Source organism: Protomyctophum bolini (genome assembly GCF_963924005.1).
Source record: "Protomyctophum bolini genome assembly, chromosome: 9".
Lineage (NCBI taxonomy): Eukaryota > Metazoa > Chordata > Actinopteri > Myctophiformes > Myctophidae > Protomyctophum > Protomyctophum bolini.
This window is the reverse complement of record NC_137870.1, coordinates 9105318-9177128: the sequence shown is the minus strand read 5'-3', so window position 1 is coordinate 9177128 and position 71811 is coordinate 9105318. Positions and strand designations below refer to the sequence as shown.

The window sequence follows — 71811 nt, the reverse complement described above, 5'->3', positions numbered from 1 at the left end:
GTAATTTAGTTTCCCCCGGGCAGCGCTGGTTGGCAGGCACATTTTTAGACAGTTTGTGCCAGCATGGATGATTACATTTATTACTTGATCACCTCTTGTCTTGATTGTTTAACCGTGACGCCATGGGCCGCTATGCTCCATAAGAGGCTTGATAAGCCTTTGCTTATTGATAACGTGTACTCAATAACCTTGTTATCTGAATTTTTCGGGCATCGGTTATCGCACCATCCCTAGTTATAATTTAACCCTGTGTGTTCCAGGTATGGCCAGCTCCGTGCTGCTCTTTGATCAAGTCCTTCCTCTGCTGTCTGGGAAAACGTCGCCGCCTCCCTACCGCCCCCTGCTGGAGAGCAAGAAACAGAACTGACGATTGGGGCCTTTCATGAGGGGGATACTGAGAAGTGCCCTTTTGTTCACCATTCATTTCATTCAAAGGACACAGTTCATCATAGTAAAAAAACAAAACAAAAAAAACAACGATATTTCGGTCAGAAAGGATACAAATACAAGTTCCAGAATACTGATGAACACTTATTGTTTTTCCACAAGTACATAAAGTGGTTTTATTCTGCCTAGCTAGAGGAGGAGATGGGGTGGTTTCATGCCAAGGACAATCATCTGTAGCAGGGGCGTCATTTGGGGTCTGAACCTTTTTTTTAAATCTATATCAGAATATTTGGTCTGCAATCAAATATTCATTAGCCACTTTAAAGCTGGTGGTGTGTGTGTGTGTGTCTATTTTGGGGGAATCATTATAGGCAGGCATTTTCAGAAATGTTCAAAAACAGAAGCTCTACGTAACGCACCGCCGCTCCTGAGCTTGTTTCGTGTTTCTTTTGCCACCCTCTTTTTTATGTAACTACTGGGGAAGAGGAAGTGCTATATATGTCTAGACTTGAGTCTATGAAGGACAACCTGTCACCTACCATTGGAACGGTTTGTGCAATGCATGTACAATATATGCACATACAAACGGCTACATTCAGGTTTCATATATATAGGCCCTACAGTATACCCTACTGTATATAGCAGTGAGAAATTATGGATAATAATCATGTCCTTACATGCCCTACAATGTGAAGCCATTATACTATGATTCATAACCAAAGCGGGAAATGTCCTCGCCCCAGTTTGACTTCCCAGAGCAAGAAGTGCTGTATAGCAGAATGTTGTACTGTAGCAGCAAGAATATAGCACAATAAGCACATGTCGCATACTATAACAGGGCAAATATTTTAATACTACTCTGCTGATTCATAAGGGTAAAATAGCACATACTGTACAGTACATTGACAAGGCACCAAACCATATTTTGGCAGCCAATTATACAAGAGGCGCCCCAAAATAATCACATTTGAACTGGGGAACCACAGGTTGAGAACCACTGGCTAGAGAAACTAGAATAAATCCAGTTTGTATAATGTCCAAACTGTCCTATTTGTATAATATAATGTCCTATACGTTTATATAATATACAATATAACGTATAATATCCTCTTTGGCAGAACCTCTACTGGAACAATATACTTGAACTGAATTACTAGACCAAATACATGCTATTAGCAACTGGAAATGTGCATTTAGCTGCATAATTTCCCTTATTGTTATGACGGTCAACATAAGTAATTATACTGTAATGTAGTGTATATGATTTTTCTTTTCTAGTCCAAGCGAAGCTGTACGATGTACGAGTAGCACAGAGAATCATCAATGCAACGATATTTGGTGAAGCACAGAATACTAGAATGTAATCACATTTAGGTGTGTATGGTTGCACAACATGTAATTGTGCCTTTTGAATACACAAGAATAACCCAACTGCAGCCTCCTGTATTGTCTTTCATATCATACATTCAGTACATCCGTGTAACCCAACTACAGCCTCCTGTATTGTCTTTCATATCATACATTCAGTACATCCGTGTAACCCAGGCCTGTCGAACCCATTTTGGGGTGAAGGCCGCATTGGGCAAAAGGTCACTTGATGTGGGCCAGAACCAGTTGCGGACCTGCGCTCACACATTCACTCATACAGCATTGTTTTTCAGTCTGTTTCCTTAGTCACTGCTATAACTACAGTATCTACATACACACACACAACAATTAAATTTGAAGTGAGGACATTACCTGTCTAAGCAAACATTTCCATCTGCAAATTTGCTGCAGCTGTAATTACTACACATGTTTTATGCAGGTCTACTTTCAGCAATCAAACTCAGACAATTACCTCAGTTTAGTCTTTTTTGTTTCAGCCGTGGGCGTTCATGAACAAGTGCGTCATCTTCTCATCTTGCTGCAACCCAACAGAAAAGGCTCAGCTCAAAACAACTAAAAAAGACTTTACTTCATGCTGTTTCCAGACACATCTCAGACTTTGCTTTAACCAGCGTGTCAACATCAGCGACCAGTTTCTGAGCAGTTTCATAATGTAATTTAGATCAACTGAGCAGTTTAGATTAATTGATATTCATTACAGAGAAAGCTTGCTTACAAAGATGTTGTGCCAAACATACTTAATTCTATATCATATGAAAACTTCACTTGCCATGTGAGTTTAATTGTCCATGTATCTGCATTTTGTCATTTCCAGGACCAATAGAGGCATTTGTACAGACAGTAAATGCCGCTCAGTCTCCATGTCTCTCCACCTTTTTATTAAACAGAAAATATATTTTCAGGTCAGGATACCAATTCTATAGAATTAGAGAACGCAGTCAGGATACAGATTAAGTGGAATTGTAAGTGATGACCAGAGTTGGGTGTAACGAGTAACGGAAAATCTCGTTACTGTAACGACACTACTTTGGTCGGTAGCGAGTAATATAACGACACTACTCCTCCAAAATTGATAATCACACTACAGTTACTGGTCGCTTTAGCGCTGCCGTTACTCGTTACTTAATTGCGTCATGTGGCTGCTTTCAGCAGTGTTGCTTAATTTGGACTTGGAGAATAATGCACACAACGGAGATGAGTTGAACATGAAAAGTAATGGTGCGCTGGAGTCGCGGACTAGAACATGTCAAACTGGTGTCAGATCAGCAGCAGCACAGCACTTTTCGCTACTGTCGTGGACTCGTAGGGTGGCCAGACCATAGAGTTATTATACAATAGAGAAGACACCCAGAGGAAATCCTGAAGCGCAATGGACATAGTGGCCGAAGAAGGTATTGCAGTTTGGTAAGGTTTGGTCCTCAAACACATGAACGCGCACTAGGCTCCGTCCACTCTGCCGGTCGCTCGCGCGTTCATGTGTTTGAGGACAATCCATCCAGAATGCACACTGCTCCTAAACCGGAAAGAGGAGTGGATTCGCCTCATGCGCTTCTGAGCAACTCAATGCAAGTGGACGGGAGGAGAACTTGGGTGTCTTCTCTATTGTATATATACTCTAAGGGCCAGACGTCCGGTTTTAGACCCACCTGTCCTCCTCCCACCTCTGGCCGGACACATCAATGTCCGTTGTTCGATATAGCCTACAGCGCTTGTGTCATAACTGTCATTTACGTCGTCTCGGTATTAAAATCTCCGCAGCAGCACTGCTCTGCTCCACACAGCGAGCCAGTCTCCCACTGTCACAGAGACGGAGCAGACGTTGGGCTGTTGCCATGTCCGCTTATTATAAGCGACTTTGGGCTTGTTTTATAATATCCTATAGTCAGGCTTCTTTTGGGCTTGTTTTCATTGACATGGCTGCTTGTTTCTCTTCCAAAACTGCCAGTCGGTTTGTTTGTTGTAGAATGTGTGCTTAATGCAGAGATGAATAAACCAAATATGCCGACATGAAAAACTACATTTAATGAGAATGGAGCAGGGAACTCCACATCATAAAGAAAGGGATCCTAAAGCACTGTGAACATATAGGCTACTGATTTCTCTCAGTCTCATTATTTTTATTTGAATATATTTGATTTGATTGATTGAAGAATTGATTAGAAGTTTGCATAGAAAAAGTTTTACAAGGTCAAGAGAACCACTGCACTAGACCGTTTTGGAAAGGCCCATTTTGTTTTATTCCTCCACAACCTGGTAAAGAGCATAAAGAAAGATCTTGTGTCCTTATTAGGATTATAAAGATTTGTTAAGTGGTAAATTATGTGACAATGCGACAGGCAATTTTATGGAGTAACGCAAAAGTAATGTAACGAGTAATGTAACTATTTACTTTCTCCAGGGAGTAATAAAGTAATGTAAGGCATTACTTTTTTCAAAAGTAATATGTAATATGTAGTGCCTTACTTTTAAGAGTAACGGACCCCAACTCTGGTGATGACACAAAGAAATGAGCAGACGCAATTGGAACTGGAACACTATAAACAATAAGCTGATGAATAGCTACTCGTCACCTACCTTAAAATGTATTTTCTGTTTATTAAAGAGCTGGAGCGACAGGGAGTGCCAAACATGGGTCACTGTTAATGCTTGTGGAGGAAAACCACCCAGATGATTTCCTGTCACCCCCACCTCCCCCCAAACACCCACAATGCTTGCAAAAAAGGCAAGATCAATTGTACCAGCGCTGACCCAGTGGAAAATAAGTGTTGTGTGAAGTGTGGCAGCGTTCTCTTCTTTGCAGGCTGATTCTCTTCCTCTTGTTTATTTCTCCAGGCAATGGGGACGAGGAGCCAGACTGAAAAAGCGACCATATTGATTTTCAGGTGGTGAACTAGTTGGACCCCCAGGGAATAATCAAATGATTCTAAAATTAAGTGTATCTGGATTCCTGCAGGTGGATGTGCAGAAGAAGAAGAAAACGTCTTATCGCCACCGGCAGAAGTGAGTAACTTTGTATCAAAGTTCAAAGCGAAATAAAAGGGACTTTATTTAAAGGCGTAATTACAGGGACAAAATATGGTCTAGCTGTATTATCTCTGCCATGGGGCTGAAATTAAACTATACAGTAGACTTAAATGCACATTGCACACTGATGAATATTACAATTCTAGTGCAGCCTTTATATAAAGTAAACAGAAGTTGCCTGCAGTAATATGTATGCAATATATGACATTGCCCTAGTCGCATACACAGCAGAGAAAGTAGTGGCAGTAGAAATATGCAGGAAGATTGGACACAAACTCAATGCCAAGAAAACTAAAGTTATGGGATCCAACATGGAGGAAACCATTGCCAATGCCAGCAGGACACTGCTCGAGATATAGTGAATGACCTCAATTGTCTCCGTGCCTATATGCCTTGAGGGAACAGGATTTGAAGGTCCAGAGGGCACCTTGCATGGAATGAGTACAGTGTGGAGATCTGAGTAGTGAGATAACCTCCAGAGGCGGTTGTTTATAGCAACAGTAAAGGCATTCATTGCTGTACAGGGCCAGCAGGACTAGAACTAAATGACATTTCATTCAAAAGACTATGACTAAACTAAATCTTCTGTCAAAATCAACATTAGCATCTACACAAGAATGATGTCACATGTTTCCAAATCTGCTGGTGCACTAAATCTGCTCTAAATCTACCTAATGAGACACAGGGGAGATGAAAATAAATACATGAACTGAACACATGAACTAACAACATATGTGCTTAACTGCTTGGTAATTTAACTTGAGCCCATATGAATCACTATAATTCACTTTGATCACCGCACAGTCACACACACACACACACACACACACACACACACACACACACACACACACACACACACACACACACACACACACACACACACACACACACACACACACACACACACACACACACACACACACACACACACACACACACACACACACACACACACACACACACACACACACACACACACTCGCAAGTCCGTCATCTAAGGTGGTCCAATCCCCTGTGGGCAAGGTGGTGGGGGACAAATTTGGACCAACTTGAGGGCTGCGGGACAAACTAATTTTTTTTAAATTTGCAAAATCAACATTAGTATCTACACAAGAATGATGTCACATGAGAGGACCATGTCAGAAATGTGGGCATCTGCGGAGGCCTCCCATGGGTCATAGACCAGGTCAGGGAGAGAAGGATAAGGATGGCTGTGTCAGGGCTGCAACTGATGGCGAGCCCACTGACACGCAAACCCAAGGTACAGTACTGTACAGCTACAGTAGGAGGGGGAAGGGGAGGGGAACCTGTGTGTACACGCTGCAGTATTGAAGCAGAGCTAGAAACACCGCAGAGCAACACATGTCGGACCAAAGCAGTAGTTTGCGGTGGACACAAAAGTGATACAAGCAGGATTCAACTCAACTCAGAAGGTATGGATTGAAAGTCTATTGCCTAACAAGGCATGCTACAAGCTGGAATTCTTGTCTAGAGTCTACTTCATTATAACACGCCCAAGTCATGTAAAAGAAAAGAAAAACCCTGCCTAGTAAGGAAAAACCCCGCCCAGTAGGGGAGGGGAAGCCTCACCCCACAGGGGCGAGGCTTCCCTCCCCATCCACTCCCATATTTCTCAGAGGTATAGCAGTCGCGCACAGTTGGCCAGGATGGAGTAAGTGAAATAGGAAGTGATGAAATGAAATAAATAAATATAATTGTCTGCTCATATTATGAGCAGACAAAATTGGAATACAATACAATGGAAGCGGATAAATGGGTTCTTCTCTCAATGAAATTGGTGACCCACCTGAAAATGCATTTTCTGTTTATTTATAACTGGTGAGACAGGGAGACCCCCGTTACTGAACAAACACTATATAGCACTAACCATCAGATTACAAAGCTTTTGAATAAAAAATAAATAAATAAACTTAAATTATTAAGTATTTCTACAGCAACATGTTGGCCAACTGCCATTGAGGTGTATTAGAGTGTCGTTGGGATATATGATAATACACGCTTGAGTAAAAGCACTGAGTATTTCAAATTTTGACACATGGTTTTCAGAGAGAAGTCGTAAAGTTGTGTCTCTCTTACTTCGAGTGTTGCAGCCGTGGGCGTCCATGAACTAGTGTGTCATCTTCTCATCTTGCTGCAGGGTACTCTGGTCCGTCATGCTGCAATCCAGAGAGCTCGGCTTGCAACCTTTCTCCTGACGATATATGGCCGCCTTATTGATGCTCCCCTTCTTCCTACTGAACAGGTAGAGATAGATCCATGGCGGGCTGAAGATAAAGAGAATAATAGAAGAGAGAGAGAGAGAGAGAGAGAGAGGTTGGTGGAAGGAAGCAGTATACTGTATATAGAGATAAAGACAGAAGGAAAGTGGAGGGGGTTGGGTGAGGGAGCAAGTGAACGAGTGATTGAGGAGATGTGAAATTGGATGGAATGGAGAAAATAACAGGAAAGAGATTGAAAACGGGTGAGGGATGGAAAGTGAGATTTGGTGATACCAAGACGTGTTAAGAGAGCGAGGGGGTAGGTAGAGAGAAAGAAAAGAAAGAAAGAAGGAAGGAAGGAAAGAAAGAAAGAAGTGAGGTAAAGTAGAGATGAGGCGGGTTTGGGTTAGAGCTGTGGTTACGGTGCCGGACCGTGGGACATTTACCACCCGTTAGTGAGAAGGCAAATGGGAATTCTAATAAGTTTAACTAAATGTTATATATCCAAAGTAATTTCTGATACAGACATTACTAGGGTTGTCCCGATCGGAATCGGATCGGGAGCAAAAGAACGTGATCGGGACATCCCTATTAGACTACATATTGTCTGTGATTTTGGATATTGTACAATTGTGACATGGCATAAGTGTTCTATAAAAATATAAATATCGGATCAGAATTATTTTCAAACCACCCGAGTAACCACATTATACCACTAATCAACTCATAAATTATATATACATATATATACATAGACATCTGAGCATATGACGTGATGAAGATATGTACCAATGCCAGCCTGCCAGGGTATAAAAGAATGCCTCCCGCATCTGAAAACACTGTTTCGGGGATATTCGTTTGCCTCCCGCATCTGAAAACACTGTTTCGGGGATATTCGTTTGCCTCACGCATCTGAAAACAGTGTTTCAAGGACACCCGTTTGCCTCACGCATCTGAAAACAGTGTTTCAAGGACACCCGTTTGCCTCACGCATCTGAAAACAGTGTTTCAAGGACACCCATTTGCCTCACGCATCTGAAAACAGTGTTTCAAGGACACCCGTTTGCCTCACGCATCTGAAAACAGTGTTTCAAGGACACCCATTTGCCTCACGCATCTGAAAACAGTGTTTCAAGGACACCCATTTGCCTCACGCATCTGAAAACAGTGTTTCAAGGACACCCATTTGCCTCACGCATCTGAAAACAGTGTTTCAAGGACACCCGTTTGCCTCACGCATCTGAAAACAGTATTTCAAGGACACCCATTTGCCTCACGCATCTGAAAACAGTGTTTCAAGGACACCCGTTTGCCTCACGCATCTGAAAACAGTGTTTCAAGGACACCCGTTTGCCTCACGCATCTGAAAACAGTGTTTCAAGGACACCCGTTTGCCTCACGCATCTGAAAACAGTATTTCAAGGACACCCATTTGCCTCACGCATCTGAAAACAGTGTTTCAAGGACACCCGTTTGCCTCACGCATCTGAAAACAGTGTTTCAAGGACACCCATTTGCCTCACGCATCTGAAAACAGTGTTTCAAGGACACCCGTTTGCCTCACGCATCTGAAAACAGTGTTTCAAGGACACCCGTTTTCCTCACGCATCTGAAAACAGTGTTTCAAGGACACCCATTTGCCTCACGCATCTGAAAACAGTGTTTCAAGGACACCCGTTTGCCTCACGCATCTGAAAACAGTATTTCAAGGACACCCATTTGCCTCACGCATCTGAAAACAGTGTTTCAAGGACACCCGTTTGCCTCACGCATCTGAAAACAGTGTTTCAAGGACACCCTTTTCCTCACGCATCTGAAAACAGTGTTTCAAGGACACCCGTTTGCCTCACGCATCTGAAAACAGTGTTTCAAGGACACCCATTTGCCTCACGCATCTGAAAACAGTGTTTCAAGGACACCCGTTTGCCTCACGCATCTGAAAACAGTATTTCAAGGACACCCGTTTGCCTCACGCATCTGAAAATAGTGTTTCAAGGACACCCGTTTGCCTCACGCATCTGAAAACAGTGTTTCAAGGACACCCGTTTGCCTCACGCATCTGAAAACAGTGTTTCAAGGACACCCATTTGCCTCACGCATCTGAAAACAGTGTTTCAAGGACACCCGTTTGCCTCACGCATCTGAAAACAGTATTTCAAGGACACCCATTTGCCTCACGCATCTGAAAACAGTGTTTCAAGGACACCCGTTTGCCTCACGCATCTGAAAACAGTGTTTCAAGGACACCCATTTGCCTCACGCATCTGAAAACAGTGTTTCAAGGACACCCGTTTGCCTCACGCATCTGAAAACAGTGTTTCAAGGACACCCGTTTGCCTCACGCATCTGAAAACAGTGTTTCAAGGACACCCGTTTGCCTCACGCATCTGAAAACAGTGTTTCAAGGACACCCATTTGCCTCACGCATCTGAAAACAGTGTTTCAAGGACACCCGTTTGCCTCACGCATCTGAAAACAGTGTTTCAAGGACACCCATTTGCCTCACGCATCTGAAAACAGTGTTTCAAGGACACCCGTTTGCCTCACGCATCTGAAAACAGTGTTTCAAGGACACCCATTTGCCTCACGCATCTGAAAACAGTGTTTCAAGGACACCCGTTTGCCTCACGCATCTGAAAACAGTGTTTCAAGGACACCCGTTTGCCTCACGCATCTGAAAACAGTGTTTCAAGGACACCCGTTTTCCTCACGCATCTGAAAACAGTGTTTCAAGGACACCCGTTTGCCTCACGCATCTGAAAACAGTGTTTCAAGGACACCCGTTTGCCTCACGCATCTGAAAACAGTGTTTCAAGGACACCCGTTTGCCTCACGCATCTGAAAACAGTGTTTCAAAGACACCCGTTTGCCTCACGCATCTGAAAACAGTGTTTCAAGGACACCCATTTGATATTCGTTTGCCTCCCGCATCTGAAAACACTGTTTCGGGGATATTCGTTTGCCTCCCGCATCTGAAAACAGTGTTTCAAGGACACCGGTTTGCCTCACGCATCTGAAAACAGTGTTTCAAGGACACCCGTTTGCCTCACGCATCTGAAAACAGTATTTCAAGGACACCCATTTGCCTCACGCATCTGAAAACAGTGTTTCAAGGACACCCGTTTGCCTCACGCATCTGAAAACAGTGTTTCAAGGACACCCATTTGCCTCACGCATCTGAAAACAGTGTTTCAAGGACACCCGTTTGCCTCACGCATCTGAAAACAGTGTTTCAAGGACACCCATTTGCCTCACGCATCTGAAAATAGTGTTTCAAGGACACCCGTTTGCCTCACGCATCTGAAAACAGTGTTTCAAGGACACCCGTTTGCCTCACGCATCTGAAAACAGTGTTTCAAGGACACCCGTTTGCCTCACGCATCTGAAAACAGTATTTCAAGGACACCCGTTTGCCTCACGCATCTGAAAATAGTGTTTCAAGGACACCCGTTTGCCTCACGCATCTGAAAACAGTGTTTCAAGGACACCCATTTGCCTCACGCATCTGAAAACAGTGTTTCAAGGACACCCGTTTGCCTCACGCATCTGAAAACAGTATTTCAAGGACACCCATTTGCCTCACGCATCTGAAAACAGTGTTTCAAGGACACCCGTTTGCCTCACGCATCTGAAAACAGTGTTTCAAGGACACCCATTTGCCTCACGCATCTGAAAACAGTGTTTCAAGGACACCCGTTTGCCTCACGCATCTGAAAACAGTATTTCAAGGACACCCATTTGCCTCACGCATCTGAAAACAGTGTTTCAAGGACACCCGTTTGCCTCACGCATCTGAAAACAGTGTTTCAAGGACACCCATTTGCCTCACGCATCTGAAAACAGTGTTTCAAGGACACCCGTTTTCCTCACGCATCTGAAAACAGTGTTTCAAGGACACCCATTTGCCTCACGCATCTGAAAACAGTGTTTCAAGTACACCCGTTTGCCTCACGCATCTGAAAACAGTATTTCAAGGACACCCGTTTGCCTCACGCATCTGAAAACAGTGTTTCAAGGACACCCGTTTGCCTCACGCATCTGAAAACAGTGTTTCAAGGACACCCATTTGCCTCACGCATCTGAAAACACTGTTTCGGGGATATTAGTTTGCCTCCCGCATCTGAAAACACTGTTTCGGGGATATTCGCTTGCCACACACACATTCTCTCTCTCGGCACAGCGGCTCGAGCGCTCAACACACTAAAAAAGCAACTTGCCAAATATTGATCTGTTTGGGCTCTTTATAGGTGTCAATGAACTGTCAACTGTTATATTTGTCTCCTTGTAAAATTAACTGTCATTTGTGGATTCAAATGAAAAACTAAAATTGTGTGTGTGTGTGTGTGTGTGTGTGTGTGTGTGTGTGTGTGTGTGTGTGTGTGTGTGTGTGTGTGTGTCATTAGTATACACACGCAGCATACAGAGAATCAAAACATGGTTCCTACTTTGAGCAGTCTTCTAACCGATGTAGTCATCAGTGTAAGATGCTGCAGGATCTCATCATCTCATCCTCAAACTCTGCAATGTTGTCGTTTGGACTCTGGGGTCATCAGCAGGATATCTGAAAGAAAGAAAGAAAGAAGCTTGTGACTAAATAACTACAAAATAGGTCCTCTATAGCGCCACCTATACTGTATTATCTGTATACCAACGGAATCAAGTTCGACACACGTTTTGAACAAGGTCAACTTCTCCCTCTTCCGCATTTAAAGCCCACGCACGCATGCTGCCGTGTTCCCCTCTGGGGGTCTGCGGTTCCCCGGGGGCGTCCCCTGGGGGGTCCCAGCTCACTGCTAAACTGCCTATCACACAGAACCAGAGAGGCTCCCCATTGTTCCTGCCCCCCCCCCCCCCCCGTACTGTTTGACCCATCCTGACCCATTAAAATTAGTGATGGACCGAATATTCGGCCGCAGAAAATATTCGGCAGAAAACGGCTATAAATGCATTTTCGGCCTATTCGGTTTCGGCCTGAATAGGCAGAAAATATATCACCGAATACAAACCGCATTCAAAAGAGCTGAATAAAAGTTTTATGGACCCATAATAGTGATTATTATTTAAGTTAAGTTTCGCCGTAACCATTTTTTTTGCCATAAATCAGGTAGTTTTAAGGTACGGCCATGACAGCAATGGTAGGAAAAAACATATATAATATTAATCATATTCAGATATTCGGTTTTTGGCCAACTGTTTCCTATATTCGGTATTCGGCCAACTGTTTCCTATTTTCGGTTTTCGGCCAACTGTTTCCTATATTCGGTATTCGGTTTAGTCCAAGAATTTCCCTTTCGGTGCATCCCTAATTAAAATGTAGCCTGAAACTCTGCCGGAGGGGTCTGGACAGACAGTGGGCGATCATTGGCATGCGCGGCCCGCCGCGCCACTGAATATTAAACCATTTAGGCCTGACAACTGTCTTCTAAATCATGATGTTTTTAGATCAGTGGTGCTCAATATTTCATGTCAAGGATCCCCAAAAAGTAGTTGGCCGCCGATCGACCCCCATCTGAAAATATGTTGTTTCTTCAGGGACCCAACCAAAAGCAAAGATTTGACTTAAACTTTGACTCTGTTAACAATATTCAAAAACAGCAGATCTACAAGCTCATGGCGCGGCACACAGGTCCATTGTCCACCAGTCGACCTTGAGGCTTAATCAGGAGTTGTAGTAGCCACAGGATAATCTAAGCGGTGGATATTGCTCTTGTCTTCATGTCTTTATGTATGTAAATTGTCTTGTTCTTTGTGTTATGTCAAATGTGTGACGTATACGCAGGGCTCGACAGTGCGACTAGGTACTCGCATTTGCGACTAAAAATATCACCGTGCGAGTTGTAAAATTCAATTTGTAGCACAGGTGCGACTACAGGATTTGACCGTTCAATCGTGATAAAGACAAGTCTCTGTCTACAGCAAGTGCACATTCTATAGTCGTAGTTCTATACCTACATTTATATTTCTGAACGGCGGTGTCGTTCGCCAAAAAGAGCAGAGCTACAAGCTAACAACGTGTCGAGGCTCAATGCGGTGTTCATTTGAAGATCTGTCCCCTTTGCTCCCACCGCCTCGCCCCTCCCTGTGTTGCTGCTCCGTGCTCTTCCGTCACTGCTTGCTGACTGTCAGCAGCAGCAGACAGAAAAGAAGACGGGATAGCATTAGCATGATAGCACAGATTCAGAAGGAATTGCTTGGACCCCGACACGTTATTTGCAAAGTTTGTTTGTAATGTTCAAAGTTCAAACGTTACTTACTTTTAACCAAACGCGGGTGAAACAGCGTGCAGCCGTGCACGCACGCGCGCACACACACACACATGGAGTGGACGGATTGATGTTTATCAAAAACAACCCTTGCTTAGCGTTTGCTTACAAAAGTGTGTGCCCAGCATAAATGATAATGCGAATGACTGATATTAATACGGTAATCCAGCCAGTTCAGTCAGTCAAAGCCAAGGAGAATGTTACAATACTAATTCACCATCGAGCAGCCTCTGCACTGTCTGAATGTCACACTAACATGATAGAACAGCAGGATAAAAACGGATAGCCTGTCTATCCATCCATGAGCAACATATTATCTATCTAGCTCTGGTCCATAGCTCTAATGTGTTGCACGTATTAGAGGTATGGAACAGAGCTACTATCGATCTATCTACAAAGTATTAGCATAAAACAAATTGATTATATAGATTATATGAAAACAAACATAACAATGATATCATGATGAATATCACTATTTTGTGATAATTGCTGAAAAGATAGTGATATAATATTTTGACATTATTTTCCACCCCTACCTCATATCACTTAATTAAAAGAAAACCACACCCATGTGAAGTGAGGGGCGCTCTTGTCATCATACATCAGATATCATCTCATACTGGCCAATCAGAATGCCTGTTGCCTGTGATTGGTTAGCTGATTTGCTCGTTTACATATGACATACATTTTCCCTTCAATGTCAATGGCGTTTAATTTATGTCATATTTAGCAGAATTTTGACGTAATTTCTCTGTTGATTGTCAATGGCTCATTTTGAGATGTGTGGGGACAAAGGCTGTATATAGGAGGGGCTAGCGCCCCTTAAAATGAAAAATCATTTTTCGTGCTCCTAAAATAATTTGTGTGCTACTAGATTTTTCAACTTAGGCGCACACGTGCTACTTGGAAAAATGCTAAGCGTCGAGCCCTGCGTATACGTGTTCTGCATACTTGGCTGCTGTGTCGCAAGACAAATTACAGTGTGAACTGACAATAAAGTACTATATCATATCATATCACTCGGTATAGATCTGCTATTTTTCAATAGCTAAAATATATAGCATGATGCTTAAAAACACCAAAAGGGGTTCCCGTGCTGAATGGGTTAAACCAGAAGGGTTCCGTGGCGCACATTTGTAAGAGGCACACACTGGAAGGGGGGAGGGGGGGTGCCTGTCACACCCAGAATAATTAGCATTTATTTAACCACACACACACACACACACACACACACTATCTATGCCAGGGGTGGGCAACTGGTGGCCCGGGGGCCACATGCGGACCCCACCTTCACTCAATGCGGCCCTCATGTTAATATCAGAATACATATTGATTTCAGCTGTTACAATTCCAAACCCACTTTAATTACTTCATTATTGTCTTTGAGAGAAAGTTAACATAACTATAACTAAATGCATTTGAAATTCAATAAAAAAAAGGTTACTTTTCAGGATTCCAATTCAAAAATAGCAAAGAAATATTCAGGTTTTCAATTCAAATATTGCAAAAAAATAGCCGATCTACAAGCTCAAAACGTGTCGCATTGAGGCGCGTTTTGAGCTTGTAGATCGGCTAATTTTTGCTACGACAGTAATATGCACTGTGGCCCCTCTGGAATGAGTGTGGAAATATATTGGCCCTATATGCATCATCAAAGTTGCCCAGCCCTGATCTATGCTATATACAAGGCTAAAGGTTTTGTTTAATTTTAACGTAAGCCTATATATACATATATATGTATATATATCATATTTAATGTTCTCAACCTGGGATGGGAGTCCCTGTACAGTACAACTTGTACACAGAGCTCAAGACTTAAATCAACACTTTTCTGATTTTACAGTGAACTTTGGGGTCCCAGTCAGAGAATAAGAAGAGTTGTATTACAGTAGATGGGGGTAAACCGGTATAGAAATCACTGAATTCAATTGTATGAATCCATTTTGGGTGGGAACCCCTTTTGGTGTTATAAACATTATGTTATAATTTAGCTATTGAAAAATAGCAGATCTACAAGCTCATCGCGCGCCACCGAGTGGTGCGCTACGAGCTTGTAGGTCTGCTATTTTTGAAAAAAATTGAACACATAAGAAACATAGCTTTTTCAGAAAACTGTCAGGATGTATAGAAGACATTTTTAGAATCTGATCTCAGGTCAAAATGGGTTCAAATGGGGGTAAATCACAGAGTTACAGCACACAGGACCATTAATGCACACAACTATACCGTATAGGAGTTCCTGCTAGTGATGGGAGATTAAATCGGCAAACACATCGGTATCGCCGATTTTAGTTGTTAACTTGTTTTTAGATTAATCTGCATCGGTTTGATTAATCAATCAGACCGATTCATTAATCGGTCCGATTAATCGGTCTGTCTTTACTGATAAACAAGCACAAAGTAACAGCTTGAACAGATCTACAAGCTCACAATATTAAATATAAAAAAAAGGTATTAAAGTTAAATCTGACTTGCCTAAGCCTGCAGTGCAGATACGCTGTTATATGGAATTTTCAGAATAGACAAAATTATTATATATTTTTTCAATACAGAATGAGATCATATCGACATGATCGGTAATATCGGTTATCGGCCATAACAGCAATTAATTATATCGGATATCCATATCGGGCCAAAATGTCTCATCGACATATCCCTAGTTCCTGACCTGCAGTATAGCTGATAGCTAATATTACTCAGATCTAGTACTCCTTACAAAACACAATAATATTATATTACTTGGATTCAAAAGAAATATACTACATACGTAATTTTGCTACCCCCACCCGCAAAAAAAACTGAATCCAATTCATTAGAATAATCAGTCACCATTATCAGCCAAGCTGAATAATCAGTCACCAATATCAGCCAAACAATTTTTCTGCTGCAAAATGTACTGTAGATATCTATATAAAATAAAACAGCAATCTCTAACCTACTACAATTTTTTCTTTTACATATATGTAATAATATTACAGTTTTTGGTCAGTAATACCTCTCGTCCCTGGGTAGAATAAAGATAACAATAGAGATTGATTCTGAATAATATTATAATCAAAGTAACTTGTTTGAATGCCCAACACTGTAGCTAGCTGTGGGAGTGGGCTGCTCTACTCTGCCCCCTGTGGGTCGAACAGCAGTGATGCATCCTGCTTCCTTAAAGGTCCGCTGACATGCCCCGAAATTAATATGGGTGGTACAGCACATCACGTGGTCTGACTGAAAACAGTTTGAAACAGTTTGAAACGGGGCTACGGCGCTAGCAACAAGTGGCTATAGGTCAGGCTAGCGTTTTTGACGGTACATTTAGCGTCATATTGGCTATAAATGTAATTGAAAAAAATTATTTTTTCGCCAGAAATGCTTAGTTTGAATGCAATTGAGGTTGGCGTGGGGTTTTTTAGGGGAACTGCAGCACAAGCGCAAATTTTGGACTGGAGTCCCATGTTCCCCCGGTCGCCAACACCCCTGTCTGCCCGCTCTGAGACCTCTCAGCCCCGCAGCGCGACAGTCGCGACTACGGACGGTCTGCTGTTGTCTGGCCGCTGTGAGAGCAGCGCGACTACTGTTCTTTTCCCCTCTCAGCCGCAGGCTGACATGTACACCCTCGCTCTCACTCTGTAATACCGTAGTTAGTTACCACAACATTGTTCAAGTGAACTATAGTGTGTTTATGTTTGTATTCATTGTAATAATAAATATCGCTATGCCGAGGCATAGTCTTGCGGACGAGATCATGAGCCTCTACGGGGGACTGGGCATGTGTGTACACACACACACACACACACATGCAATGGCACGGAATCTCTTCCCCGCTGTCATGCACTATAGCCACGGCTAAAAGTTGTGTGTCTGTGTGTGTGTGTGTGCGTACACACATGCCCAGTTCAATGCGGGGACCTGACCAGAGACTATACGTCCGTCCGTCCGTCCGTCCGTCCGTCCGTGTGTGTGCAGCCTGCATCTGAGACGGGCTAGACTATGTTGTCATGCGGAGCGACGCGGCGATAAATAAAATAATCATAGCGATATTGATTATTACAATGAACAAGCATAAACACACAGTTCACCTGAACAATGTTGCGAAAAAATTATTTTTTTAATGAGACTTTCACCCAGTATTCAAGCTAAATGTGACACCAAAATAGTAGCATAAGTTGCTATGCTACCACGGCCACCAAGCCCGGCGAGCCCGCATAGAAGTCGTTGGGGAAAGCTTTCGCCACTCTGACGTCAGAATCATGATAGCATTGTTTGATAGCAGTTATTAGCTCCCGAGGGGCGTGTCAGTCTTCCTTTAACCACACCAAAGGGTCACCATGATGACCCTTGGGGTCCAAACGGTTGCAAGGAGCAGTGTTGTTTGGGCAGCAGATTTTAGTTTTACTGCAAAGTGCTCCTTTAACCCATTTTGGACTGAGGTCGATTAAAAAAAAGGGTTCTAAATCCTATTTCTTTCTGAAAAACGTATGTTTCTATGTCAGTGGTGCTCAACCTTTTTCATGTCAAGGACCCCCAGAATTCTCTATTGGGCCACGGACCCCCATCTCAAAATATGTAGTTCCAGACCAGGGACCCCCCCAGAAGCAAATATTTTAGTTAAAAATGTTCGCTCTGAAATATATATTCAATGATTTGTGCCACATTTTAACGATTTTTCAAAAATAGCAGACCTACAAGCTCGTAGCGGCCTTTCTGTGTGGAGTTTGCATGTTCTCCCCGTGTCCGCCTAGGGTAGGTACCCTCACAAAAAACATGCAGTAATCCTGGTCACTAAAACTGCCTCCCCCTGGCCAGCCGGGGGGCCTGATGGAGGGGAAAGGAACTGGTTGGAATAACGTGTTCCTTCCACGAGCCAACCAGGGAAACTCCCCCCTGTCAGGTGTAAAGGAGCAACTTGGACACTCGTGCATGAAGGAAGCATGAGTTCAAGTCCGTTGCTCTCCCCTTGTCCCCCATATATGGGGACTAGGTTGGAGGAGGGTGTGTAGAGCCCAGGATCACATTAGATGATTGACACAGGGGTGAAAAATGAGTTACAAAATCGTGGTATAAAAAATAAATACCTTACTACTGAGCTAAGGTTGGGATCTCTCTGCAGTAATTCTCAGGCCCTTGATTTAGGGCCTCTGTTACATTAGTTTTTCTTTCAATCTTAGACTATTTTTAAATCCGATAGTGTCACACACTACACAGGATAATCTTATCAAATTGATTTAGCAGATAATCTTAACCCGCTCAGCACAGGAACCCCTTTTGGTGTTTGAAGCATTATGTTATACTTTAGGTATTGAAAAATAGCAGATGTACAAGCTTGTGGCGCGGCACTGAGTGCCACGCTGCATCCTTGTAGATCTGCTATTTTTTTTAAACCGTGAAAATGTTGATCTGCTATTTTTTTTTTATCGTGAAAATTTGGTGCAAATCTTTGAATATATAATTATTTCAGAGCGAACGTTTTTAACTCAAATCTTGACTTTGGGGGGCGTCCCTGGAACAACATATTTTCAGATGGGAGTCGGAGGCCAATTACAGATGATTTTTGAGAGTCCTTGACATGAAATAGTTCTAGAACCACTGATATAGAAACATATTTTCAGAAAACTGTCAGGATTTAGAAGATATATTTTTTAGAAGCCGCGTCTAAATGGGTTAAAGGCATCACACACACACTACAGAATTCTATGCAGATTATCAGGTTTACCCAAAGACAGCATTATTCCCTTGCAATAGTTTGCTAAATCAACAGATGTATAAGAACTATGGAGGAGTGCATCAACATGAAAGGTGGATCATATAGGCCTATAATAATGATCAGCATATCAAAGTCATACGATTTGTCACACACGTTACCGCAGTGAAATTTGTTGACCCATCTCTTGGAGCGGTGAGCCGCAGCCTAGGAGCGGTGAGCTGCAGCCGTGCCGCGCTCGGGAATCATTTGATTAGTAGATTTGACCCCCCAACCAACCCTTTGATCCTGAGTGCCAAGCAGGGAGGCATTGGGTCCCATTTTTACAGTCTTTGGTATATGAATCAAAACATGGTTCCTACTTTGAGCAGTCTTCTAATCGATGTCGTCATCAGTGTAAGATGCTGCAGGATCTCATCATCACATCCTCAAACTCTGCAATGTTGTCGTTTGGACTCTGGGGTCATCAGCAGGATATCTGAAAGAAAGAAAGAAAGAAAGAAAGAAAGAAAGAAAGAAGCTTGTGACTAAATAACTACAATATAGGTCCTCTATTTAACACAGCTTATCTTTTCTATTTCCTGAAAAGTTCAATTTGGACACACACACCTTACACTCACACTCACTGTGTGTGTGTGTGTGTGTGTGTGTGTGTGTGTGTGTGTGTGTGTGTGTGTGTGTGTGTGTGTGTGTGTGTGTGTGTGTGTGTGTGTGTGTGTGTGCACGCCGGCTGCATGCAGAGAGCAGTGAGACGAGCCAGCTTACTGTTTTAAACATATAACCACGCACACACCCGTTGTAACTGCCATCGCTAATGCAGTAGGGTTCTGACATGTTTTGGCCTCCCTCCTTCCTAATTATGGGACAACCCATCAGGGTGTACGCCCGTAATGAGACGTACCCATACCTGGGCCATAAGTTCAACATCGCTGGCGAGTGGGGGGAGCAAGGCAAGGAGCTCACTAGAGAGTTTCACCGTCGACTCGACCTGATCGATCTGTCCCCCCTCCCTATAGTCATGAAGCTCGAGGCTGTGAGAGAAGTGGCCCTGGCGAAGATACACCTATTTGCCAATGTACACATCGCACAACATGCACTGAGAGACATGACAAATAGAACTGTTAAACAGCTAAAATGGGCAAAAAACAACGGAAATGTGCCCATCTCTGATGGATTAATTACAGACTCCAGCGTGGTAGTGAAGGCTACCCTCACCCACCAGGGAGCGGACACTAGACTACAGGAAGAAACGGCAAGAAGGGTTCTGCTTAGCACGAAACAGACTGAAGCCAAAGAACATTGGCGTGGCCTTCGACTGCAGGGAAAGTTGGCCTGTGTTGATTCAGCTGATCACTCTCTGAAACTCTGTTTCACATTCGATGTACAAAAATGCTGCTATTGGGGAGGATGTTTTAAAATTCACCATCAAAGCAAGACTGTAAGTATTACCAACCAAGTACAATCTGTCAATCTGGTATCCCGACACCCACACTGTTGACCTCCTAGTGTCTGATGCAGTTCGAAAGTATGTGCCATCTAGTGCAGCAATGTATAAACATTCAAGAGTGTTACCAGATTGGTTTAGCTGCATGCGATGTCTTTGCTAACATCCCGAATACACCTGATGTTGTCTTTGTTGACACCAGTCACAAGGAGGTCCTGATTCTGGAGGTGGGCTGTGTCTTTGATTTGTACATGGACCAGGCATTCCAAGATAAACATTCCAAGTATCAACCATTACTTGGAAGTATAACAAACCTGGGGTATCGCTGTAGATTTGCCATACTGATATTCGGAAGCCTGGGCCATGTGCATAAACTGACCATGAGTGGCCTAAGAATAGCTGGCATGACAAAAAGCAAAGCCAAACAACAGAGAATAAAAACACGGTTCCTACTTTGAGCAGTCTTTGTCGTCATCAGTGTAAGATGCTGCAGGATCTCATCATTACATCCTCAAACTCTGCAATGTTGTCCTCTGGAATCTGGGGTCATCAGCAGGATATCTGAAAAAAGAAAGAAAGAAAGAAAGAAATAAGCTTGTGACTAAATAACTACATTATAGGTCTTCTATTTAACACACAGCTTATCTTTTCCATTTCCTGAAAGACACACACACACACACCTTAGACTAGAGACACACGCCAAAATCTGCCATTGAGCCCCATTATAAAAGTCTCAAATTTGAAAGCACTATATTTCTAAATTGACACCTTTCAAAGATTCCTTTTCAGGCAAACATGTCCACCGTAAGATGAACTTAAGTTGGCTAGAATGGGGTTGGTAGGTTTAAGTATGTAGGACTAGTAGCATGCCAAAGTTTGCCATAGAGAATGCATTGGGCGTTTAATAACTCATACATATCTCAGAAACTACAAAACATTTCAAAGTAAAAAGTTCCAGACACACACACACACACACACACACACACACACACACACGCACACACACACACACACACCTTAGCTGGTATAAAGTAAACAGTGAATGGACAAATCTGTGACACAGCATGAATTCACAAATAATGACCCTCCGTCATGGACTATAAATACACACGGTAAATAAATGTGTAGGCTATATTGCATTTATATATATATATTATCATTGTGGTAATTATTATTAAAGTTTTATAGGTTTTGCTTTTAATTATATGGACTGGAGTCTGGACTGTCTTTCATTATGTATTATTATCTGGTGACCAGAGTTTTGCTTGTTGTCGGCTTGTCGCCGTCGGTGGAGGAATTCAGAGAAGAGTCTGTCTCGTAAACAAAAAACAAACCATGACATTTAATTTCACTGAAGTTCTGAACTATTATATATATTAATATAGACTCCTCAAGTGTCCGCTGTAAAAATACGACTATAAATTGCCGTTTAATGAGGCACAAAAGCATATAATTCCTTACCGTAGAGCCACAGGATAGGCTGTCGGTCCGTCCATCATCTTCAAAGAAACTTATTGCCGCTCTTTGCCGCTCTGGCAGGTTACATCTTTCTGAATGTGAATGAATACACGTTGGTCACCTAAACGAATAACGAGCCTAATAACTAATAACTTAATAATGAATTCTGAAGGAATATTAAATATAATAATATATTGTCCATGTTTGTAAAAAAGCAGCGACTGAACTATAAGCTACACGCCAAATTAACAACAGCTGCTGTTACTTTGCTCCAATTACGCCGCCAGACAAACCTCACCCACCCACCCACCCACACACACATTTCACTGAACTACCGGTATTATATATATATTAATATAGACTGTGTCCACAGTAAAAATACGAAAAAGCATATAAAGCACAAAAGCATAATAAATTCCTTACCGTAGAGCCATAGGATAAGCAGTCCTTTCTTCAAACGTATCGGCGCTCTTTTTAGTTACCGTAGGCTATAGTTATTATTAATACCTCTGGCAGGTTAAATACAATTCACTTTCTGAATGTGAATGAATACACGTTGGTCACCTAAACGACCCAGCAATGACGAGCCTAATAACTAATAACTTAAGAATTAATTTTTAAGGAATATTAAATATAATGTCCCAGCGACTGAAAGGCAGCTACACGCCAAAGACGCCAAACAGCTGCTGCTAATTTCCTCTGACAAACCTCAACCACGTGACGTCAGTTACTCTTCCGGTTTAGACTTTGTAGGGGATAATATTTAATTCTCCATTTAGTTTCTATGGACCTCTTCTGATCTACGGCTACAATATTTAATTTTGACCGGTACATTATAAGGTAATGGTATTTATGGCTTTGCGATTATCCTGTCTTGCTAATGTTATCGGTCTTTTGCATTTTACTGTTATGAAAATGTCTACGTTAGTTTGAAATGGAAGCTAACGAATGCTAATAATGCTAGCGATTTTCCTCTTGTATATTTAGCCTGGTTTATGTTAAGCTTTACCTTTTTATATTAATGTATAATGATCACTATACCTCCACCATACATTTGACTCTTGTCCAAAGCTTTTAATATAATCTGTTTCCATATATATCAATCATTTTAGTCATTTGTTTAAGTGATTTTGTCCTGACACCTTTCTTGTGATGCATAGCCTAAGGGGCTGAACAATGTTAGTTTTAGTTACGCTGACACAGCCCCTCGTTCATGCTCATTTTTGTTAAACATTTGGCCTTTGATTTGATTTGATTTATTTAGAAAAGCAATCATAATACAACATTATAATCAGCGATTCAAGGATTACACAGTAAAGTCCAAAGACTTATTTCCACTGGGGTCCTCTCACACTGAACAATACTTTTAAATACATCACAAATACATAACAGTACATATACATTACATACACAACACAACAAGTACATCCCTATCCATCCCTCTAAGATGACCCCTTATAGGGGAACCTTTTCCAGTAGCCATTTTTTTGTCTTAGTTTTATGTCCTCAAATTGGAGGTCAGTTTAACACTGGATTCCAGGCTATTCCACTGTGTGGCTCCTATATAAATGAATGAGCCTTTGCCCACTTTACTTTTAAAAGCAGGGAGCACCACATCTGCAATACTGGCTCTGGTGAAATGGTTGTGTACCTCGTTTACCTGCCTGAAACATGTTCTTAAAACTTCCAGAGCCCATGAGGAAACCACATTTTGCCATCCTGATTGAAGCGCCCATGGACGCCCCCAGAGCACTCCAGAGGAACAACGCCCCCAGAGCGTTCCAGAGCAGGGCAAGTAATAGTACTTAAGTTACATTGTGTCATTCTGTTAGAGCAGCCATCGTCTTCCTGTGTTCCTGGCATTAAAGGACATGTACCATGTCTCATTCTTCCATTGTATGGCTTTTGCCTACTTTCTGTATCATTGCCTAGAAGACCCCTGGCTTAGAGCCTGTGCGCGCACGCACGCACTCACTCACACAGATTGGTAAATTAATAGAAAGATTACAGTAGGTCGATAAGTATTGCACTTCAAGTACAATTGTGGAGTCCTTTGTTTTTAGCTGACATGTTTTCCCTTCCTTCCAGAACTAGGAGGTGAGAGCTGTGCAGTCAGCAGACCTGGGTTGGAGCTGGACATGGAGCATCTGGAAGTGCTGTTTTCCCAAAATTCCCACTCGATCAATTATCATTGTAAATAGTGTCTTTATAATAGCCTATATTCATTTTATTATTATTGTATAGTGTAAATAAAGTGTGTATTATTATTTATTTTTCTTACTTTGAGTCAATCACATGTTTCTAGTACAATTCTGTTTCTAGTCAAATAAATAGTGTGTATTAATCTAAAAAAAATTGACATTTGTGTTTGGTAGATTATTTCACAATGTTTCTTGGCAGTATAACCAGCGTTGGAAAGTAGCAGATCAAAACAAAACTAGCCATAAAATACAAACATCAATTGCTTTCTAGTGCATACATCTATTAAGAGAACTTCAACAGGTACAGAGGGGAAAGAATGTAGGCCTACAGTATACACCATGCCAGTGGAATTAAATTGTTACCACAATTTGTTAATTCATCAATAAGTATACAGTATAGTCTACAGCATACATGGGCAACTGGCGGCCACACACGAGGCCCCCACCTACACTTCATGTGGCCCACAGGTTAATATCAGAATACTGATATATTATTGATTTCAGCTGTAATTGTTTTGTCCTATTTGATAGCTTTGATGTCTGTTACCAATAGGGGTTCCCGCCCAGAATGGGTTAATATACTCATACGTATCATCTAGCTGTAACCCAACTACAGCTTCCTGTATTGTCTTTCATATCATACATTCAGTACATCCGTGTAGCTAGAACCATTGAAAGGAGCGTTATGCCAATGAGGGGCAGAAAACAGCCCGGTCACATGGTTCATGTATTCGTTTGTCACTCACGCGAGCCCATAGACTCCAATGCATTCTGTAAACTTCCGGTTCAGTCTTTGTCACTCTTCGCCAATAGAAGTCTATGTAGAAGAGCCACCATTGGACTGGCCCCATGAAGTGAACAGAGATGTCATAGCTCTCCTTCAATGGCTCTGTGTGTAGCTATATAGAATATACTCAATGTCAGGCCCTACTACATTAATTCAGACTTAGATCAGACTCTCTGAACAACTCATGACCAATAAGTGCTTATGGTAAATAAGAACCACACTGCATAGACATCGGTACAACCAGAATGGAATAGTAATAGTATAGTAAATTAGTAATAGTGGCGACACGCTTTAATCTCACCACAAAGCGGGTGCCTATGGGCTATAGTTCCAAACATTGGAACTATCCCATTGAGATAGAATGAGCACTTCCGCATTCCATTGTTACAATGGGAGTCAACGCTAGTGTCACCACTCTCATATTATTCCACTCGGGGGTGCAACCTGCCAATCACTGTGTTGTTAAAGCACTTCCTTGGCAGTTGTCTCTCAACAGCAGTCTCTCTCTAAACAGTCTCTATAGGGAGTCGGGTATTGATTATGGGGCTGATTGACTGCCGTTGAAACGCGATTAGAGGTGGCCGTTAATTGCTTAAGTGATGCAGCTGCACTGCTGCGCGCCTTACAGCCGACACCAGACCATGCCTAGTACTGCCTAGCCTCGGCCTAGCCTAGGGGCGTCCGTCAAGTCAAGTTAGTAGTTGTAATGGAGTTTGATAATCAGTGTCATTACTAACACCTTTCTGTGGTTGAAGGTGTGCTGCAGTAATAGGGGAAACCAGGGTTCCATTTGTAACAAAACAAACAGGGGGGGGGGGGCATTTTTCTCCACCACCAAAACCCTATATAGGAAAATAGGCATGCCTTGGTTGGGATGTGCCGATAGTTGACCCGGTCGTGTCAACAAGACATGCATAATCCCTGCCGGTGTTTAGTCATATACTGGTGCTCATGACCACATACATACATACATACATACATAGGTGTACACGGACATTGCTGGTTGTAGGAGTGGTTGCACCACTCAAAAAGCTGCTGGAAAAGTCACCATAATAGAACTTATTATTTCTCCTCGTCTCTACTTCCCCCTACTGGTGTAATCATGTCATTACCATTCCCCATGTATGGTAAAAGGTTGTGTAGCAAACAATAGCTTTAACACGTTTTGTACAACAAAACAATCTCCACAAATCAAATCAAACCCTATGATCCAAAATCCATTGGAGATCTGTCAATGAGCTCCACTCCAACTCACCTTTTCATGTTAAAGGATTGCAAACTGTTGCTCTAAAAATGCACAATACATGTACACGTTCTTCTCCCTCCGTCCTCAGTGTCTTGTCTCTACTAAGCTATACTTTCTCAAATCGGCAAAATAAATCTGTAAAGAACCCAATAATGATTGGCAGAATACATAATTAATTTATAGGTTTAGTGGTTTTCAAACAGGTGGTCTGGGGACCACCAGTGGTCCTTGAGGGGGTTCCAGGTGGTCCCCATGCTAAATGACAGAGAGTTGGTAACCAACAGGACCCTTATTATTCCACTCATTTTCAACATCATTAATACCTTTGAGCTGTTGTGTGGAAATAATTAAAGTGGAGTGGAGGAACCAAAAAGAGAAATAGTGTGTATTCTGGCTTTAGAAAATATAAAAGTAATATAAACCCTTATTCCGTCTGAAACAATACAGTTTCTTGATATTGAGAGCATAACTTAATTAAATAAAAGTACCGGTAACTGAAAACGTTACAAAAACTATGCATTTATTCAAGAGACTTAATACAAACAGAACATGTCTCCCTCTCGAGGACCATCAGAGAACAAGCTGGTGGTCAGGTACAAAAACACAAACAAGAGACCTTTATTTATACGGTCCACAGCACTAGACCCCCCCCCCTCCCAGTAGAATAGAGAAGCCCGCCTGGGTGTGTCAATAGTCTGGAGTGGTTCACATTCTTAATCAGGGGGTGTGATCAGGAAAATAATCTAAACAGACAATCAGGAAATTAGTAGGAATTGTAACAAGATCATCGTGATAAACCCTGAAGGCAGTTGAGGGCAGTTTTAACCAATTACAGTACGTTTTACTTTAGTAGACCCTTATCATTTCTCCTGAATGAAAGTAACATCCACAGTTCTTCCGAACCGCGACTCTAGGCTCGAGGCAGTACACCAGCCCTAGTGCGTCAACAAAATGTTTATGACAGACCGAGTGGAACAAGGCTATTCATCATTAATCTTAATTCCAGTAGGGATGACGATGATGCATCAGTGCAACGCAGATGACCTTATTGTTCTCCGTAACATAACATGGAATGATTATTCTCAAATGGCAACATTAGGCCTGAGAAATACTCTGTAGTGCACCGGCGTAGCGATGCTTTGTGAGTTTATAGATGGCTGTTTTTGATGCGAGACTCTGGGCCGGCACGCAACTCAATATAAAAATCAGGCTTAGGGTGATAAGGGGGAACAAATGCGTTACGCCAGAGTACTACTGGGGACAGATGCGGGCAAGTTTGTCTCTAGATAATAGATATCCAAAAGATGTATTAATTACTGACTTTCTTATTCCATGGACTGTTAGGTGATTTAGTTTAGTGATTTAGTGATTAGTTTACAGCAGAGACATATTATTGGTCAATGATGTTCGGGATGACCATAAGGAAACAACGTTGTACTATTTTCTAGACTACTGGGATGACAGTAAGTACATAATTATCGGGGCATCGGGGCAGTTTGTGGGACAGAACGGAACATTGTGTGTTTGGAACAGGAAGAGAAGAACCGATACGAGCCGAGAGTCACAATGGAAGGAACACCAAGTGACGTCGTCTTCTGTCCCATGATGCAACACCAGCCCTTTGATTTTTTTGGCAGCTGTGAGGAAAAGGCTCCATCTGAGGAGAAGGAGATAGACGTAGCAGTTAACACAATTTTGGCCGTGGACGTGTATACACGTCTTTTATATCAAAACCATGGGGTGGCTTGGACACGTATAGGCGTCTTTAGGTCTTTTATATTGATATAAAAATACCAAGGATCATATATTTCAAGAGAGGGAGATCACAAAAAAAATCCTGAGCATTCTTCCTCCACACTGGGAGAAAAACAGCATCTGAAAGTTCCGGTGGTTATCACAGTGCGACGTTGTCTGTTAAAACTCATTCTTGGCCAAGTACTTATTAGACTTCTTTTTCACAAATAGCCTCCAGGCCAAAGATGTTTTTGACTTATTTTTAAAGGGGCTTAAATTGCTAACATTATAATCATGATTTAAGACAAATCTTACAACTCTCGTTCTAAAAAAATCGAACAAATCTATGTTGGCCTGTGCTAACTATTGCTACTGCCATTTAGCGGGGGATGAGTTAAGACCGCATTTGGTCTGTTTTTCAAGCAGTGGGCATTGGATTAAGAAACACAATTTAAGCTGGGGTACAGGCTTTAGTTCCGACATACTATAACTATAGGTCCGACTGTCATTGGTCCGACAACCTACTTCAAACCCTAACCTAACCCTAACTGCAAGCACGGGAGCAGCGCATGTCCGACCGCATGTCCGACCGTTGTTTCCACATGTCGGACCTTTGGTGTGTCGGATCTGCGTGTGCATCCCTTTAAAAGTCGCACTACTTTGACGCAGGGCGGTGTTTTGCTCTGTGAAAACAGCCGATGATCTACGACCTCCGACAACGACTCACCAGTGATCTACATCTGCATCTGCATCCTCAAACTGCCCGACAACCGCTGCCCCGCCATCCACCTCCATGCCATCTGTGTAGAGTACAGTCATTACATTAGAAAAACAGCATCCACCTCCATGCCGTCTGTGTAGAGTACAGTCAATACATTAGAAACACAGCATCCACCTCCGTAATAATAACCTTTGTTGTCCCGAAAGATATTCTTCTTCACAGTCTGTTTCAACACCCACAACAAAAACACCACATAACACCAAGACGATACAAAAAGAGGTCCCCGACTCCCTACTGTATACAGAACCATCCTATCGACAGGGCAGTTTGTTTAATGCCGCGATGGCTGTGGAGACAAAACTCCTATTAAAATTGACCTTTTTCCATGGCAAGGTTCTGTATCTTTGTCCAGATGGCATGATGTTAAAGAAGCGATACAGGGCATGATCAGTGTCATTTGATAAGTGTGGGTATAGGAAGTCCGATGAATGAAGTTGCATGCCATCTGTGTTGAGTACAGTCAATACATTATCAGAAACCTGGCATCCACCCCCATGCCGTCTGTGTTGAGTACAGTCAATACATTATTAGAAACCTGGCATCCACCCCCATGCCATCTGTGTTGAGTACAGTCAATACATTATCAGAAACCTGGCATCCACCCCCATGCCGTCTGTGTTGAGTACAGTCAATACATTATTAGAAACCTGGCATCCACCCCCATGCCATCTGTGTTGAGTACAGTCAATACATTATCAGAAACCTGGCATCCACCCCCATGCCGTCTGTGTTGAGTACAGTCAATACATTATTAGAACCCTGGCATCCACCCCCATGCTGTCTGTGTTGAGTACAGTCAATACATTATTAGAAACCTGGCATCCACCTCCACCTCCTGGCTTCTATGGAATCCAAATGACTGAAATCAGTTGCGGCGACTGAGAACTTTAATCCATGTGGGTTATAAATCCTCTTAGCAGACCTTGTATTGAACTGTACTTTTCTGTGATTTTTTCCCCCTGCAAACTGTTAATAAAGTCGATCGATCAATCAAAAACAAAGATTTTACACACGTCTGACACCTTTTTTTATTTACTTTGGTGCCCAGTCAAACTGTGTGAAATACAGGAGTACACTTCATAAAGAAGATACTTTTGATTGATTGATGATTTCATATTTTATTCATGATATTTAACAAGTTAAAAACACGTTGTGGTCTATTCAACTCTCAACTGGAGTTACTGGACAAAACAACAACAATGTTTAGTTTTTTACTTTTTGAACGAAATGCACATGACAAGTGTTTGACAACCATTTGTGGAAGCCAACCGTACCTTCGAACTCAGGGGGTCCTTCGGTTCGAACCCCGGCCATGTGGTACTGCTGGGCCACCGACTGGGCCAGCATGCCCTCCAGACGCTCCAGCGTGGCGTGGCCCTCCTGGGTCAGCGCAGAGAGACCCTCTTCGTAGGTGTAGAAGGTTGGGATGTCCCCATGGCCGTGTTCTGGTACCAACGCAGGGGTCCAGGGAGGGAGGACAGGAGAGGAGGAGGGAGGACAGTGAGAAAGGACAGGAGAGGAGGAGGGCGTTAGCACTTTTATCCAAAGCGACACTAAATCTGGGAGAGCCCACAGGGATGGAACTGTACCCCTGAGCCACTGCAGCAGAATAGATCAGTGGTTCTCAAATATGTTCATGTCAAGGACGCTCAAGTTTATTCATAATGTATTTGGCCGCAGACTTTTTGTGCCAGGGTCCAAAATAAGAGAAGATTTGACATGATCTTCAGATGGGGGTGCACGGCCAAGTACAAACATTAAATTGGAGGTCCTTGACAGAACCACTGCTTCAAATCATCAGGAAATAGTGTAGGCTATAGCGGTGCTGCGTTGCTATCGGGCCGATTGGTAATGTACGCTACGGTAACGTACAGATACATACAGTATGTCCCGGGTTCGTTCACCCGCCCAGCAGAGGATACAATAGCAATTTAGTTATAATGAAAGACGACTGATTGACTTACCTGCCTCTGTATCCGGAAGGAAGGAAGGAAACAGGAGACAGAAGAGAGGGGAAAAAAATATGTTAGAAGAACTATGTAAAGAAAAACAGTGAGCATGTCAAGAGTTGCGTGCCAGATGAAACTGACTGCCCAAACATCTTTATTCTAGCTGTGCGGCCACAGCAAAAAACTTAACATTTAATGGCATTAAACTGTGCAAATCCTATCCTTGTAAAGATTGCAACGGTACTTATTTCATGACATGTATTTGATGACAGAGCACATTTGATGACATCTACTCTATCAATAGTCTATGCTCTATTGATGAATTGAATACATGCACTCTACTTGCCGTTAGAGGTGCTCCGATCAGGTTGTTGGGGACCGATCCCGGTCACTGATAGTTTTTTCGGCCGATAACGATCTTGTGCGTAAGGCGTAAATGTGAATATTTCCAAAACTATTATATGTCAAAACTGTTCCTGTGTGTGGGGAGGAAGGGGAGATTGTTTAGGCCTGTCACAAAGATGCAAAATTATATACCATCTATCTGATTTACTTTTATGTCACTTAAATGGTATAAAAGATCAGTTTAAATCAGAGGGTAAATTGCCGATTACTGATCGATTCATTTTGGGAGTGAAAATCGGCCGATCGATCGGAGCACCTCTATTTGTGTCTACTTTTTAGTTTAGTACTTTAGTTTTAGTGTATTATTTTTATTTTTCCATACAAAACATTCTTAATTCATCACAACATTTCATTTCTGGAGTTGAATTGTTTGGTGTTGGAGCAGAATATATGAATATATGCAGACAAAACAGATCCTATATTTCAGTGTGTGTGACATGTGTGTAAATGGTGCATTTATATAGCGCCTTTATCCAAGGCGCTTTACATAGATTACAGCATTACATTCACACACACATTCATACACCGATGACAGAGGAAACCATGCAAGGCACCAACCTGCACATCGGGAGCAATTAGTGGTTCAGTGTCTTGCTCAAGGACACTTTGACACTAACTCTGGGGGAGCCCGGGTTTGAACTGGGAACCTTGCGGTTCCCATCCGGTCACTCTACCCCTGAGACACTGCCGCCCCTGTGTGTGTGACTGTGTGTGTGTGTGTGTCTGTGTGTGTGTGTGTGTGTGACTGTGTGTGACTGTGTCTGTGTGTGTGTGTGTGTGTGTGTGTGTGTGTGTGTGTGTGTGTGTGTGTGTGTGTGTGTGTGTGTGTGTGACTCTGTGTGTGTGCATGAGTGTTCTCACCAGCCTCCTCCACATCGTATTCCTCTCCTTCAAAGTCGTTGTCTGAGTCTGCGTCTTCTGGGTCAGGATGGAGAGCCTGGCACTCACACATGGCTGAGAACATGGACTCCACTGCAACACACACACACACACACACACACACACACACACACACACACACACACACACACACACACACACACACAGTGTTAAAACAAGTCAATTCAATGGGCTTTATTGGCATGAGAAAACATACGTTTACATTGCCAAAGCAGAAAGAACAATACAGCAATACAATCAAAACTAAAATGATGTACATTTGATGTACAAGTCACCAGAACTTCACGTTGTTTTGCTCAATGTGGTTCATAATTCCACCAAGCTTCAGAAACTTTTCCAGAACAACTTCATGAAGCATAACATGGTGAGAGATTTCAAAATCTCTATGAAATATAATAACTTTATGGTAATAATAATAATCTTTATGGTGATAAGAGTTCAGAATGTCAACACAGCAAAGCACATGCAGTCAGAATCAAAACAAAAAAAAAATTCTCCACAAGATGGCACTAGAACTCTCCAAACTCCATCAGGCTGTGATCCAGGGATAGGTTTTCGGTTGAACCAGATTGGAGATGCATATCCTACCCTGAAACATCCAGCTAGTTTGTTCCTTCTCCGTAAAGTTATGCACATGATGCTGTGTAGTACAATACAGCACTCGTCCGTCCCAACTACTTATGTTCCTTTTGGGTGGTGCACACTCACATAAACACTAAAATCAAATTAAAATTAAACTACGGTCAATAAATGTAACACTTGGCCAGAATAATAAAATGTTGTCAGTCACGTTGGCCGGCCAGGAAAATGCCTAGCGGAAATGGTATGTACTCACATGCAGCCTTGTCACTGTTAACTTCACAGTGCGTCATGGTAGGTACCAGGTACTCACATGCAGCCTTGTCACTGTTAACTTCACAGTGCGTCATGGTAGGTACCAGGTACTCACATGCAGCCTTGTCACTGTTAACTTCACAGTGCGTCATGGTAGGTACCAGGTACTCACATGCAGCCTTGTCACTGTTAACTTCACAGTGCGTCATGGTAGGTACCAGGTACTCACATGCAGCCTTGTCACTGTTAACTTCACAGTGCGTCATGGTAGGTACCAGGTACTCACATGCAGCCTTGTCACTGTTAACTTCACAGTGCGTCATGGTAGGTACAGTAACAGGTACTCACATGCAGCCTTGTCACTGGGCACAAATCTGATCTCTGAGATGACTCCATCCTCGTCGTCATCATCACCACCACTGCTGGCGTCTTCATCCTCCTCGTCACGTGCGTTCTCTGGCATCTCTGCTTCGTTGTCGTCTGAAGAGGTAGAGAAACACATGCGCGTACAGGGTCACACAAACCATGCATAGAGAGGTGAACATGTCGTGAAAAAATGCTACATTAAGTTATCGCCAAAGGACAGCAGGCAATTCTGCCAATGCTCGTTAAGCCGTTTTCAGTGTCATTCTAAACCCGCGCTGCAATAACAAACGTGTTGAGAACCCACAGTAGATCTGTCTGTTTTTGCAGAGCTGGTGTCAGGGTTCGTTCACGTTGTCAATTACAAAATAACCTAGATTACGGCGGAGATGAAGTGAAGTTCAATCAGTGCGTTGAATCAGCAGCAACAAGCTAACACCAGCATCAGCCTGATAGCTTAGCTTGTTGCATTGGGTTGTGATGAGACACGAGACAGCAGTGTGCATCCTGGTGTGACTGTATATTATTAAACTGCATGGGACGGCGTAAACAACGTGTACAGTACAGTACAGTAGCCTCCCTCGGTCCCAGCCTTACTCAGACAGCCCAGAGTGAGAGTGAGCACTGACTGCATGACCTGGTGTTGACCATCACATGTTCCTGGAGGTCATGTCTACTCACCACTCAGCTTGGCGTTGACCATCACATACAGGTGCTCCTGGGGATAAGCACTGAGGTCTCTGGAGATGGCGTGCAGGCTGATGGTGGGGTAGTCCAGACTGAAGCCCATTCCTGCACCGTCGAACCAGGACAAGCTACTGAAACACACAAAACCATACGTCGTTAACGTTAAGCGGTTAGACAAGATTCGCCTGGTGGTCACACACACACACAGGACAATCACCACAGCGGTCATCTTCCTTGTAGTGGACATACAAAATGCGTATTATTACCAGACATGCATAACGAGTTAGCCCTGAATGACCAAAACAGTTCTGTAACTCTGACTGAGTGTTCAGATGGACCCTTACGGGTTTATTTGTCGGGTCTCGTTTTTAAACTGCCCTTGATTATGATTTGCTACACGTTGTTTGTGTTTTTTAACCTTGTACTGTACAGCACTTTGGAACCTTGCTCTGAAAGGTGCTATATAAATAAAGTTCATTATCATTTGGTTCTATTTGTACACTCCCAGAGTTAAGCGGGTCCTTGCAAAAAAAACATTTGAGAACCACTAGTACCAGTTGGACTACTAATGTGGCAAAGTGTTCTGTGTCATACATATTCTGATGAAAACCTGGAGGCTGACATTCAGTAATTGTGTCTTCTGATCAAAATAAGAACATTATATTATAATGTATTGATAACAGGCAAAACGTGGATCAAAATAACAATTATTTTTACATTCTCTATTTGTGTAGACCTGGAACCCCCTCAAGGACCACTGGTTGAGAACCATGATGAATTGAACATGATGGGGCCCTATTGTAAACAAGTGTAATACTTTATGGTGTTGTCCACAGTTAACAGTTTTGTATTGAGTTGTGCTTGAAATGTACTGTAGCCTACTAGTCTATTCTCCAATCTGTTAATAAACTCATCAATCAATCAATCCACACTGACCAACATGATGAATTAAGTCTCCATGCATCTAGGTCTAGGCTCTAGTGCTGCTGCTACTCTGCTGTGACTTCCATCGTTCATCACTTACGTTTCGGCAACGAACAGGGTGCCGCTGCCCAGTCCCTTCCCGTCCAGCACGGCAGTGGTCTCGGCTTGCTCGTGTCTCACTCCCTCGGTGGGCGGCGGGACGCTCTTCAGCAACACCATGGTGGTGGTGGTGGAGGGCAACAAATTATAACGTTTTCTTTCAGACGACAAAACAAACAAACAAACAAAAAACTGTTAGTTTTAGAGATGGCGCGTATCTGCTAGCTGCTGCTGCTTGGGGGGGAGAGACACGCGCTGTGCGTCTTTTAGGAGAGTCTAAATAAACAACGCTGGCCACAGAGAGCTGCTAAGGTGACTTTTCACAGCAGGGACACGTTTTGCAGAAAAGAAGATGTCATTTAGTGTTGTTTTTGGTTCATCGCGCGTGGCGTGTTGTTGCTCAGGTCTGGTTTGGTTCAGCCGGGGTGCGCGTGCGCGAGTGAGCGGCGCGCGCGTCTAGTAGGAAAGAGCAGACGACGAGTCTAGAAGAGTTCAAGAGTTGACAGCAAGCATCCTGGCGAACAACACCGGCCCCACCTACCGGCTGGAGGTGGAAGTGCAAGGTGCTAGATGAGACATCTCAAACCATAGTAGTGTTTTGTTTTTCAACCCTTTTCATTTCAAGGGCAATATATTAAAGTCTAACTCATGTTGCTATAATTAGGTGATGTAATGGTCATATAAAACAAACGGTGACAAGACAAACATTAAATTATCTTTATTAATAATGGCATTTAATGTTTGTGTTAGGGACAAGATGACGAAACTTTTCCTTCATTGTCAATAGCGTTTTTAAAACAAACATTGAACTAAAACAAACATTAAACCTGTGCCCATCAAAAACAACATAATAGGCCTACTTCCTAAGGTTAATATGAGCATCAAAGCAATATTTTAAATACTTTTTATTAGCATAATGCAAATACATTCCATAGGGCTGGACCACACATGGACATTATGACATCATCAACTTGCGACAGGAGCAGCCCCTATTCAGTGGATCCTTTGAATTAAATTGATTTCAATCTCCTCTAGACTGGACTACTGCAACGCCCTCTTCATTGGGATTCCTGGCAAACATGTACAGAAGCTGCAGTACATACAGAACAGCGCTGTACTTTTCTGTTTGGATGTATGGGCCTGTCAATCAGATAGGACTTTTCTGTTTGGATGTATGGGGCTGTCACTCAGATAGGACCTTTCTGTTTGGATGTATGGGGCTGTCAATCAAATAGGACTTTTATGTTTGGATGTATGGGGCTGTCAATCAGATAGGACTTTTGTGTGTGGATGTATGGGGCTGTCAATCAGATAGGACTTTTGTGTGTGGATGTATGGGCTGTCAATCAGATAGGACCTTTCTGTGTGGATGTATGGAGCTGTCATGGCCAGAAAGCAGTTTTTGCCACTCAGTAGGTGTTCCCGCATAACTTCTAGGTATGATGTCACGCATACTACCGAGTGCCGAACACAAAGGACCATTTTGTTTGCAGGTTAGTTTGGTTAGCAGTATCAACAGTAACAGTAATGTTGGTACACATTACTAACATCCTGTTAGTAAAGTGGACATGGTATACACGCATAGACATGTACAATATAGTTCACAGATTCACACCAAGTTACTGAAGTATGAAAACAAATCAGGGGACGAGTGAGAGAGAAGCAGCAATTCATCCAGTTCCTTTCATAAAAGCTCTCAATCTTGACGTTCTCTCTTGGTAGGTCATCTTGCCATGCGTGAAGGGCAGGTATCTGTACCTGATCATATGCATGATCTGCCTCTTCATGGTGATGTAGACGAGCACGATGAAGTACCCTACGAGGACGGGCCAGTACGCCATCACGTTGAAGGCTTCGAAGCACGTGCAGACCATGGCGACGAGGATGGCGTTCGTCGCCGAATGCCAGAATGTGAACTCGGGCAGCCTCCTGATGAACGGGCGGAACTCCTCGTTCTGCCGCGTAGGGAGGGAGGGGTATTCGTCCTCGTCGAGCAGCGCAGGGTCCACCTTGGGCGACAGGAAGGCGAGGAACTGGCCGAGGAGGTAGACTCCCAGAGCGTAGGTGCCCACGTACCAGCCCTGTAACGTGTACACTCTGATCATGTAGACGAGGAGCAGCTGTAGGGTCGCCGCCCATCGCGCCGCGCAGAACGGGGTCAACGTGTCCAACCACGACTGGTGGATCTGTCCGAACCGCGCGGCGAGGGTCGCGGGTGGATTCCCGTTGTGGAGCGGTTCTGAATCGCAGCGGCCTTCCTTAGACATTCTGTGTAATGCTTGCACTTCCGTCACTTCCCAGCTCTTCTATAGCCTAGCGGGCTAAACTGACATCAGTCGTTTATGATGCATCTATGACGTATGACTCCATATTTGCAGACAGACAGACAGACGAAAACATAATCTCCCCCTTGCCTTCGCAAACCATAAAGGTTTTTATTGATTGCGAACGCAGTGAGCACTTACTATGAGACCTAGCAGATCATGTCTGTCTGTCTGTGTGTGTGTCTGTCTGTCTGTGTGTCTGTCCCGCTATCCAAATATGGAGTGTGTTGCATCAGCAATCACTCAGCTCCATATATGGGCACAAAAGGGGCCAGGTCCACTCAGCTCCATATATGGGCACAAAAGGGGCCAGTGATTTGTTTGTTGTGGACCTGGCCCCTTTTGTGCCCATATATGGACACAATTTATTCTAATTGTTATTGCAATTTACGATCTGCGTTCGCTTCCCGCGTTCGCACGTCTTACTCATACTGTTATAATAGGCTCTCCATCTCTCAAGCGGCACACAGTCATAGATAGGTCATTGATGAATGATGATTGACATCATACTACTCTAGATGATTGATTCACAGACTGATCCATATTGTTTCATGTTAAAGGACCACTTCACGGCCTGGTCTGTGGCTCAGCGGTCCAGGCACCTTGGCCGGTAGCCCGAGTCTGGCAGTGTGCTGCAGGTTCGACTCCCGATCCCGACGGCCTTTACTGCATGTCACTCCCCCATCTCTCTCCCCCATTTCCTGTCAGCCTACTGTCTGTCTCTCTATAAAAAAACATAAAATAAAGGTGAAAGCCGCAAAAAATAAATAAAGGGACCACTTCACCACTTTTCAACCTATCTTCATATAATTGGTCCTCACTAATAATCATGATAAATTGGCAATTTTTCTCTACTCAGTCTGTCTCATATACATGGGAGGGCTGTGGGCAGTTCAGAAACCCGTCCACCAGTAGAATCCAAGCTAATAGAAACCGCAGGCTTTCTAGTCCTGAAAAGTTGCAATGCGAAAATGGAAGCCAACGTTCTCACGATAATACAAATCTAAACCTTTTTGTAAAAAAAAAAACCTTGTTTAAAAAAAAAATCACACCTGTGTGAACCGAGTGGTGCAACTCCCCTCTCTCCCCCCTACTCTCTCTCTCTGCTCCGTTAGATTAGCTTTATTATGGATATCAATCTGCGTCGCTGAGAACTATTTTTTCATTATTATTTTGGCTCGGCCTTTCCTTCTTTAGCGAACCTAGACCAGGTTGCACAACAGCGGTCCCGTCCACCTCCCATTATACAGGCAAACTAAAAGCTGAATAACTCCTAATCTACGGAGCTCTCCGTGGTTTGGTCAATTAGCGCGATGTTCGGAGGTCTTTGCTGATTATCCGGTGGTCTAGATGGAAACATTGGTGCTTTCTAGAGCAAGGATGGCTATATTTTAGCTCGCTAGCATTGACGCTATTTATGTAGCACAAGATGGACGCCCACAACATCTGTTTCTGTGCTGCGTGTGCGCAGCCTCACAGACCGTGGCAGTCAGAAGTTGGATTTGCGTCCAGCAGGTGGCAGCCATGTCACATACTTCTCTCGTTCCAATTTTACGCATGCGCACACCACTCGTGCTCACACACATACATACAGGTACACGGACATTACTGGATGTAGGAGTGGTTGCACCACTCAAAAATCTGCCTAACAATGATGTCACTGGTGGACGGGTTTCTGAACTGCCCACAGTCCTCCTATGAGACACAAACTGAGTAGGAAAGAATTGTGCCATTTTACCATGATTATTAGTGAGGACCAATTATATGAAGATAGGTTGAAAAGTTGTGAAGTGGTCCTTTAAAGAATATATTAAATAATTCTGCTCTCTGAAGAAATTATGATCTCAGGTCAGAATGGGTTAGGCCTAATTGCTGCTTGGGGGATGGGAGGGCGGGACAGAGCGACGCAGAGTGCGCGGCGAGAGCTTGTCATTGGACCAGGCTGCGTAGGCCAGCTCCACCTCCTTGTTGCTGGGGCAGGTGTTGGCGAACTCCTCGCGCGCGTAGGCGTTGCTCAGGTACCTCCACACGGCCGCCATCTCCTTGGGGATGTCGAAACCTCTGAACTTCTTGGCCACGACCTTGAGCACGTGCAGCTTGGGCAGCAGGCTGCAGTCGGCCAGGGTCATGAGGTCTCCGTCCAGGAACTTGCGGCGGGACACCGTGACGTCCGTCTCGTCGGGGAGCGGCGAGTGCAGGTACCCGTCCAGCTTCTGCAGCGTGTTCAGGAGCCCGAGTTGCAAAGCCTCGTTGTTCTCCGGCTTCGGGTTCTTGATGAAGGCCGAGAACTTGGCGAAGACGTCCACGCCGGCCACGTTCGACTCGGGGTGTCTGGCGGCGAGCCTGGTGAACCTGGGCGGGCGCAGGACGTCCTCGAGGAACTGCTCGATCTGGACCACGTCAGTCTTGAGGTCGCCGTCGAAGGTGATGAAGGGCGGGGGTGTGCCGGGGGCCAGGTCGCGGAGGACGGCCGGTTTCTTGGTGAGGTCCACCCTGGTCACCTTGAAGTCGGCATCCTTCAGCCACAGGATCATGAACAGCCTCTGGGAGAAAGGACAGTTCCCGATGCTCTCTCCATCGCTCCCCGCCTTCACGAAGAGCTCAATGACGTGTCCATCTGTTCCGTTCTGTGACCCCGAGAGAGACATTGTACTGTTTGGCAATAAAGTGAACGTTTTACTTTGTTTGCTACCACACCCAAAACCCTGCGTACTTTACTCCTTTACGTTCTCTAAGGCGTTGTGCTGTTACCTGCTAGACATCCACTTTGTATACTGATGAGCGCTGATGTCACTCATCTCCATATATGGGCATGTGACATCAGACTCCGCTGCCCTTCCTGTCACAGACAGCCTTAGGACCTTAGGGGTCCTAAGGATGAATACAAAATAAATATCAACATCTTAAAACCAAACATCATTTGGTGTTCATGCATTGGAACGGGTAAGGACTAGTTGTAACACATGACTTAATTAAGACCACGGACATGTATGAACAACATAATGTATGTAGACATTTATTATAATATTTCATATAAAAATACAGTATCAAATGTATAACACTTTATACAACTATATATGTTTAAATGGAGTTGGACTGAAAGGAGACACTGTGGCTATTGCCAGTAATGGTAGACCTGGATGTGGTTCTGATCGTAGAGGCCCAGTGGGCTCAGTGCAGGGACGGATTAACCACCACGAGGGCCCCTGGGCCGGTAATATTTGCAGGGCCCCCATAGCTCGTGTGCGTGCGACATATTCGTGTTTTTTCTGTGTTTTTATCATCTTTTTAACCTTAAATTTAACAAAATCAACAGCCAATGAAGGGCCAATGAAGGGCCCCTTTTCAGGGTGTCAGACCTAGTACCTCGCGGTCCAATTTCCCCGAAGAGAGAGCCAAGGGCCCCTGGGCCACGGCCCCAATGGATAATTTGTCCCTGGCCCAGTGGGGTCAGTAATGGTAGACCTTGATGTGGTTGTTGTCGTCTATAGGCCCAGTGGGGTCAGTAATGGTAGACATTGATGTGGTTGTGTTCGTCTATAGGCCCAGTGGGTCAGTAATGGTAGACCTTGATGTGGTTGTTGTCGTCTATAGGCCCAGTGGGTCAGTAATGGTAGACCTTGATGTGGTCGTGTTCGTCTATAGGCCCAGTGGGTCAGTAATGGTAGACCTTGATGTGGTTGTGTTCGTCTATAGGCCCAGTGGGTCAGTAATGGTAGACCTTGATGTGGTTGTGTGCGTCTATAGGCCCAGTGGGGTCAGTAATGGTAGACCTTGATGTGGTTGTTGTCGTCTATAGGCCCAGTGGGGTCAGTAATGGTAGACCTTGATGTGGTTGTTGTCGTCTATAGGCCCAGTGGGGTCAGTAATGGTAGACCTTGATGTGGTTGTTGTCATCTATAGGCCCAGTGGGTCAGTAATGGTAGACCTTGATGTGGTTGTGTGCGTCTATAGGCCCAGTGGGGTCAGTAATGGTAGACCTTGATGTGGTTGTTGTCGTCTATAGGCCCAGTGGGTCAGTAATGGTAGACATTGATGTGGTTGTGTTCGTCTATAGGCCCAGTGGGTCAGTAATGGTAGACCTTGATGTGGTTGTTGTCGTCTATAGGCCCAGTGGGTCAGTAATGGTAGACCTTGATGTGGTTGTGTTCGTCTATAGGCCCAGTGGGTCAGTAATGGTAGACCTTGATGTGGTTGTTGTCGTCTATAGGCCCAGTGGGTCAGTAATGGTAGACCTTGATGTGGTTGTTGTCGTCTATAGGCCCAGTGGGTCAGTAATGGTAGACCTTGATGTGGTTGTTGTCGTCTATAGGCCCAGTGGGTCAGTAATGGTAGACCTTGATGTGGTTGTTGTCGTCTATAGGCCCAGTGGGTCAGTAATGGTAGACCTTGATGTGGTTGTGTTCGTCTATAGGCCCAGTGGGTCAGTAATGGTAGACCTTGATGTGGTTGTGTTCGTCTATAGGCCCAGTGGGTCAGTAATGGTAGACCTTGATGTGGTTATTGTCGTCCAGGCCCAGTTGGACCAGACCAGGGCTCCGGTAGCGAGTTAGCAGAGGTCTGAGAGGGAGGGAGGTTGAGGAGAATGTTACACACATACAACACTTTGCACTTCCCCGTAGAAACTGCCCTATAGCTTTGACAACATTAATAAAACTTAAGGTTGAAAGGTGAAACTGTAACTTCCATTGCATCACATCGCCCCTGTCAAATGGACCCTTTGACGGGTCATATTCACCCTCTCTCTCTGTGTCTCTGTCTCTCTCTCTCTCTCTGTGTCTCTGTCTCTCTCTCTCTCTGTGTCCGTGTCTCTCTCTGTGTCTCTGTCTCTCCCTCCCTCTCTCTCTGTGTCTCTCCCTCTGTGTCTGTGTCTGTCTCTTTCCCTCTCCCTCTGCCCCCCCCCCCTCTCTCTCTCATAGTGTCTTGGTGTGTCTCTCTCCCTCTCTCATAGTGTCTTGAGAGAGAGAGAGCGAGAGAGAGAGAGAGAGGGGTGTCCCTCCCTCTCTCTCACAGTGTCTTGATGTCTCTCTCTCTCTCTCATAGTGTCCTGGTGTCTCTCTACCAGAAGGATACAGGCTGTTGTCTTTCCTGCGTTTCTCCAGCCACTTCTTGTTGGTGTCGATGAGACCCTGCAGCCTCTGACCGTCCACCTCCGCCGACCTGTGGACACGTGCACGCTCACTGCCATGCACACACACACACACACACACACACACACACACACAGGATCGAAATGGCAACCTAGCATCCGGCCGCTCTACCCCAAATAGAAGGAGAGTCTATGGTGGCGGTAGCCACCATAGACCATAGGGGGGTGGGGGGGGGGGTAAATTACTTTAAACCAGTGACGGTGAGAGTATTTACCTAGCAGGGGAGTATGTAGAGTATGCAGCGCTGCCCCTAGTGGTGCTGGAGGCCACTGGTCCCATTGCGGCCCCTGGTGGACACAGACACAAGTACAGCAAAGGATTCAGTCTGACACTACAGTCACGGCCATTCATTTTTCCCCATAGAGATTTACTAAAATACATCAAATGTTTTAAGCCCTGCGACCCGACTACGGATAAGCGGTTGGAGATGGATGGATGGATGGATGTTTTAAGCCTAGAATCAAGACATCCAGGATCCAGATATGGTGAATACTGACCATGACACCTTTGATTCTGGTGAAAAAATGTATAATCGAATATTTAATTATACTAGACGGCCACCGGCCTACTTGGGAACGATGCAAGTTTCAGTGGAACCAGAAAAGCATGCCCTCCACTGCTACGCCCTATTGGGTTTGGCTGCCCAAGGTTGGAGGTTGGAGGTTGTGGTTACCGGGGAAGATTTGGGCCCAGCGGCTGTTGAGGAGGTCCTCGGAGGAAACGCCGATGGAGGAGGAGTAGAGCGGGTGGCCCCAGGCCGAGGATGGACCCAAGGGGGGCCCGGACAGAGGTCCTGATAGGGGCCCGGACAGGGGTCCTGATAGAGGCCCGGATAAGGGCCCCAAGGAGGAGGTCCCGGGACCCTGCTGGCTCTGAAACATGGAGACAGTGCATGGGGAATGATCACAGTTAAATACCATAAAACCCAAACCAGAATTGAAAACACGTTCTAGTTAAAGGACATATTTTTTACTTCACAAGAAGTTAAGATGGCCGCTTTTACTATGAACTCTGGTTTATTTATCCCTGCATTAACTATACTAAAGTGATTGTGAGAACACACATTCCACAAAAAACAAACAGACCATCCCACTGGCAGTGTTGACAGGTTTTGGAAGAGAAACAAGCAACCATGTCTATGAAAACAAGCCCAAAAGAAGCCTGACTAGGCTTAGTAGGCTATTTTATAAAACAAGGCCAAAGTCACTTATAATTAAGCGGACATGGCAACACTCCGAACGTCTCCTCTCTCTTTTTAAGACAGTGGGAGTGTGGCCGGCTCGCTGCGGAGCCGAGCAGCGCTGAGGAGATTTTAATACAGAGACGACGTAAATGACAGTTATGACACAAGCACTGTATATCACACAAAACCGGACAATTATGTGTCCGGCCAGAGGTTGAGGTGGGAGGAGGACAGGTGGGTCTAAAACCGGACTGTCCGGCGTGAAACCGGACGTCTGGCCACCCTAAACAGGAAACAGTCCCAGTGTGTGCTCCATGTAAATAGGCTCGGCAGTCTGCAGTTGGCTCTGCGTCCAGCAGGTGGCAGCATAATGGCATTTCTATCTCCAGAGAACCGTATTCAGTAACAGAACTCACCCTGTGGGGGGCCAGAGTGTTCAGTAACAGAACTCACCCTGTGGGGGGCCAGAGAACCGTGTTCAGTAACAGAACTCACCCTGCGGGGGGGGGCAGAGAACCGTGTTCAGTAACAGAACTCACCCTGTGGGGGGCCAGAGAACCGTGTTCAGTAACAGAACTCACCCTGTGGGGGGCCAGAGAACCGTGTTCAGTAACAGAACTCACCCTGTAGGGGGCCAGAGAACCGTGTTCAGTAACAGAACTCACCCTGTGGGGGGCCAGAGAACCGTGTTCAGTAACAGAACTCACCCTGTGGGGGGCCAGAGAACCGTGTTCAGTAACAGAACTCACCCTGTGGGGGGGCAGAGAACCGTGTTCAGTAACAGAACTCACCCTGTGGGGGGCCAGAGAACCGTGTTCAGTAACAGAACTCACCCTGTGGGGGGCCAGAGAACCGGGTTCAGTAACAGAACTCACCCTGTGGGGGGCCAGAGAACCGTGTTCAGTAACAGAACTCACCCTGTGGGGGGCCAGAGAACCCAGCGCTCCCAGAACCGTGTTCAGCTGTCCAGAGATCTGCTGCAGAGACTCGGCCAGCTGCTGGACTCTGGCTGGGACGACCGTAGGCTGATGATGATGATGATGACCGCCCCCTGGTGGTGGTAGTGGAAGGACAAACAAATCAGTGTTGATTTGGACAGCAAATTTAGATTTGAGTTTTCAGTCAAAAGTCTCTTGAATTTAATCTATTTTTTTGTCATCTGAAAGGTTTAGCGTTAGTCTAGTGTTAGTCAACTAAATATCACACGATTTGCGTCGCCTCGATGGTAATGGCTGATTTAACACTCTGCATGCTGCACATAGCCGATCTACCAGCTCACAGCGCGTCGCAGCGCAACGTGTCGTGAGTTTGTAGATCTGCTATTTTCAGAGCACCCACGACTAGTGGATCGCTCCACTAGTCGCGCCCTAACATTTTACACTCGTTTTTGTCAATGAAAAAAAGGAAGTCAGCAAACATTTATCGTCATAGTTTTAGTCGACGAAATCAACACTGCAATGAATGCGACACAACTTTGTAGATCGGCTTTTTTTCGTAAAAGTAGACTCAAACTAAAACACTTAAGATGACTAACTAAAATGGAATTTTATTCAAAAGACTATGGCTAAAACAAGGTCAGGATTTTCCGTTAAAATCAAATGTGCGGTGGGGTGCTGCGTCACCTGCGATGTCCGGCGGCTCTGCGCTGCTGCTGAGGTCAGACTCCGTCAGGTCGAACGTCACCTTCCTGTCCGCCGTCAGCCGAGACGCGTCCTCAAACAGCGGCTGGGAAGACAAGAGGACCACGAGACAGAAACCGTCAAGTAGAACCTTCGGCCCGGGATAACGCTCCACGTGTCCCAGACTCTTCTCCCTTCCCAAAAAACCCCTGGACAACGCTCCACGCGTCCCAGACTCTTCTCCCTTCCCAAAAAAACCCTGGACAACGCTCCACACGTCCCAGACTCTTCTCCCTTCCCTAAAACACCCTGGACAACACTCCACACGTCCCAGACTCTTCTCCCTTCCCTAAAACACCCTGGACAACGCTCCACACGTCCCAGACTCTTCTCCCTTCCCTAAAACACCCTGGACAACACTCCACACGTCCCAGACTCTTCTCCCTTCCCAAAAAACCCCTGGACAACGCTCCACACGTCCCAGACTCTTCTCCATTCCCTAAAACACCCTGGACAACACTCCACACGTCCCAGACTCTTCTCCCTTCCCTAAAACACCCTGGACAACGCTCCACGCGTCCTAGACTCTTCTCCCTTCATGACTCCCAAGCTGTGGAACAAACTGTGCGTGCAACCTTGTGCTCTGCTCACCTCCTCGGCTACGGAGCTCTCCAGCTGGTGAAGCTGTTCCTCTTTCCTCCTGAGGAGGGCGCTGCCTCTCTGCACCGTCCTACTCAACTCATCCACATTACTGACCTCCTGGAGGGGAGAGAGAGAGAAAGGCAGAGAGAGAGAGATGGAGGGGAAAAATGCATAATTTCTTAGAGATAATAATCTCAAATTGGGGCTCTTATCATCATACATCATCCTCAATGTTTGATTGTTTACACAAACCCGTAAAGCTGTGCATAGGCCCTCAAAAAACAATCAATAGTCATGTTTCTTGATTCATGAAAAAGGTTATCGATAGAACAATCGCTAAGAAATGAATCGATAGCTGTAGTCTACAACTAGGGCACCGTTTCTCAACATCGAATAGCGCACCTGCTGGAGGTTCCTCATCATTTCCTGGTTGAGCTGGTGGGAGAAGCCGGGGTCCTGGTAGGGGGCGGGGCCAGGGCCCTGGGCTGCCCGCAGCGCTGCCTGTCTCTCCCGCAGCTGCCGGTTCTCCCTCTCCAGGAAGTGACGCGCCCGCTGCGTGGACACGCCCTCCGACCAGATGTACCGCCGCAGACTGAGTGGACACGCCCATATATTTTTATAGAACACTTGCCCTATTGCAATAGTACAGTATCCAAAATCACAGACGATAACAAGTCAAATATAATGATAATACTATAGGGATGTCCCGATCACGTTATTTTTTTGTGCTCTCCGAACCCGATTTTCCGATCACGTGATCAGGACAACTCTAGTTTATCAAGATCAGTGTAAATGGCCCTTTAATCTGTGAGCCCCACCCCACACACACACACACACACACACACACACACACACACACACACACACACACACACGCTCACTTGTCCAGGCTGCTGTGACTGTCCGGCAGAGGGGAGTGGGGCGGTTCTTCCAGGTCGTCTACATGTAGCGGCGACGCGTCTCCTCTGCCAGCAGAGGGCGCTGTGGTCTCCTCCTCGTGGTGGTGGTTGGTCTGTGGTCCGGGCGAGGCCCTGGCTGCCCCGCCTTGTTCCAGCTCGCTGCAATTCACAGTGCAGGCCAGGGGTGTTGGACTAGATTAGGCAGGGGGCCACAACTGTAGAATGATCATGTGTCCGGGGCCGCACACCCACACAGAGAATTTGTGGGTTGTCTTAAATGCATGTTGAGGCTGAAAGCTTGAAATAACCATGGCACACCATCTTTAAAGGAAACTAAGGCTTCGTACCTGACTCTGCGTCCGAGACGCTCGCAGCGATCCAGCAGGAGCTCCACCTTGCTCTCCAATCCCTCCTTGGCCTCTTTCATGCTGCGTGCCTCCTGCCTGGCCGAGTCTCTCTCCTCCCTGGCCCTCTGCGCCTCCTCCCTGGCTCTCTGCGCCTCCTCCCTGGCCCTCTGGGACAGCTCCCTGGCTGCGTCTCTCTCCTCCCTGGCCCTCTGCACCTCCTGCTGCAGCCTGGGGAGAGACTGAACGCACGCATGTGTGTTTTAGACTAGAAATAGTCCCATTTCTTGATTCTGCCTGGCTGGTTTACGTTTAGTAGACGTTAGTGAGCGACGCTAATCAGGGATGCACGGGGCCGACACACCAAAGGTCCGACACACGGAAACAGCGGCCGACATGCGGTGGAACATGCGCTGCTCCCGCGTGCGGTTAGGTGAGGGTTTGAGGTAGGTTGTGGGTCGAATGACAGTCGGACCGATAGGGCTTTTTATGACCATGCATGTATTAATAATACATGCACCACCCCCACCAATAGGGTGACCACATCCAAACTGTTCATTTGAGGGACAGAAGTGTCGCTTGTGTTGGACAAGTGGGACGGGGTTAGCAACTTATTACTTTAAGTTAAATGCCTTGATGTCATATTCGACCATAGATAGGCCTAATTAATATTGCCCCTCATTTTGTTATTAAATCCCTCTGGAGTCTCACATTTTGTTTTAAAAATGTTCTTTATGTGTGTTCGAAGCCTGTCTGACACCTCTGTCTGTCTGTCTGATATGAAAAGGGTTGAAAACCTCTGGACTAGACAGATGGACAGTAGACAGATGGACAGTAGACAGATGGACAGTAGACAGATGGACAGAAGACAGTGGAAGGCCCACCTCTATCCCTCTGTCCGTCTCCTCCTCTTCCTCCGTCAGCTGTTTCCTCTTCCTCTTCAAGTCTGCCGCCTGCCAGAGACCACACGAACCACATTAGTACAGTGGAATGTACAGTAAAGACCACATGAATAATGGACCACCATCATGTTAAGTCAGTCAGTGGATGTGGTCAGACAGTCAGTGGATGTGGTCAGACAGTCAGTGGATGTGTTCAGACAGTCAGTGGATGTGGTCAGACAGTCAGTGGATGTGGTCAGACAGTCAGTGGATGTGTTCAGACAGTCAGTGGATGTGGTCAGACAGTCAGTGGATGTGGTCAGACAGTCAGTGGATGTGGTCAGTCAGTGGATGTGTTGTCAGTAGATGGTCAGTCAGTGGATGTGGTCAGTCGGTGCATGTGTTGTCAGTCAGTGGATGTTGTCAGTCAGTGGATGTGTTCAGTCAGTGGATGTGTTCAGTCAGTGGATGTTGTCAGTCAGTGGATGTGTTCAGTCAGTGGATGTGTTCAGTCAGTGGATGTTGTCAGTCAGTGGATGTGTTCAGTCAGTGGATGTGTTCAGTCAGTGGATGTTGTCAGTCAGTGGATGTGGTCAGTCAGTGCATGTGTTGTCAGTGGATGTGGTCAGTCAGTGGATGTGGTCAGTCAGTAGATGTGTTGTCAGTGGATGTGTTGTCAGTGGATGTGTTGTCAGTGGATGTTGTCAGTCAGTGGATGTGTTCAGTCAGTGGATGTGTTCAGTCAGTGGATGTTGTCAGTCAGTGGATGTGTTCAGTCAGTGGATGTGTTCAGTCAGTGGATGTTGTCAGTCAGTGGATGTGGTCAGTCAGTGCATGTGTTGTCAGTGGATGTGGTCAGTCAGTGGATGTGGTCAGTCAGTGGATGTGTTGTCAGTAGATGGTCAGTCAGTGGATGTGTTGTCAGTGGATGTGTTGTCAGTGGATGTGTTGTCAGTGGATGTGTTGTCAGTGGATGTGTTGTCAGTGGATGTGTTGTCAGTGGATGTGTTGTCAGTGCATGTGGCACAGATCACTAACCTTGGTCTGTAGCAGTTCCTCCTGGGTCTTCAGCTCTTTGGCTTTCAGCTCCAACTGACCTGCCAGCTCCTCAAGCTCCGCCCCCTGCATGGAGATAGTCAACACGTAGGATGGCTTAGCGTTAGCCTCTTATTATCACAGTTAGCACCGTCAACACGTAGGATGGCTTAGCTTTAGCATCTTATGATCACGGTTAGCACCGTCAACACGTAGGATGGCTTAGAGTCTGGGACGTGTGGAGCGTTGTCCAGGGTGTTTTAGGGAAGGGAGAAGAGTCTGGGACGTGTGGAGCGTTGTCCAGGGTGTTTTAGGGAAGGGAGAAGAGTCTGGGACGTGTGGAGCGTTGTCCAGGGTGTTTTAGGGAAGGCTCGGACGTGGTAAGCTAATCTAACGGGGTGTTAAGGGTTGGATCAGGCCTCGGCGGTATGGGGGTGCCAAGCTGTTTGTTACCTTGTAGTCCCGCGTTTTGCTCTGGTTGTCGGCAGTAATCGGAAGAGAATGAAAGGAACAGAAAAGATGGCAGAGATGTGAACAAAACCGATGAACTCGGATGGGGTGAAACTTTTGGGACCACCTTTGTACAACCGCTCAGGCAACCACTAAATGGCTAATAATCTTATTACTGGCATTTGGCCAGAGTTACAAGTTCAGGTCCTTTCTGACGGGGAGAGAGTGACGCAGGCTCCGTCGCTTGGATCAGCGACAGGTCTACTCATGAGGGGCTCATGGGCTTCTGGTGTGTGTGTGTGTGTGTGTGTGTGTGTGTGTGCGTGCTCACCTTGCGTGTGTGTGTTAGCTGTGCCTCTCGTGTCAGGGCGTCCAGCCGCAGTTGCAGTCTCTCCAGGTGTGAGGTGTGTGAGCTCTGGAGACGATCTCTGTCTTCCTGCAATGAGGACGCCAAGCACTCCCTCTCAGCCGTCTCCTGCTCGCGCGCACACACACACACACACACACACACACACACACACACACACACACACACACACACACACACACACACACACACACACACACACACACACACACACACACACACACACACACACACACACACACACACACACACACACACACACACACACACACACACACACACACACACACAGGTTACACTTTTATTCCTTTTTTTAATGGGCAAATTGGCATCATGACAAAGGGGTAAAAATAGAAGTACCTCATCCAGGTGCGTCTCTCTGATGAGGCAGAGCGCCCTCCTGTGGTCGTCTCTCAGCTGTTCCAGCTTCCTGTCGTGGTCTCGCTGCACTTCCTCTCGAACCTCCAGCAGCACGTCTGTCAGCTGTCACACCGTCACATGGTCACATGTTTTAGTGTTCTCCGTTCCCATTGGACGTTAGATTGAAGGAGATGAAAATGCAGGCATACTGTACATGCAAGCATGTGTGTGTGCGTGCGACCGTGCATGCATGGATTTTGTTTTTTTACGGGATCATAAGACACCAAAAACATACATAAACAATATCACATTCACTTCCTGAACACAGAAACTACACAAAAAAACCAACATTTGGTTAAACTTAATACCACCAAAACAGAACTGAAAATACATCAAAACATATGATGTGATGTCCGTTTGTCCCACGCTTTCTCTACGTATTCTTCAAGTGCGAATAATTATCTTATGTTTGATAATCCAAACCAGTCTTTCTGTGTCGCCGAACCATAGCAGATCCAGGTTCACACACCGACCTACTCAACCATCTCTGACGTAGTTCACCATACAAAGGGCAGTACAGTAGAGGTGTCTGTGTGTGTGTGTGTGTGTGTGTGTGTGTGTGTGTGTGTGTGTGTGTGTGTGTGTGTGTGTGTGTGCGCGCTCACCTCTCTCTGGTACTCTATCAGGTGATGTTCAGGTCGTGAACTCTTCAACTCACTCTTCAGGTCAACGCTTCTGACCTTTACATGCGCACAATCACAATCACACACACACACACACACACACACACACACACACACACACACACAATTGTTTGGACCCTGACTACACGGCTATTTAAATTAATTTAATGAATTGCTCAAATCCTTTCTGAATGAATGAATGACCTCCTGCTTGTCCCTCCTCTCTCCCTGTAGTCTCCTCCTCTCCGATTGGACCTCCTGCTCCGGCTCCGTCCTCAGACTCTCAGAGTCCCGCCTCCTCTGGACCTCCAGCCTATCGCGTTCCTCGGCTCGCTCAGAGTCCCGCCTCCTCTGGGCCTCCAGCCTATCGCGTTCATCCACTCGCGCCGCTTCCATGGTGGCGCGCAGCTCCCTGAGCGACGCCTCGCTCTCCTCCCTGTGGACGGACACACACACACACACACACACACACACACACACACACACACACACACACCATGTATCAAACCTCAGTGTGCGCGCACGTATATCGTGTGTGCTACATGCGTGGATGTATATCTGACCTCAGCATGCATGTATGCGTGTGTGCGTGCGCATATATCTGACCTCAGCGTGCACGTCTGTCTCTGGGCGTCTCTCTGGGCGGTGTCTCTCAGCTCCTGCAGTCTCCTCTCCGCCTCCAGCTCCAGCCTGTCCTCCTCCTCCGTCCTCTGGCTCTGAAGACTCTGACGCAGCGACCTGCACCACCATTTACATCCAGAGAACAGAGAGAGAGAGCTTAGTGGAAATTAAAGCACGGCCCGCCAAAGCATTGCAAGGACAGTTAACAGTTTAAGGGCCCCAGACGGAGACCTCCGTCCTGTTAATTAGTATGACCTGATGCCCAAGACGGAGATTGATTAACAAGACGGAGATTAATGATATCAAAACCGTCCGCATTTTTAGCTACAGAAGACACACCACCCTCCTCAAAACACTGTTTTTAGCTGCAGAAGACACACCACCCTCCTCAAAACACTGTTTTTAGCTGCAGAAGACACACCACCCTCCTCAAAACACTGTTTTTAGCTGCAGAAGACACACCACCCTCCTCAAAACACTGTTTTTAGCTACAGAAGACACACCACCCTCCTCAAAACACTGTTTTTAGCTACAGAAGACACACCACCCTCCTCAAAACACTGTTTTTAGCTGCAGAAGACACACCACCCTCCTCAGAACACTGTTTTTAGCTGCAGAAGACACACCACCCTCCTCAGAACACTGTTTTTAGCTGCAGAAGACACACCACCCTCCTCAAAACACTGTTTTTAGCTGCAGAAGACACACCACCCTCCTCAAAACACTGTTTTTAGCTGCAGAAGACACACCACCCTCCTCAAAACACTGTTTTTAGCTGCAGAAGACACACCACCCTCCTCAGAACACTGTTTTTAGCTGCAGAAGACACACCACCCTCCTCAGAACACTGTTTTTAGCTGCAGAAGACACACCATTAGACGTAACATTAGAGAACATTAGACGGAACATTAGAGAACATTAGAGAACAAACGTATGCACTCTGCGTTTTTCCACACCACTGACAGACACACACCTGAGTCGCTCCTCACTCTCCTCCCTAAGCCTCGTCTCCTCCTCCTCCTCCGCTCTCCTCAGCTCCTCGCTCAGGAGACACATCCTCTTCTTCCTCCTCTCCTCCTTCTCCTCCTCCTCCTCCTCCTCTCTCTCCCTCCTCTGTCGTTCACTCTCCTCTCTCCTCCTCATCCTCCTCTTCTCCTCTCCTTCCTTCCTTCTCCTCTCCTCCTCCTCTTCCTCCCGGTCTCTACTCCGACTCGGCGGCTCCTGGAAAGGCTTCATGGGGGTGGGATATAAAAACACACACACACACACACACACACACACACACACAAACAAACACACACACACACGATTGTTTGGACCCTGACTACACGGCTATTTAAATGAATTAATTGAAACAAAAATGAATTGATTGATATTACAAATTATTTTCACTGCTTATGCGGTAACGAAAGTATTTCCATTCAATTGTGTCAAGAGCGTCCGGTGCAACGCGTTCGCATTATGTTGATTACAATACTGTACATGCTGCGTGAGCAACCTGATAATAGTTCAGCAATGATAGTAATCACTGCTATAGTATAGAAAGCAGTGGTTCCCAAACTTTTTTAACCCGTGACCCAAAACAGAAATTAGACATTGTCCCGGGAAAATAGCCACATTTACAAGCTCAGCTTGTAAAAACGGCTATTTTCACTACTTCTTACATATTTGTTCTAATTTATGGAATTTCTTATTATGGATTTTTCTTTTGTTTCTTCATGAAGTTATTGAAAAAAAACCCATAGAATTTTGGTTGCATTCATAACAAGTTTGGCCGTGGGGCTAAGTGTCCCATTGGCCGTGGGGCTTAGTGTCCCATTGGCCGTGGGGCTAAGTGTCCCATTGGCCGTGGGGCTTAGTGTCCCATTGGCAGAAGGGTGAAATCAGCCGTCATCGGCTTCTACCAGAAATATCCCATTGGCCGTATAGGGCTAGTCTCCCATTGGCTTAGAGGTCAAGACGCCAGCCAATCATAAAGATCTCTCCACTGCATCGCTACTAGACCACGTGACAGCTCTGCAAGCTGATAAAACGTGTTGTCAAACTGTGCCAGGGGCCTCGTGTACCTTCTGGACCCGCGACAAGGGGCCCTCGGAGGAGCCTTCCAGCTGGAGGGGCCCTTGGCCCTGGCCGCGGGGCCCCCGGGACGTCTCGGGCCTCTGCAGGGCCAGGGAGGCGCTGAGGCCCTCGGCCTTGGGTCGCACGCCCACCTCTCTCTCCGAGTGGGAGGGGCTGCTGCAGAGGGAGGGGGAGGGGCTCGACTGGTGCAGGATGAGCCTGTCCACCACCTTGGGCGCCGTCGGGCGGTCGAGCCTCACGTGCATGCGCCTGGAGAGAGAGAGAGAGAGACATACAGAGCGTGGGATTGGTTTCCATTAGGGATGGGATGATAATCGTTATCGTTTATCGTGATAAAAAAAACACCCACAATAATGGCATCGCAGAGATTTCAATTCATGGTGAAATTCTCCTCCGTCATATGCTAGAGGACACATTTGCTTTTGTTGAGCTACAAATTCAGTTTGTCAACCATCTGATTGGTCCCGGCCTGGCTTGTCCCGCCCCGGTTCCACCTTGTTTATGTTGAATTAGAATTTTGGAAAGAAAATTAAACAAACATGATATGCCCAGTCACCATGCTGCACCTGCGATGTTCCTTTTTACTGACACAAAATTTAAAATAACAATTGAATGCACCGAATATCAATACGAAGCAACTGAAAAAACACCGCATTTCAATGGTAGGTCAAGGATCCCAAAGATGATGTGTATTTGGCCGCAGATATTTTGAGAAGCAAAGAAAAGAAAAGTGAGCGACACCCACAGCCGCAACACTAGAGGGAGCGTAAACAATGAGCTGGTGCCGCCCACTTATAAAACAATTATATGGGTAAATTCACCTTCCGCAGCACTGCTATCCAGGTGTGGAATGCCCTGCACCCTTCCCTTAAAACAAGCAAATCACTGACTAAAATTTCACCTGTCAGCAGGTCAGAGGGAGAGGAGGTGATCGACTGCTGTTTTAGATTATTGTTCATGACTGTATGTGTGCGAGTGCATCATGGGACCCGAATGGAAACAAGACCGCAAGGTCTTTCTTCAGGAAATCGTTTTGGACCAAAATGCCTGACTGTACCTTGTGCTGTTTGCATTTTTATATTGTCTAATAAAATATTCAATCAATCAATAAAAATAAAAGATGAGCAAAAAAATGTTCGCTGTGAAAGAATATTATATCTACAAGCAGATCTACAAGCTTGTACCACGGCACTTTTAATTTACTCTGGCAGTAACGTGCATTCAAAGTTCTTTAAATAAAAGGTGCTATAATGTGTCAAATACATTTGATTTGGATGAATGCACTAAGGGTGGAAAAAAATCGATTCACACAAATCACGATTTTTAATGCCACATTTATTTTTTGTCAGAAAGACCGACTGCTGTGAACTGGCTGCATTGAAGCGTATGATGCAGCGTTGCGATGCACACACAGGTCCGACATGTGGAAACATCGGTCAGACATGCTGTCGAAAATGCGCTGCTCCCGCATGCGGTTAGGGTGAGGCGAGGGTTTGAGGTAGGTTGTCGGTCTAATGACATTCGGACCGATAGTATGTCGAAAACCTTGTTTTCTGTTGTTTATAATCGTTTTTAAATGTTATAGTATAAAAAAATCACACCCGTGTGAACTGAGTGGTGCAACTCCCCTCTCTCTCTCCCCCCCACCTCCTCTCTCTCTCTCTCTCATTAGCAGGCAACAGTGCAGCACTATCTCTCTCTGTTTCTGGCACAACAGCACCCCTACTGGTACTCATAGTCATACTGGTGCTCATAGTCACATAGGTGAACACATAGGTGAACACTGACATTGCTGTTCCTTGGAGTGGTTGCACCACTCAAAAAGCTAAGTAGCTTGGGGGATTTCTTTTTTGTTGTTGCAAAAAGTCATAATCGAATCGCAACAATCGCAATATAATTAAGAATCGCAATATAAATCAAATAGGCAGCCTAGGTATGGAGATCTTATGTAATCGGGAGGTTAAATGAATCGTCCCACCCCTACTGACCTCTCAGCAGCCTCAGCCCTCCTCTTCCGCTCCTCCTCCTCCTCCTGCTTGGTGGCCTCCTTCTCCTTCTCCTTCTCCTCCTCTTCCTCTTGCTCCTCCTCCTCTTCCTCCCCCTCCAGAGGGCTGACAGCAGGAGACAGCTCCTTCAGGAGGTCCAGGACATTCTTCTCAGACCTCCTGGAGAGCACGCCAGACTGCAGAACAATGCACACCACAGCAGTTTGTGCACTGAATGTCAGCTGGGGTGATACATCATGCCTTAGGAATGACCGTGAATGACCAGTGTGTCTTTTTTTTGGTTTTGTATTGTGCAGCTCTGGTCCTCGTCTCCAAGACAAATGTCTCCCCGGAGACCAAATACGTTAGCCTTGAACAGTCACCTGATAACCGATATGCAACCAATAGTGATTTTGTTTTTTAGCTGGAATGAAAATGGGCCTGTTTCTGTGTGGACTGTGCAAAGAATTTTAATCAATTATAAATATAATGTAAAAGGTACAGTGACAGTAGTGCATACAGCTGATATATCGGTCAGGCACTAATTGAGAGCGGACATTTCCTATATTCTCAAGGCAGAAATTCAAGAATGTGTAGAACCAAGTTGCACAGGATTCAATCTATCTATCTATCTATCTATCTATCTATCCATGTCAACATGGCTGGACGAGGTAACTACACCTCAAAAGCCAAAGTTCCAATACCCCAAAATCTCAGCCACTCACTCACTCCAGCATGGCAGTGTTACGGTCAAATTGGTGACCATCTTGTGGACTTCACACATAACGTACACAGAGGTCTTTAAATGCGTGGGCCTAAATACCGCTAGGCTGAACTCTGCTAATGAACAAACCGCAATGATTTACTGTACTTACTTCGGACACTGACGTTATGCGATTGTCTACAGTACGATTGTCACATATTTCAGCAGGTCCACCATGCTGGAGTGACTGAGTGTGAGTGAGCGAGATTTGGGGGCATTGGAATGTAGCTATAAACTACCGCAGGGTAGTAAACTCGATAAACTACCGCGGGGTAGTAAACTCTATAAACTACCGCGGGGTAGTAAACTCTATAAACTACCGCGGGGTAGTAAACTCTATAAACTACCGCGGGGTAGTAAACTCTATAAACTACCGCGGGGAGGAACGTGAAGACTTCACAGGCGTACTGTACCTTCACATCCTCTATGGAAGACAGCGACGCCTCCACGTGCTCGCTGGCCTCGGACTCCTGCACAGACGCACGAGAAAACATGAATTATTATGTATATATTACACAGTGACTAACTTTTAATAATTCAACGTATAACGCTAACTTTACTTCTTATCACACGTTCAGTGGCAGGGGAGCAACAACACTGATGTGCATGAACGCTGGTCACAAACACAGCATAGCAGACAGTCTGAAGCTAGCTGCGCTGGTCGTTATGAAGCATGACTGCACCACGTCACACACAGAGCAGACAGTCTGAAGCTAGCTGCGCTGGTCGTTATGAAGCATGACTGCACTACGTCACACAGAGCAGACAGTCTGCAGCTAGCTGCGCTGGTTGTTATGAAGCATGACTGCACTACGTAACACACAGAGCAGACAGTCTGCAGCTAGCTGAGCTGGTCGTTATGAAGCATGACTGCACTACGTAACACACAGAGCAGACAGTCTGCAGCTAGCTGAGCTGGTCGTTATGAAGCATGACTGCACTACGTAACACACAGAGCAGACAGTCTGCAGCTAGCTGCGTTGGTCGTTTTGAAGCATGACTGCACTACGTAACACACAGAGCAGACAGTCTGCAGCTAGCTGCGCTGGTCGTTATGAAGCATGACTGCACTACGTCACACAGAGCAGACAGTCTGCAGCTAGCTGCGCTGGTCGTTATGAAGCATGACGGCACTACGTCACACAGAGCAGACAGTCTGCAGCCAGCTGCGCTGGTCGTTATGAAGCATGACTGCACCACGTCACATACAGAGCAGACAGTGTGCAACTACCCTTTTTCACTGACGAAAACTAAAACTAAATGAAAACTAAGCTATGATGACTAAAACTAAATATATTGACAATTGTCAATAAACACTAGAAGAGATCCAGTATACGTAATTTTACACTTTTCAGCAAGTGTAAAATCACTGGAAAGGAGGGGTGGTACATGCGTGAGGAGGATGAAGATGATTATGAGGATGAGGATGGGAGGGGAGGGGAGCACAAACCAATCAGCATGAGCAGCAGCAGCACAACCAAGCGGAAGCGGAGCCAGAGCCCTACCTCTGCCGGGGGGCAGGTGGTCGTAGTTGGTGGGGGGCATGATGTCGTTTGGGGCCGTCTCTTCTTCTTGGTCACGTCTAGGGCAGCGGGAGGAGGAGGAGGAGGAGTTTGGGTGTCGAACCTCTCGACCACATCCTCCCCCTCCTCGCTTTCCGAAGACGTTCGGACTCTCCGGACCACAGAGTGGCTCCTCCCGTAAGCCTCCTCCTGCTCCTCTTCATCGATATCCTCCTCCTCCTCTTCCTCCTCGGTCGGGAACTTCTGGCTCAGGGAGCACCTCTCCAGCACCTCCTCCTCCTCCTCTTCTGCAGCAGCAACCACGACTTTCTGACTTTCCTCAGTGTCTCTCTCGTCCGTGACTCCTTCGACGACCTCTTCGCTCTGCTCCTGCTCCTCCTCCTCCTCTTCCCTCACTCCTTCTCCTCCTTCTCCGTCGCTCCCTTCCCCGCCGCGCTCCATCACTCCGTCGTCGACCCCTGTGCCGTCGTTTTCCGCACGGCGCCTCCTCTCCACCAGCCCTTTACTTGCGTCGACCTCCTCCTCCTCCTCCTCCTCCTCCTCCTCCTCTCCTCCCTGGTCCTCGCACTCCTCCTCTATCTCCTCCTCTATCTCCGGGTCTTCGGCCTGCCCCTCCTCTCCCTTCCCCCCGACGCCGCCCCAGCAACGCGCCTCCTTTCTTTTAGCGTCTCCCTCCTCCCCGTCGCTCACTTCTCCTTCCTCCTCCCTGTCGTTTCTCTGTTTCTCCTCTTCGTTCACTTCTTCTTCTTCTTCCTCCTCCTCGTGTTCCTCGCCTCCTTTCTCCTCCCCCGGTTCTTCGCCTCCTCCTACTCCTCCTTCGTCCTCTCCCGCCTCACTCTCCCCTCCCTCTCTGTCCCTCTCCTCCTCCTCCTCTCTTGTCACCACCCACCCTGTGTCGTCCACAGCCTCCACCCCCTCCTCCTCCTCCTCCGGCCCCACGGCTCCTCCCCTCCCCGTCGCAGTTTGTCTCCCCCCGCTGGCGGCAAGGGGAGACAGCATGAGGCGCGCCGGGGGTGGGAGGCCTCCGTGGAGAGCAGTGCCGCTCTCCTCCTCCTCCTCCTTTGGGTTGGGGGGGGGGGGGGGGGGGGGGGGGCATGTGCAACGTAGGCGAAGAGAAGAAGAGAAGAGAAGAGAAGAGAGAGGAAGGGGTGAGAAGAGAGAGGGAGGAAAGTAAAGAGTGTGATATGGACAAAGAGGTGGAGGTGGAGGTGGACGGATGGCATGCGGATGGAGAAAGAAAGAGAGAAACAAGTTCACACTTTGGTAGGGAATTACGGTAGTTAGTTAGTTGTTAAATGACACATACTGGATACACAACACACACACACAAGGATCAGATTAGTGTAGCGAAGAGCACGCTGGGAGTTCATAGATTTGCCATCTTCACAATGATGGATGACCACTAGTGTAGTTTTTTTTCACAAAACAACAACAGAGCGACGGTACCTTCGGTAAAAAGAATAACGGATCTCCAAGCGTGGCGTACCTGGTGAGACGGAGGCTCTCCGGACAGGTTGAGGTCTTGCAGCTCTGGTTCGGTCCTCTCCTCCAGCTGAGCTGCGGCGCTGGCGTCACTGTCCTGCATCCACGGGGGAAAACAAAGCCCAAATGAGGCCTAGTTTATAGGGCTGTAAAGGTCTCCACACACCAAGCACGAATTCGGATTTGTAAGTGGCGTTTCTCCATCGTTTTTCCGAAAAACGCGGCCGGTGTGCAACCACCTTAACGATACGGTAACTGGCACTGCATCTAAACATCAATTTTAATTTCAATGATCGAAGCATATCGATCTGTAACCGGCAAAATATCGTATAATTTTACTTCGTATCGTATTGTTTTGCAAGTAAAAAACTAGAAATGCACCAGGCAGGCAAGCAGGCAGACAGACAGACAGATTTGCGCCTCGACAATCGAGCGCAAATATTTGCGCTCGATTTCGTAGACCTGGCCACTAGAAATGCACCAGGCAGGCAGACAGACAGACAGGCAGACAGACCTCATACTGCAGACCTCCACCCAACACGTCCAGGTCCAGATGGAGGTTCTTCAGAAGTCTGGCTGACCCACGACCACTCAGCTGAGAGAGAGAGATTCGACATTATAGCGTAGTCCGTGTGTGTGTGTGTGTGTGTGTGTGTGATCGTCCGATCAGCGGGCGGTCCCCCTCCCTTGCATCGACTGATTACCTCGTTTAGCGACAGCTTGTCTTCATCGTCCTCGTCATCATCATCCTCGTCCAAGCCGGGCAGAGAGAGAGACACCTTCTCCTCCTGTCTGCTGCCCAGGACACTGGAGCTGCGGAGGGCCTGAGAGACAGACAGGCAGGCAGGCAGACAGACAGGCAGACAGGCAGGCAGGCAGGCAGGCAGGAAAGGGGGAGGAGGAGAAAGGAGGTCAAGACGAGAGTGTAATTTGAATGGAAGTGATGGCACAAATACAATAATGAACAGACAAAGTTTAAAATGCCTCATTTGACCTTCTAGTGCTCTTACCCCCAGAGAGGAGGAGGTCTTGAGGGGCTCCAGCGCCCCAGCGCTGCCCAGGGACCCCCTGAGAGCCGGGATGGGTCCAGAGAGAGGACCTCCGGGACCGTCCAGACCTCTGAGAGGAGCCAGGCTGCCCAGAGGCGACGGCAGGGAGCCCAGGATCGAACCCAAGCCCTGAAGAGAAGAAGGTTGCAGGACATGGAATCAGAATTACCCAATATAATTTGGTATATTTGTAATTTGGTATATCTATCTTTTATTCGAACTCGTAGCGACTGGCGAGACAAAAAACAAACAGGGGGGACCAAAAAAAAGCGATGCAGAGTTTTTATTTATTTTCACCTGGTCTAAACCACGCCTACGGGCGATTTAGCAACACAGACCAGGCTTTCCTCCGAGGTGGAGGAAGCCTGTTGACATAGTAGTACGGCAGGCGGGGTGTGGAGTAGGGATGGGTCCGATTAATCGATAATCGTTAATAGGACCCGAAATCATATAATAATCGTTTTCTTTTGTTTTTTTAATGAAAATCTGTTGGAAAGGCAATATTGTCATCCAAACAGGACAGGGCTATAGGCCTACCAAAGTGTGCCTGGGATGTGTCTGTGTAGCTGGATGACTGAGAGGAGTGTGAGTGACTGAGTGTGTGACTCCAATCAAGATACAGGTTTGGAGGATTTAGCCGTTCACCTAATCAGGCCTAGGCTGGGGTTGCTATGGTGATCAATTGGCTAGTAACCAAATGGACCCTTATTAACTCTCAAGAGTTACAATTATTGTTAATCATCTACATCAGGGGTCCCCCCCAAGTTTTCCTTGGGGGGGGGAGATTTTTTTATTTGTAGGGTTCATTAACAAACAAAAAAAATCTTAATAATTAAAAAATATATATATAATATAAACATTATACAAATCGATTTTCATTTTGGACACATTCCTAGTGTTTATTATTACATCAAAACACCAACATTAAGTATATGAGATACTTTACCTTCAAGGTGTCTTTCTTCTTCTTCTCCTTCTTCTCTTTCTTCTTCTTCTTCTCCTTGTCCTTCTTGCCTGCGGCGCCCCCGGTGGTGGTGGTGATGGCGGTGGAGCCGCCGGGCCCCACCGTGGCGGCGCTGCGCTCACGCTCTGTGGCCACCAGGCGGCGGTAGTGCTCGTCACACGGGTGGTCCCAGGTGGACTGGGCCGTGGCGAAGTTGAAGTAGTACACGTCCCCCGTCACGTCCTGACTGTGGGGGGAGGAGGGGAGGGGGGAGGAGGAGGAGGTGGGGGTCACTTCAACGACTCACATAACATAGACGGATGGGTGGATGGATGGATGGAGACATGTCACTATCGGTACGGCTTTAACCAAATTTAGACCAAATTCAAAAAATGCCTTAATCTAAATCATGACAGTTTTCTGAAAAAACCCATGTTTCTATAGATCAGTGGTTCTCAAACTATATTTGGCCACCGACCCCCCATCTGAAAATATGTTGTTTCCAGGGCTGATTCCACCCAACGCCTCACTACACTCACCAGGGCTTCCACTCACGAGGCAGCGGGGCAACGATGCCCTCCCTGGCCAGCCACAGGAGCTCGGGCTCCCCATCTGGATCAATGCCAATCTCTCTGGCATACTCCTGGATCTCTGAGAGAGAGACAAAGACAGGGAGAGAGTGAGAGAGGCCGGGGGGTGGAGAGAGAGAGAGAGAGAGCGAGCTGCTTTGTTAAAACTGTTAAATGCCCGATACAAAATTGTAATGCAGATGAGACTATAGAGCATCTGCTAGTAGACTGCCAGAGGTCTAGAGAGGTTTGGGGGGAAATGTCACAAATTGGTTTTAATATTAATGTCACGTATAATGCAGTCATGTATGGAGTTTGTATTGAAAAAAAATGTCTGCCATGGAGAACACATTTTATTTGCACTGTAGTTAACAAAATATGGAACATCAGAAGTGGTCATCTCAGGAGAGGTTGTATTTAAACAAATACAAACTGAACTGAAATGACAGAGAACTCTTGACTCCAAAAAAATAAACTGACACCATGGCACTGAACATTGTAAAAAGAAAATTTGAAATGTAATATATGTATACATTGTAAAACCCTGAATAATTCTCAATAAAGTTTATAGAAAAAGTGAGAGAGAGAGAGAGAGAGAGAATTAGAAGGACAATATCAGTCACCAGAACAAAGGACGGCTGTTTTCGATGATCAAAAATAATCAACAATCAAAGAAATATATATGTCAATTATCCAATTACTGAATCGAGCAACTTAAAAACGGGTGTTCCCAAAAGCCTGAGTAGACGATGAGAACGAGATGACCCACGTTTGTTCTGAACACCTACCTTGTTCCGAGGGGATATAGCTCTCATCATAGTCCTCTTCTAGAATGAGCTGGTCTCCTATGAGAGCAGCTGCAGTCATTCTGGATTCAGCTGTATGGATGGAGACAGAGACGCAATGATGACACAGTCAGTGTGTACTGTATGTGAGCCGGTCTCTATGGAGACAGTAGAGTGGCCGGATGGGATCCGCGAGGGTCCCGGGTTCCATCCGGATCCAATGTAATGCACAATGTAAAACGCTTTGGATAAAAGTGCTATAATAAATATATAGTAATAAAACTATTCACTATCACACACACACACACACACGAATGTACAATTTTATGTCATAATTAAAAACAAGGAAAAAACGTTAAGTAGAATTGTCTGAATTCTAAAGAATTAGAGCTACACATTTGTGCATGCAGGGCTTTTTCTTCTCGTGTAATAGGGCAAACCGGCAAACCATCCTCTAATTAAGTCTCCCCACCTCTCTCTCTCTCTCTCTGATGCCGTGGATATATATACACGGCTTGGGGCGAGCCATTGGATATCTCGCCCCATGTTTATTTCATGTTTATTTTACCTTATTTATCATATTAGAACATTTAGAATCAATGTTGACCCAAGACTCTGAGAGTGTAACAGATGGAACCAAATGGACCCTTACAGGTCTGTAACTCTCAAATGGACCCTTACACTCTCAGAGTTGTTATTTTTAATCAAATGGGGGTCCGTGGCCAGTCAAACTGGGGTCCTTAATTTAAATTTAAATTATTATATTTGTCTACACTGTAAGAGAGTGGAACCAAATGGACTCGCATTTCGTCCATTTGTAACACTGTCAGAGTTACAATTATATACCATACCACCAGCGTGAATGACAGGACGGACAGCTGTTGCATGTTCTGTCCATCTTAAAAAGGTAGTGACACACACACACACACACACACACACGTTGCTTGACATGGTAAAAGGAAAGGAAAGGTACTATGTTTACCCAGGGTAACTGGACTAAGCTCAAGAACTTGTTTACATGCAGCCAGGTCTAGCGGCTCTATAGCCAGTCAGACTATAAACAGATTAAGTCTAGAGATGTTTAACTTGGTAGGTTCACGTCACGTCACGTCACGTGTGTGTGTGTGTGTGTGTGTGTGTGTGTGTGTGTGTGTGTGTGTGTGTGTGTGTGTGTGTGTGTGTGTGTGAGTGTGTGTACTGTAAAGTAAAGCCTAACAAACAATACGGTTCAGAAAAGGATTTTTTTTAACTAACTAACACATCAAATCGATTTGTAAATCATTCTAACAGTCAAAGTTATGCTAGTTGTTGTATTTAGCATCTCAGCTTTAGCACAGTAGCCCCTCTTCTCTTGTTCTGTTTAGCTGTCAAAGCTAATGTTAACAACAGTTAAACAATACGTTGTGTTGTTTACTTACCAAGATGATAGAAGTGTTGTGACGAGCCTGGGCGTCAGAACGGCTCAGTAAGTGTTTAAATCCATCATGTTGAAGCAGACATACCGGTAGAAGGATTAGCAAGCACCACTATCAACATGTTAGCATCATAATGCTACCACTAGCAACAACACATCACCAAGGACGCTTCACCACGGTTGCCAGATTGTGTGAGAGAAATAAGCAATTCGGTCTATGAATACAAGCCCCAAAGAAGCGACTATAGTAGGCTACTCATACTTGGAGAATGCAAATAACATGCATTTTAAAACATCTTTTAATATTTAATATCATATTGTCTATGTCCCTCAAAGTTATTTCTAATGGTTTGAGCCTCAATCACTCACAGTCACAGAATTCAATGGTGCACCGCAAGTACGGCGTGACATGGTGGATGCTGTGTAAAGTCGAACTCTGATTGGCTGAGCCAAATGACAGTTCATCCATCCATCCATAATCCATGATATCCATAACCATAATATTGTGTACAGTATCAATAATCATTGATATAGTATAGTGTTTGTACAGTAAGTGTTAAAAAGCTCAAATGGGTCTGAGGCTAAATCTCATGGTGGTCCGTGGCTCAAATGGGTCTGAGAGGCTAAATTTCATAAAATGTTACTGAACAAACACTCTATAGCAATGATTACTATTAGAAGAGCTATTTAACACTGTTACTGAACAAACAGTCAATGATTTCTATTAGAATACAGAGCATTAACTTCATAACCAAAAATATGACTTGCAGTAACCGTATACCTTTACATAATCCTGTTCAATTTCCAATCCAGATTCACGACACAGACATACAGACAGTATATAGTGTATATAGTCTTGCAGATGTGTACCCAAAGAAGAGTGCATGCTGCAGGTTCAATAGATACTTTATTGTTTCATCAGATACTGTCAGCTCCTGACAGAAATATACAGTATTGAGTTAATTTCTTTACAGTTTTTGCAGTGAGAACAGAATAGATGTCACTCATAGATATGATACATGGTGTTCTTTCATGTTGATATTATTTTATATGTATATTATTGTATTATATTGGGCTGGTTTCTTCATCTCTGCATACAGATGGTCCCCACTATAGTGACATATAGGCTGATTATCTGTATACTAGTATAGAGCACCGAAGTCTGACGTATTTTACACATCCTAATTGGGTCGTGTGTGTGTGTCACCCCCCCCCCCCCCCCCCCACATTCTGAATTCCAATAAACTTATTTTCGCATCAAATAAGAATTGTGTTCCAGAGGTTTGAGTCGTATGGATATGAAACATCAACTGCTGAAAGTGAAAAGGGTAATGTTACCACGGTATATACCACCACCGAAGTAGTTACATTTTCACCAGAAACAGACTATCGTAAACGATATAGCCTACAGACAACCTCCCTGACAATATCTTTGGACCACAATTCTAAGATGACCCAAAGTTATTCTCCATAGAGACCAATTACTTTCACGTTCCAGGGGATGAGCGAGTGGCATCAGGACTTTGATACTCTATACTTGTGAGGAACAAATGATAATATTAATAATAAACAATGTTTAAAAAAGGTATAAAAACAGCAAATGCAACCAAGCAACTACATGGGACCCGAGTATAGGGCTAAATTAATATATATTTTTATATTATAAATAAATTATAAACTAGGTATAATCAAGGCGGAGAAGGGGGAAAAACAGGCCTGAGAAACCTTAGGAAACACTTAGTAAAAGGTTGTTTTTTCAGTCCATCTTTAAAAGCGTCGGTAGACTGTGTTGCCTCAGGTGGCATTTTGAGGCTAGGTTTGGAATTCTGCCTAATTTACACTTAGTTATGCGTGCGTGCGTACATCGAAAATAGCTGACCTACAAGCTCAGCAACGGGTCATGTTGCGGCATGTGTTGAGCTTGTCGATCGGGTATTGTCGGATGGTGGTGTAGCAAAGCAAAAAAATAAAAAATAAAAACATTCATAAAATGTTTGTCCTAAAATATTGAAGTCCTCACAAGTACTGTATAGTAATAAAAATGTGTGTCTGTGTGTGTGACTGTGTGTAAGTAGCCCTATCAAGTGTTAAAATCATCAGATGATGCAGCAGTTTAAAGCTGTGTGTGTGCGTGTGTGCGCACGTGTGTGTGTGTGCGTGCGTACAGCAGTGCATATGGTGCACTGCACAGCTTAGTGCATATACAGCAGTTCATTGCACCAGTCATAACATGTACAATATAGACACATTGAAGCTATCGATAAAACAATAAAAAGTGACATCTTGTTTGTATTCAGTAGTGTGTGTTTGTTTTTGCATCAATTACATAAAACTGCTCTTATATCATAAATGCTATTATATTTAGTTTATCTGATAACAGATCAAATTAGTTTCTTTAGCCTTGCTTCTTGTGAAGGATAAATGGAGAGTGGGCAGATAAACAATGTGGGCACATCAACGTTAAACCGGATATTTATTCCAAAGTGTAAAGGAAAATAATAACAACGAAAGAGATGAGGGTCATTTCGGGGGCTCTTAGTCTTGACATGAGAACGTATGAGGGCACCGCTCATATAGAAACAGGTTTTTTTCAAAGAAAAACTGTCAAGACTTAGAAGACATTTTGTAGAATCGCCCTCAGGTCTCTAATGGGTTAAATGTCAAAAGTTCAAGCGTGTTCAAATCGTGTGTACTTTACATGACTTCAAAACCAATTTGAAATGATTATATATTTTTCATTTTATAAAGAATATCAGTTTTAACATTGAGGCACAGAGTTTAGGTGTCAACGCTTCCGCTTAACCTTATGAATTGCTGGAATAAAATGTGACATAATTTGTGATTTCAAACGTATTCATAATCAATAATCTGATTCACATAATCTTCCTACAGACAGTGTGTTCAGTGCATGTGCAACACGCACCAACGGTGGAAAGTAACTAAGTACATTTACCCAAAATACTGTTGAATTTAGAGGTACTTTTACTTTACCTGAGCATGACCAATGAATGGGTCAATACTTAAGACTTCTACTCCACTGCATGAGGCAAATATAGTACTTTTCACTACAATTATTTGAAAACTTTAGTTAACTTACTTTGTACGTTATAACAAAACATACATCATCCAATTAAGTCCTGTTATTATTGTTTGTTTGTTATCTATTTCAGCCATTAGAAATCAGCCTATCTACCTATCAAAAAAGTTTGAAACATTTGAGCACTTTTACTTTGGTACTGCGGGTATATTTTGCCGGCAATACTTTTGCACTTTTACTCGACTAAATATGAATGAATGAGTATTTTGAGGTACTGCTACTTTTGCTTTAAGTAAAAGATAATTGGGTACTTTATCCAGACCACCACTGGCACGCAACCCCCCCCCCCCCCCCCCCCAACATACATACACACACAAACAATCATGTAGATTCAACATTCATACAATCACACAAACATGAACACACACACACACATACACGCGCGTGCACATTTTTAACACGTACATTTAGCCTCATTAACATGCGCCATCAAAGCAATCTGAGTCCTGTAATATTATAGGAGACAATTTAAACCCAAAAAGGTGTGGCTTTATCCTTTTTTCCTCCTAACACATACAGTATGGTCAGATTTACGGACCCACAAGGATCCATTTTGGTTCCTGACTTTAAACCAGTGGTTCTCAATTGAAGTGGGGTCACTGCTGGCACAAAACACTGATCAGATCTACAGCTAAATGAAAAAGGTTTGAGAACTAGTACTGCTCTGAATAATCTTGCTGGGGACCCCCTGGAACCGCCTTGAGGGTCCCAGGTTGAGACGCAGTGCATCATAGTGTACAGCAGTTTTACCCTATGTAATGGTAGAATTTCATTCATGTTTATTTATTTATTTTTATTTGTTTTTTATCTTGTGGCAGGAACACGTTATTCCAACCAGTTCCTTTCCACCTCCATCAGCTGCCCCGGCTGGCCAGGGGGAGGCAGTATATGCCCAGTATCACCCACTTTGAGAACCACTGCATTATGGTGCAGCGAATAACCTCCCCCACCTTCACCACCCCCCCACGCAGCCCCCTTCATTTTCCACTTCGTCACCTCCCCGCCCATCCATCCATCCGTCCGTCCGTCCGTCCGTCTGTCTGTGCGTCTGTCCGTCCCGCGCTGGCGGGCGGAGGGGGTCACTTGAGCAGGGAGATGTCGTCGGCGAAGTCGCCGTGCGGGCGCAGGCAGCGGGCGCAGCGCCACTGGCACACCATGAGGCAGAGGGGCAGCATGAAGAGGGCGCAGATGCCCGCCATGATGTAGGCGATGGTCATCAGCGTGGACTCGTCCGTCTGCGGCACGTTGTAGCCGCAGTCCTCCAGGTCAACGCCGCCGTGGAACGGACCCTCCACTGACGCCGTGCGGAACTCATCGTGCACTGGACAGAGACAGAGGTTGTTAGACCTGAGGACGATTCTACAAATGTCTTCTGAATCCTGACAGTTTTCTGAAAAACCTATGTTTCTATGTCAGTGGTTCTCAAACTATTTCATGTCAAGGACCCCCAGAATTATCTGTATTTGTATCTGTATTTTATCTGCCGCGGACCCCCATAAGCAAAGATTTGAGTTAAAAACATTCGCTCTGAAAGAAAAGAATATATTCAAAGGTTTGCGCCACATAGAGCCACATAGCACACACACACAAATAGCAGACCTACAAGCTCATAGCGTGGCACTCTGTGCTGCGCTATGAGCTTGTTGATCTGCTATTTTTCAATAGCTAAAGTATAATTAACATAATGCTTAAAACACCAAAAGGGGTGCATTCAGACCTGAGTAGTTAGAGCGGCGCGATTACATACAAAGTCAATGCAAAGACGACGCGAACGAAGCAAACAGCCGCCTGGTATCTTCGCCCCGGCTGGAACAATCAAGACGTGTGACAGGTGCTAACGCCCCTCCCCCTCACCGTGACAGGGCCTGACGCCCCTCCCCCTCACCGTGACAGGGCCTGACACCCCTCCCCCCCTCACTGTGACAGGGCCTGACGCCCCTCCCCCCCTCACCGTGACAGGGCCTGACGCCCCTCCCCCCCTCACCGTGACAGGGCCTGACGCCCCTCCCCCCCTCACCGTGACAGGTGCTGACGCCCCTCCCCCCCCTCACCGTGACAGGGCCTGACGCCCCTCCCCCTCACCGTGACAGGGCCTGACGCCCCTCCCCCCCTCACCGTGACAGGGCCTGACGCCCCTCCCCCTCACCGTGACAGGGCCTGACGCCCCTCCCCCCCTCACCGTGACAGGGCCTGACGCCCCTCCCCCCCTCACCGTGACAGGTGCTGACGGCGAAGCCGATGCGTCTCCGGTGTCGGTCGAACACCACGTAGAAGCCCTCCATGATGACGGCTCCCATGACGGTTCCGGTGCTCGACTGAGACACGGCGAACTTGTAGCAGTCCTCCTGAGCCGACGCCACGTCCTCCACGGGACGCAGGTACTGCTGCATGGGGGGAGGGGGGGCACAGAGGTTTAGTATTTAGTCCTACACTCACAGAAAACATGCAGTAATCCTGGTCTCTACAGGCCTACAGCCTCCCCCTGGCCAGCCTGATGGAGGGAAAAGGAACTGGTTGGAATAGCGTGTTCCACGCGCTACATCCAACTGGGAGAAACTCCTCCCTGCCAGGTGATATATAAGAAGCAGACACCACCATTTGGTCGTCTAAAACCATCTCTACGGCCACCAAGCTAGGCCTCTATATGTCAGTGGTCATCCCAACAGCGACCTACGCCTAGCAGATAGTTTCTGGGTAAATGGAGGAGATAGTTCCTGGGTAGATGGAGTAGATAGTTCCTATGGGTAGATGTCAGTTACCTGGGGCAGGATGGAGATCCTGAAGGACTGGTTGCGGTTCTCGCTCATCAGGTAGAGGGAGATGACGGGGAAGATGTGCCAGGGCGTGGTGCCAGCCTGCCAGCACACCAGCTGCTCCCCAAGCCAGAAGCCTGAGGGGAACTGCTCCGTCTGAGAGGACCGACCGCACGCATGCACGCACGCAGACACACAGACACACAGACACACACACACACACACACACACACACACACACACACACACACACACACACACACACACACACACACACACACACACACACACAGAGGACATCAGACCAGAGGGGGAGAGAGAGAGAGAGAGAGAAAAAACCTGTAATGTAATGTGTCAATGAAGTTGATTCTAATTCTGTATGTGCAAATGTACCATTCTTCTTTTCCTTTCCGCTTTTCCCTTCAGGGGTCGCCACAGCAAATCATCTGCCTCCATCTTTACCCTGTCCTCTGCCTCCTCTTCTCTCACACCAACTAACTCCATGTCCTCTTTCACTACATCCATAAATCTTCTCTTTGGTCTTCCTCTAGGCCTCCTGTCTGGAACCTTCTACTGATAGACTCACTATCCCTCCGCTGTACGTGTCCAAACCATCTCAGTCTGGCCTCTCTGGCTTTATCTCCAAAATGTAATGCAGCAACAAAACCCATGAGCTATTCTGGGAAGACGATGGCCAGAAGTCGGAGTGGTTATTTAATCATGACGTATTTAAGACTGCACAGTCTGTTTCTAGAGCCTGGAGGAGAACACAATCTCTTGCAGCTCTTCAACTAGGTCCATGTCCTTTCTCCTGTTGCAGGCCCAATGGTGTATTTAATTCAATGTTATGTTGTATAATTATAATTGTGTAATAATCTGCCATGTATGAAGCTTGGGCGTTCTTAGTTTGTTATTTAGTTTGATTGATTGTTCATGTAAAATGAAAATAAAAGTGTCCTGTGCTCTAGTATGTGAAGAGTCTGTGCTATTAACTCATTTTGGATAAGAAATAGTTTTTCTCCTCTGGTGAAAAGCTTGAGGCTGCACGATGGCAGTCCGTCAGTCAAATCTGGTCACTGTATACTGTATGGGCTATAGGCTTCCTTGGAAGCATGACACTTACATAAAGAAAAAAAACAATCAATAAATCAATCAATCATGTACAGTCAGTGACAAACAACACCAGCCAAAGGGGACAAAAATAGTATTATTGTTATGATCCAATGACTTGAAACCTCTACTGTATGGAGCTTGCTTCATTTAGTACGGTGAAGAGAGACAGACTCACCGACGAGGCGGCCTCGATGGCCTTGACGGCAGCCTGGAACACTTTCCTGGGCAGACGCAGGTTGGTGGTCCCGCTGTCCACGATGCTCTTATCATAGTTATACTGTACGGAATAACACATGAGTATTGATTACTGTTATCACTGTCCATTGTTGTACTTCATACGAAATAACAGGTGGTCCCTGCAGCTAAATGATGGAGAGTTAAGGTCACCAAATGGACCTTTAATAGATCTTTAACTCTTGAAAGAGCGTAAAATGAAACAAACGACCCGTCGAGTCCATTCGGTTTCGTTGTATGCTCTCGAGGGTTAAATAATTGTTAAACATCTGCACGTCAGATTAACAAGAAGTCTACACAATAAGAATGTAGAAGAATTGTTGATGGTCCGTGGGCTCAAACGCAACATAATCGTAGATCATGTTTGTTATATTTCAACAGCAGTTTACTCTACTGTACTTCAAAAGGTCAAACTAAGTGATATGGTGTCTTGAGGAACCTGCTCATCCACAGGCGCTGTGGCTTAGTTGGTTAAAGCGCCTGTCTAGTAAACAGGAGATCCTGGGTTCAAATCCCAGCAGTGCCTTTTGAGTGGAACAGATTAAGCAGCATTTCGAATTATATTATTATATAATATTATTGGATATCTCTGAATCGGAATATATCAAGCTGTGTTCATTTTGATGACTAAGACTAAAAGACAAAGGTTTTTGATATTTAGTCGACTAAGACTAG

General features: G+C 45.4%; 6 protein-coding genes across 8 annotated transcripts in view; 1 reads left to right on the top strand and 5 right to left on the bottom strand.

Moving 5' to 3' along the window:
- LOC308321310 (aquaporin-11-like) overlaps nt 1-1277 on the top strand; it is a gene marked incomplete at its 5' end in the record, with an annotated part of 3803 nt that extends 2526 nt beyond the window's left edge. Inside the window, one exon of the mRNA XM_080772151.1 lies at nt 261-1277. Within this exon, the coding sequence (XP_080628277.1) occupies nt 261-367 (107 nt within the window). The 3' untranslated portion in view covers nt 368-1277. The remainder of the gene's footprint in view (nt 1-260) is intronic.
- A 27293-nt stretch (nt 1278-28570) lies between these two features.
- Nucleotides 28571-35232, bottom strand: clns1a (chloride channel, nucleotide-sensitive, 1A; the record flags this gene model as incomplete). Its single annotated transcript, XM_080771895.1, has 6 exons — nt 34791-35232; nt 33761-33897; nt 33065-33196; nt 31844-31954; nt 29903-30073; nt 28571-28647 (listed from the first exon to the last, which is right to left on the bottom strand). The coding sequence occupies exons 1-6, from the start codon at nt 34907-34909 to the stop codon at nt 28571-28573; spliced, it is 747 nt and encodes a 248-aa protein (XP_080628021.1). The 5' UTR covers nt 34910-35232.
- Nucleotides 35233-36459: 1227 nt separating this feature from the next.
- LOC308321309 (protein RER1-like) lies at nt 36460-37056 on the bottom strand (the record flags this gene model as incomplete). Its single annotated transcript, XM_080772150.1, has 1 exon — nt 36460-37056. One exon carries the CDS (start codon nt 37054-37056, stop codon nt 36460-36462), a length of 597 nt encoding a protein of 198 aa, XP_080628276.1.
- Nucleotides 37057-38978: 1922 nt separating this feature from the next.
- On the bottom strand, nt 38979-39761 carry LOC308321308 (chloride intracellular channel protein 4-like; the record flags this gene model as incomplete). Its single annotated transcript, XM_080772149.1, has 1 exon — nt 38979-39761. The coding sequence occupies one exon, from the start codon at nt 39759-39761 to the stop codon at nt 38979-38981; it is 783 nt and encodes a 260-aa protein (XP_080628275.1).
- Nucleotides 39762-41430: 1669 nt separating this feature from the next.
- On the bottom strand, nt 41431-64068 carry cep164 (centrosomal protein 164). 2 transcript variants are annotated; one of them, XM_080771893.1, is made up of 29 exons: nt 63944-64068; nt 62529-62618; nt 61711-61822; nt 61175-61418; nt 60190-60357; nt 59884-60003; nt 59694-59774; nt 59184-59276; nt 56588-56644; nt 55415-55608; nt 53414-53675; nt 52321-52577; nt 51333-51464; nt 50931-51162; nt 50709-50783; nt 50044-50166; nt 49648-49791; nt 48870-48953; nt 47835-47903; nt 46954-47192; nt 46589-46765; nt 46110-46299; nt 45717-45824; nt 45069-45171; nt 44322-44497; nt 42937-43135; nt 42478-42550; nt 42187-42294; nt 41431-41673 (listed from the first exon to the last, which is right to left on the bottom strand). In XM_080771893.1, the coding sequence occupies exons 2-29, from the start codon at nt 62605-62607 to the stop codon at nt 41589-41591; spliced, it is 3984 nt and encodes a 1327-aa protein (XP_080628019.1). In that variant the 5' UTR covers nt 62608-62618; nt 63944-64068; the 3' UTR covers nt 41431-41588. The 2 variants fall into 2 exon arrangements, with proteins under 2 accessions (XP_080628019.1, XP_080628020.1); XM_080771894.1 differs by having other exon boundaries at nt 44364-44497.
- Nucleotides 64069-68041: 3973 nt separating this feature from the next.
- bace1 (beta-secretase 1) overlaps nt 68042-71811 on the bottom strand; it is a 13280-nt gene continuing 9510 nt past the window's right edge. For both annotated transcript variants that reach the window (XM_080771728.1, XM_080771729.1), the window contains exons 6-9: nt 71078-71179; nt 69796-69945; nt 69249-69420; nt 68042-68357 (exon numbers count right to left, since the gene is read on the bottom strand). In XM_080771728.1, coding sequence (XP_080627854.1) covers nt 68116-68357; nt 69249-69420; nt 69796-69945; nt 71078-71179 — 666 coding nt within the window. In that variant the 3' untranslated portion in view covers nt 68042-68115. The remainder of the gene's footprint in view (nt 68358-69248; nt 69421-69795; nt 69946-71077; nt 71180-71811) is intronic.

Bases quoted from the DNA above. Each gene is read 5' to 3' on its own strand.
- cep164 (XM_080771893.1), bottom strand. From the start codon at position 62,607: ATGACTGCAGCTGCTCTCATAGGAGACCAGCTCATTCTAGAAGAGGAC. The intron at 56,645-59,183 runs GTACGCCACGCT...GCGTCTGTGCAG, and splicing joins GAGAGCCTCCGTCTCACCAG to GAGTCCGAGGCCAGCGAGCA. The intron at 41,674-42,186 runs GTATCCTTCTGG...CCTCCCTCTCAG, and splicing joins CGCAGGAAAGACAACAGCCT to ACCTCTGCTAACTCGCTACC.